Consider the following 72089-nt stretch of genomic DNA (forward strand, 5'->3'; position numbering starts at 1 on the left):
AGTGCTAACACACTTCGCTCCTCGTTGATGAATGGCATTCGCTTCAAATATTTCAAGTTAAAGCTGGTTCTTGTAGCGTTTAAAAAGCTTTGTCCTGTCTAAAGTGGCAGTGCACTGGCAAGGGGTCACGTATCTGGGTAAGTTCTTTCTTGTGACGTTTTTAATATTTCTGTTGTGCTCTCTGAGCCTCTCATTCAAACAGCTCCTGGTTTATCCAATGTATGATGAAGCACATGATAATGAAATATGCAATGATAATAAAATAATGATAATGATAATGTAATGAGGAAACACAATTCATGTCGTACCACCCGAAGGGTTTTTTCAGCGCATGATTCATGCCGTGCACATATGGGTTTACAAGTTTTTTCTCTTCCCTCGTGCTCCTGCGTCGTTGTGGCCTCTTGACGGAAGTCTTTCAAGAACTCGTTTCCAACACTGCGGAAAACCTCATCTAGGAGTCCAGCAGTGCGCAATTGTTACTGCTGGCATTTGAAGCTGTAATCAATGGGATGATGATATGACCTGTTGAGGGCGTTCTACAGGACGTTTGTCGCTACTGCTGTTTTAACGAGTTTAGAGTGTAGTGAAAGGTATGGCATGATGCCTTTCTTTGAGCGTGGAGAGTAGCACCAACAGAGGTGTTCTGGGCGTATGAAAAGGGGCATGTCAAGGAACTGGAGTTCGTTGTTTTCAGGTAATTCCTTTGTCAAAGCGAAGTTCTTGACAGTCTCTGGGAAGATCTTGAAAAGGTCTTCTACATCCCGCTGGGGTCCCGAATTAGATGCCCTGTAAACAATCAAAAAATTACCCACAAAGCGGAAGATGCTCATCGAGCTGCTGGTTTACAGCGCTTCTTTCAGCTTTCTGTCCTAACGTCCAAGTAGCGGGTGACTACAAGAGGCTCTACGCATGACCCTACGGACACTTCTTTTTTGTTGGACATACAACCCACCTTTAAAACTGGGGGCTGTCTTGAATGACAGGCTCAGAGAGCACAATAGAGATATTAAAGACGGCACAAGAAAACACCTGTACACGCGACCACTTGCCAGTGCCCTGCAACTTTGCACGGGTCAAAGGTTCTTAAACGCTACAAGAACCAGCTCGAACGGGAATTATTTCAAGCGTATGCCATTCATCAAAGAGGACAGAAGTGCGTCAGCACTCCTTCTATTAACTTGAAAAGAAAAGAGATCAGATTTCTCGATGGTTGACTGCGAAGAAACCTATCAACTAGTCTTAATGTTTCTCATGTTTTTATGATGTGGGCGGGAAGGAGGTTTTATATATTGCTTTTGCTGCAGTTAATTTCTTTCAGTTGATAGTCAGCGCCCGTTTTTGTGTCTTGTCTTCTTGGTCCCGTCTGCGGGGCTGTTTTTATGGAAAGAATGTACCAACTAGCCCGGATTATTCCTCTCTTAGCCTTGATTGTCTTCTTGCGCAATGCGACTTTTTATTTTGTGAGTTTTGCAATAGAATTTATGTGACGTACTCCTGCGGACACAAGTCTCTCACACCCACCGCGGTGGCTCAGTGGTTACAGCGCTCGCCTGCTTGCCCGAAAGACGCGGGTTCGATCTACGCCGCGGTGGCTTAATTTCGATGGAGGCGAAATTCTAGAGGCCCGTGTGCTGTGTAATGTCAGTGCACGTTAAAGAACCTCAGGTGTTCGAAATTTCCGGAGCCCTTCACTACGGCGCCCCACATAGCTTGAGGCGCTTTGGGACGTTAGCCACCAATAAATCAAATCAAACAAGTCTCTCTCCTCTCAAACACCCTCACCCGATATCTTAACGTTACGCCTATAATTTTTCTTTCAGTAGCTCGCTGCGTTGTCCTTAACTTTGCCGGAAGTACTATTTCCTCTAACGAAAAAATGTTTTACTTTGCGCAGGAGCACAGAACAGAGGATCGCGATGATCCCTAGGAGTTGGGTCTTCTTTTCCAGTTCATCAGGCTTCTTTCTTGGCCAAAATTTTTTTAGGAAAACCAATTCTGCTTCACTAAAAACGGAGGCCAAAAATCGCACTGCATGCGATTGGATTGGTAGCAGACGCTTGTCGCTTAAAGCTGATCGTGGTGGTGATGAATTTTTATAGCGCTAGGGCATATGTGGCCAAAGAGCGCCATGGCACAAGATTTTCTCTTGTGCTGAAGGTGGCGTCTACGACCCATTTCCCAAGGATGTCATCCTTGAAGGGACAGGGAGGAGAGCTCTATTAATATTTTTTTAAAATCAAAATCTGATGGTTCGGCATATCATGGATTTGTTGCCACTTGGCCGGCAGCGAAAGATGCATTTATTTCTAAGAAATTTGGATTGGAAGAAGAAAAAGTTTTTCCCGCCGCTCTGATTCAAACCTGGGATCCTCTTATGACGACACAGGACTAAGTGACGTGAAACATGACGTAACGCGGACTCCGGGATTTCTGGCGGCCAGCAGTGCGGCCTAGCAGCAGCCGAAAAGAAAGCTACCGCCGGCCGCACGCTGAAGGCATCTATTGGCTATTGCGGCCGTCGCTACCGTCGCTTCGTTTACGTTTGCGCCGGCGTTTTTCCAGCGTTACGATGGATCCCGTTCTCAAAGTCGTCAGTGAAGTACTCGCAAATAGACACCTTTAGCATAACGTGTACCTTGTTACCGTTAGCGGAATACCGGGAGCCCGCCTACTGCCGGTCAGCAGGCGCTGATTGGTGCCGATGCTGCAGGCGCAAGCATAACTGCTGGATACGTGGCGCCATCTGCCGACGTCATGGAAATTTGCGCATGCATTGGCTGCGCCTCAGTGATTCATGGTTCCTCGTGTCCCAGTGTTTCTAGAGCCATTGGTTGTAGCAACTTTGTTTTGTCCTATCACGTCATCACGCTTGTACTTGCGAGTTTGGCCTGTGGCGGCGATACCTGTATTTTGGTTCTTGCTCTTTTGTATGTTACAAGAGCTTTGTTGTCAGTAAAAGTGGCGTTTTTGTAATCAGGAGCTGGTATTCTGTCGATACAAGCCAACTTCAATTTTTCCTCAGTGTCCCTTTAAGAAGCCGAGCAGCAGACACGGGATAGCTTCTTACCCATTGTGTCAGCAATGGGTATTTATTTATTTATTTACTTGAACGTGCTGCTAGTCCCTTCTTAGGACTGTTAAAGGAGTGGATTTATAAACAACAAAGATGCAAGTTAACAACAGAATAATACAAAATGCGTCAATAATACGTCATCTGGAGGCACTGGGGATTAAAAACCCGCACATCCCGCTTGCGAGGTGGATGCTGAAACGACTAGACCACCGCTGCGGTCGAGAAAGCTGATCATAAAGGAACTGTCACTAGAGACGGCACGCATGTCTGTATCGTGCGGCGTAATTGTAAGGCATAGATTGGGTGACTGACCAAGTTAAAAAGAAAATGAAATGAAAATGATGTTTCGGGTCCCGTACGGTATCCTTGTTCACAATAAGACTGTCCTGTATCATATGGAGTAGCGTCGACGAGGCCTAGCTTTCAGCTCATCGCGGCGTCCCAGGTATTTAAGGCGCGCGTAAGATAGGCAGCGTGTCTCGCAGACAAATAGCTCCGGTTAATACGCGTCAGGCTTAAATACGCGCAGCTCCAGAAAGCTGTTATCGGTTTTTCACTTTTACCGCCGATACTATAGTGACGGCGAAAGAATGGGGGCAGGGTATGTTAACGTCGTCGGTCGGCGGCGTTCACTTTCCGACATCCGACTGCTCAGCGTGATCCTGTTAAGTTTCAGGATATTTCGTGCTCTGCGAAGAGGGCAGCCTCCGGTGATTTAGCTTTTGAGTAGTACGTATCCGAGCGCGGGAAGAAAGTGTACCATGTTGAGCACACTGGGACGCCGTTTTTTGTTCAAAGGCCGCAGTACAAGATGGCAGAAGAGTGGAAAAAGGGCATATTAGGAATTGCGAAAGGAAACAGAAAGAAAGAAGCGGACCCTATTTTAGGCCTAGTGTTACGTGTTTCAGCACGGGGAAAAGAAATTGATTTTCCTTTAAAGCGCGTCGGCCACCTTATCGCAGAATTTTCTACTTGCCCTGCCCGCTAGAAGCTGCCCTTTATTATGAGGTCACTTGGGACTGCTTTGCTCCCGCCGCTTCCTCTGCCGGTCTCTTGACTGACTACGAACAGACCCCTTCATTTTACAGCCTTGACTTTCGCGCTACTGAAGACACAGGATTTAACTAAAAATAATGGAGGTTGGCTGAATATTAGCATCAACCTTGGATCCAATCACTCTTAGCTTCCCGGTGATAATTTAAACTTGCTATTTCCTCAAGGAAGAAACCTTTATCTTTTACAGGCTTAACAAGAATCACAAAAACTTGATTGCTTGAGAACTGGAATCCCTCACACTCCGCTTCATCAATATTGATTTGTCCTGATAAAACAAAATGAGGCCTCGTTTCTATAAAAAGGAACGACACAATGCGATGTTAGTTTTCTCTCCCGGGCGTACAGATATTAGATGAGGTATAAGTGACTCGGCGCAGTCATTTTGCTTTGGCTTTCAACTAAATTTGTAGGTACTTGCACGAAGGTACTAATTAGTGCTCATGGAAGGCAATACAAAAATAAAATCTTTCGCGGTCTGGTTAGCAACTATGCCTTCCGACGGCAAAGAGAGCTTAAGCTTGTGAATACCTGAGGGAATGCGTGAGTGTCTGAAAATAATGATTAGTACAAAAGACTATTATTCTGACGACAGAACTATGACGAGTCAGAACATTAGTTTGAAGGGTGCACCATGAATTGAATAAAAAAGATAGATACACTTAACTAAGAGTGTTGTTATTGCTTTTACCGCTAGTATTAATTGATGAAGTAAGAATCTTGACATAAATTTGCAGGTGACTGTATTGCAGCAGGAAGAAATTCCACGCTTTCAAGAGTGATGAAATGCTAAACATGCTGTTGCTGTGCACCCTGTGCACACCGGCAGTGTGGCAGTTACTCGTTTGTGAGGCAAACGAGCATCCTAATTACTCAATTCATCGTTACTGTAGTGGTATTGCTAGCAACAATGTATAGATTGCGGAGGAGCGGATTGCTAAAGAGGATTCGGGTAGGGGTAGGGGAACACGCGCACTGCTCCCGTCCTCCCTTAGTCTCAAGAGAAAAATATCAGTTTCGTTAACATTAGTTCAGTTCATTTATGTCCAACATCCACACTGCTGGCCAGTGTTGTAGGCGTTATGGAAAAAAAAGTATCTAAATAGGTTACTCGTTACGCTGCAAAAAGAACGCGTTGCCGCCCTACGTTACCTACAAAAAAATGGTAGCGCGTTACCGTTGCCGTTACCGAAAAGAAGCACAGCACGTTACATTGCCTTTACTGCATGGCCATAAATTTTCATCAGTGCGTCTTCGCTGTAAGAAATGAAAATAACATTTTTTATAAAGCTCACATTTCACATATTTCCAACTTCACAAAGAAAACACAGCTGAACTCAACAAATTTACACCAATTCCGGTGTGCTTCTGCTTAAGCATTTACGCGGAAATTGTGTAGCAATAAAGAAATAATAAAATGGCATTGTTCCAGAAAAAATATACTATTTGCGCAAATAAGCATTTTTTTTCACTTAAACCTGCATAATTATCGGAAAAATGCGAGTGTTTATGTCAAGGTGTTGAAGGTCAGCCTCGCTCGCTTAGGAACTCAATAACCAGAAACGTAGCCCCAGTTGCAGAGATATATAAGCAAAATTTATATTGAAAACAATGTTGATAAACAACGACAACTTTCTAATAGTTACAACTTGCTGTTGAATTTAAGCAACAGCCGCATTTCAAAGCTGTCATCGGACAACTTGCCTCGCTTCTTAGTGAATACGTCCGCACTTACGCTAAATAGTCGCTAGACGGACGCATTGGATGCTATTCCTGTATTTACTTTCAGGAAGAGTTGATGAAGGCACTGTCCTTGCAACAGAGTCTAGGCAGGAAAAGGAGGGAGGCCGTCCTTTGTCACAGTGTGCTGTGGGAAGTTGGTTGTTCCTTGTTCTGGCTAGGGGAGAAGGGCGGGCATGACTATGACGGGAGAAAGTTGGAGCGACAGTGTTGTTGAGCAGAAAATCTTTAGAAAGTTTAGTATGAGGTAGCTTACTACTGCCGGCACAGGAACAAAGGCCTATTTCCTTCTTTTTTTCCTCTAATTTGATGCTACAGCCGGTTGACTGCAATCCCCTTTTCTGTGCTGTACCATTGTACTCTTCCGACGGCTCTCTAGTGGCCATCTTGAAGTAAACTGGCGACATTCCTGAGTTTACTCAGTAGAGGGAACTGCTTCCACAACGAATGCGAGAGTGTCGCCTGGGAACGAGACCTTTTGGTTCGAAAATCAGCTTACGGAAAAACTGACTTACAGGTTTCTGCAAATGGTCCATTGGTGGTTCTGCATGCGTCCACTCTTTAGAGAGTTGTGTGCGTGAGTGGTTTGGGGGTGAAGACAAATGTGTGAATGCATGTTCGTGCTTTCTTTTAGTTGAGTGCGTCGTCGAGGGCAGGTGTTTTCTGGCATGCATACGAGCCGCAGCAAGGGTCGTCGAGAGCACCTGTAGATTTTGTTTATTTACCACATGATTTTCGGCGTTTTTTTTCTGAAAAAGAGGCAGAGGAGCACAATTGAAATAAAAAGCAACTATTAATGTGACACCTCACGCTACCGAAAAATGTTAACTTAAGTACGTTACCTGTCACAGTTCCGAAATGGTAACGAGTACGTTAATAAGTTACCGAAAAAAGTAACGCGTTACCGGTAACGCCGTTACTTGTAACGCGTTACCAACAACACTGCTGCTGGCGGACTCCCTGAAAAAAGCTGCACGTTAAAGAACCCCAGGTGGTCGAAATTTCCGGAGCCCTCCACTACGGCGTCTCTCATAGCCTTAGTCGCTTTGGGACGTTAAACCCCATAAACCAACCAACCTGTAAGGCTTGCCCAAAGAGGCCAGGGATCTAGTGTCAGGCAACAGTGACATCAACACGGTAATTTTGTGCAGTTATATATCGCTAGTAAAAGAATTGAAATAGTTTTTGTTACAGCAAAACAAATAAAATGTAAACAGGAGTAAAATCATTATATAAAGAGATATAAAATGAAGGCTGCAATTATAATACTAACAGCAATACACCAAACCGTGAATAGGCGCATCGAAAGTACACAACAGTATGATTTTGGGTTGACTACAAGTGGCTCAGCCGTAGAAAAATTGTCTAGAAGAAAAACATTCACATCCATTTTTGTAAACGTTAAAAGTATGCATGGCACAATTAAGGCCCCTTTCCAACACCCTCCCCCCCCCCCCCCCCACAAGCACTTGAGAATAAAAAGAGTATAAGCGCTCCCCTTTATGAGTTCGCCAGAAATCTGGATTGTAGATTATGGTTGGAATTTTCATAGCAGTGAGCACTTTTTTTTTCGAACACAAATTTCAGCGAAAAACCTAATATGGACGGTCGTTTTCAGCTTCATGTAGGCTCAAAGCAATTTACTTGTCCTTCCAGTCATTAAAGCTTGAGGAGCGCAGTGGCGATATAAGCTAATTCGCAGACCCATCAATCTTTTCTTTCAATCTGACGCTCAACTTCATAGAATGCGTCCTCGACTGCTGTTTCTGTATTATTCTTCTTATGCCCCACATTGCACGTTTTGTTTTGCTTGCGCAAGATCAAGCGGCAATCTCTAAGAAGACGTTGTCATTTTTGGATTGCCCGGAAAAGAAAATTAAATTCCTCCTTTCCCAAACACACTTGCTGAAGGGTCAATGTGAGCGCTTGCCTTCGGTCGTCAAGGACTTCGTTTAATGAAAAGCTGTGGACAGGTCAAAGAGAGCATGAAATTGAGTTGTGTCAATGTATACGTAGGTCACTGTTTGCTCGGAGTGGCCGGAATCCTTCTTTGCACACAGGTTCATATCTGCTCCATCTCCCTTTGAAGAGCAAACTATAATAACGCTGCTTCGTAAGGAAAGTATGTTTGAAGAATAATTTTTTCTGCGCTGTTCTTTCAACTAATCTCATGGATTGTCATGGGAGAACTTCGTGTATGAAAAAGAACTGTAAAAAATACTCCTCCTTGGAAGAAACAGATCCGAAAGCAAAAATTGGGTGGACTTAAGAGGCTTCGGCTGTGGTCGCCACAGACCAGGTTTGTATTGTGAGTCTTGCGCAGATACACACTACTTGCGTGTTTACCAGCGGAGAAAAATGAAATACGAACCGTGGTTTGGTTTGGTATGGTTTATGGGGTTTAACGTCCCAAAGCGACTCAGGCTATGAGAGACGCTGTAGTGAAGGGCTCCGGAAATTTCTACCACATGGGGTTCTTTAACGTGCACTGACGTCGCACAGTACACGGGCCTCTAGAATTTCCCCTGCAAAGAAATTCCATCCGCCGCGGCCGGGATCGAACCCGCGTCTTTCGGTTGAGCCGCCGAGCACCATAACCACGAGCCACCGCGGCGGCAAATACGAACCATGGAATCTCGAATTGAAGCGCCAGCAGGAAAGCACATTAGATAGCAATAGAGCAAGAAACCCGAGCGTTGTTTATTTTAAATGTTGCGGACCGCTCACCGCGCACTCAAAGCGACAGCTTAGAACTTAATTATCCTTTTGGTAATAATGTCGCTGTAAGATATAGCAGTACGTGTTAGATTTCTGTTCTAAGATATGTCTTTTCCTTGTGCCCATCAGTGTACGCTTTCTGACTGTGTGTTGCAGGTTGGAAGTTTGAATTAAGGAATTAAGGAATTATAAGACTGATTTAATCATACGTGCCTGCGCACAACACGACAGCACGAACCAGAGCAGGCGCAAAAGCTGAGGAACTCAGAGAAACGAAAGAAAGTTTTTTTTCTGTTGCAGGTTCTTTGGAAAGGAAGGATGTACTATTAAGCATATACAACGTCGGAAACATTTAGCATGATCAATTTTGAAACATGGCGGTCGCACAAGGGCGCCAAATAAACAGGATGTATTCTTATTCCGCGCGCGCAACCTGCGTATGCTTTCAAGGCACAGAAATGCTTTAAAGTGTCTTGCTCTTACGTCTAGTAAAAAACAACAGACTAGCAAAAATATGGGTTTCTGTGATTCGACGAAGGGTTTGGACCCCGAAAGATACGTCAGGCTACACAAATGTCTACAGTCGACACTGCAAGGAAGGTTTTTTTGAAGGAAAAAAAATGGCGCCTGAGAAAAGGGGCATGAGCCCTTGTTATCGATGCATATCTTCAGCACAATGTGAGGACGGAGCACGGGGACCATAACTGGCAAGCATATGGACAAGTGCTAGAATCCCGAAAAAACCTAAATATTTGTTAAATTCAGCGGCCAGCATTGCTAATGCTGCAACTACGCATGTCCAGGTTTGTTCGGCAAATTTTTTGAATGTTAGAGTATTGTAAGCTACTCTTCTGAAAACATTGATGCTGATGATCCATTGTTCTGATTCGTAAAAACATTTTACTTTAAAATATTTTCACTACTGAAATCTCGCGTATAAGGCTGCCATTTAAAAACAACGGGGAATGCTTCTGAGGACAGCAAGAACATTAATACGAAAAAAATGCAAGAACGCTGACAGGAGATCTGCGGGTATATATAGACTGTTACATCGAAATATTACAATATGTGAAAAAATGGCGCTCATATACTATTTTTCATTCAAAACTCTTTTTCTTCCAGAATTGTTGGGTATGTGTACTCCACCGCATACCCTACTTGCGTACTTTGCTGAGCCCAACATGAAATCCCCTATATTTCTAGTGTCACGCTGGTCCCGAAGCCGAAGCTACTGTTTTTCATTTATATCATTTAATGCATTTGGTGAATGCCGCCTGGGCGGTTCTCTTCTCGCCCAATAAGAAAAATAATTGATGGTGTCAGAGAACGTTTTCTTCCAACTACATAAGGTAAGCTAATAGATGTGGTGTGCCTGCCACGCATGAGATTATTGCATTTGCGTTTGCTGCGATAGCACGCTTCTTGCATGTCACGAATAATTGGATACTGCAGGCAGAAGAGTCCTTTGTCTCGCATTGAACGTACATTGGCTCAAGCTCTTGTTTTTTCTTTTAAGATAGATAAGAATTTATTGTGTACAAATCGGTTACATAAATTCAGTATACAGGCGAGCACCTGTCACGTGCAGCAAAAAAGGACACCATCAAGGCTCCAGGTGAGCCTTATTTGCATCACGTTTCCCTACAATAAGGTCAGCTGGCTGTGGCCGTGAAATATTGAGTTTTTCATTTTATGTGCACTGTCCACGTAAACACAAAACAGCTAGTGATGGCCATGATGGAAGCTTGGAGACGAAGGCTTTGAATTTCATGTTTATAGACGCTTCCGGCACCGCTTTTTATACCCAGACCTCTGGGCATTAAAAGCCGGGGCCGGAAGCATCTATAAAAGTGAAATTCTTTTCAACCGCGAGTCTGTAAGGTAGCCGTTCGTAGCACAATAGTCGCATTGTCGGCCACTTGGCCCGAAAGGGAGGCCGAACGCGAGCCTTTCGGTTTACTTCTTCCTTCGAATTGCGCGAAGCGTCTAGTAGGTAGAGCTTTTAGTAAAAACACCAAAGTGCTAACAAGCAATTAAGTAATTAACTATTGATCATTAATTAATTCGACTGAGTTATGTACAATTGTGTGGTTCACTAATTAAAGTAATTAATTTATTTGGTCAATTCTTCAAGTTCCCAATTTATTAACCATTTTAGGTCCAATTAAATAGAATACGATTGAACTGCTTATTTATTATTTTAGTAGTTTACTAATTATTGAAGGCGCTTAAATTACTACTTATTTTGCGATGTAACTGTCTACTCACCTAATTAATTATTTATTCCAACAAATAATTACACATTGGTTTATAATATTAGTGACCTAATTACTTATTCAATGTAACACCATTATTTATTTAACCATGCTATTCATTGCTCGCTTAATGGGTGATTGACAGTTTGTGCGCATAGGCTTGGTGACACAATCTGGCAACAGATTCTGTACATGTCAAGCATGAGACAAGAAGCGCGTTCGCATTGAAACTACTGTGATGGAGAAGGCGCAGTACGCGGGGCTTGGGCAGCGGAAACAATGCACAAGGCAATATGACGTAGTGTACAGAACGAATGAAAGCCGCAGCCGGTGGTGGTGGTGAAAAACTTTTATTTATTTGAAGGTCTAAAGAAACAAAATTATGCACCAGCATTGCGGGTGGACTTCCGGCTTCCGGTTGTGGCGTCCAGGGCGCGCCTAGTCGCTACGTCCTCTGCATGTCTAGGTCACCAGCCGAAGTTGGAGATTCGGCTATGAGTGGGACAAAGCAGCCTCCCATTGCTGTGGACTGTTTGGGTGTCAAGATGCAGGGGCAAGTGTGCAGGGCAGGAGAACAGGATAGGAGCGTAGTCGGCTCTTGGGCAGTCACATAAGAGGCAGGCCGGCGAGTACGCTCCGGAGTGGAGGAGGGCAAGACGTGCGGGAGTGAGAAAGGTGCGGGCCTGAAGGTGGCGCCACAAGGGTTGGTAGTGCTAGTAAAGGGATTTGTTCGGAGGGGCAAAATGGGATGAGCGAGGCGGTAGCGCGAAGTAATATCATGGTACGTGAGGAGCGCGTCGCGTGTATCCATTCCTGGCGGGGGCGTGCTAGCTCGGTGGGTCGCTTTTCTCCCGCACCGCATAGCCGAAAAATCACACGGCCCACTTTCTTCTTCTTTCTCAGTTGGCAACAAGGGTACCCCCCCCCTCTCCCTCCTCCAAGGTTCCGTCTTGTCCCCGCTTTTCAACATATCCCTCTTCCCGATGGCACTTGCTCTGCGCACTATTCCAGCTCTATCTCATGCTTTCGAAGCCGATGGCATGAGTCTCTGGTTGACCACCGGCAATCTTGGCGATATGGAAGTCACTCTCCAGGCGGGCGTGGACGCGGTGGTGACTCACGCTCGGGATATTGGGTTGAGCTGCTCCTTGCCAAAATCGCAGCTTTTGCACCTTCTGCCTCGGGGGGTGGCCCCCATATCCTCTCACCTTCTACCTGGGCACTAGACTCATTCCTCTTGTCTGTAGCCTCCACATCCTAGGACTATTTGTTCAGCCTAATGGCGAACACACCACCCTCATCTCTCGACTCACAAACGCTGTACACCAGACCATCCGTCTCATACGCCGCATAGCGAACCGCCACCACATCATGCGCAAACACGACCTCCGCCGCTTTGTCCAGGCCTTTGTTCTAAGCCGCTTCATCTACTGCCTTCCTTATCTCTTCCTTTCTTGCACCGAGAAGGACAAAGCCAAAAGCCTCATTCTGCAGGCGTATAAGTCGGCTCTATCCCTTCCCACATCTACCTCGACGGCTCGGCTATTGTCAATGGGCGCCCACAACTCCCTTGCGGAGCTGACAAAAGCCCATCGTACGGCGCAGCTCCTCGTCTCTCCCGCATCCGCCCGGGTCGCGCACTTCTCTCCACCCTTAAGCTCTCCCCTCTTATTTCCCTTCCTACCTCACTGCCCATTCATTCCTACGTGTCTTCTTCCGCAGAGCAGCGCAAGACTCCGCGCTTTGGCGTGATTACGGACGGAAACCTGCCGTGGCTTATGGGGATGCCTTCTTGTACAGCCACTACCCCGCCGCGAGGAATACGGCCCTGACATGATGGGAACACGGGGTACCCCGCAGGGAGCGGTGTTATCCCCGCTCCTGTTCAACATAGCTATGGTGCGCCTCCCAAGCCAACTGGCCCGGGTGGAAGGCATTCAACACGCGTTATATCCAGATGACATTACAATTTGGACCACTGAGGGGAGCCTTGGGGACATGGAGGCCCGCCTTCAGCAGGCCGCTTCCATAGTCGATGCGTATGCTATTGACTGTAGGCTCCAATGTGCTCCAGCGAAATCAGAGCTTCTGCATGTCAGAGTGAACCCAAAGGATAGGATAGCGATTCACATCTCTCTGTCAGGAGGTCCTATTAGAGAGGTGGAGGAGCTCCATATTCTGGGTCTTTTCATTCACCACAGACTCAGACCGGACTCCACCATTGTGAAACTCAAGAGTGTTTGCGAACAGGTAGGGCGCATGATCCGCCGCGTTTCCAACAAGCGGAGCGGTCTGCGGGGCAGGGACGCGCTTCGGCTCGTCAATGCCTTCGTGACTAGCCGGATACTCTACGCCGTGCCATATCTCCGCACTACTAAGCAAGACGAGGCGCGAATAGACGCCATCATCCGCAAGGCAACTAAGCGAGCCCTGGATCTACTGGTGGCTACCTCTAATGCCAAACTCAAGGCATTGGGGGTGCTAATCTCCGACCAGGAGCTGCGGGAGGCCCATCTCGTGAACCAATACACGCGGCTCATGCAGACGGCCCCTGGGCGCCGCCTGCTAAACCGCTTACACATCGAACACGACTGCAGTCCAGAGGAGGTGGAGCGTATCCCAGTACTGTGGCGCCATATGCTCTGGGTCTCCCCGCTCCCCCGTAACATGGACACCAACATGCACGAAAACAGACAAGCGCGGGCTTGGGCTCTTGAGAGACAACACGGCTCCCGACCCGGTGTATATTATGTAGACGTAGCAGGGCCATCGCCCACGGGATTTTACACGGCCGCTGTCGTTCACCAGGAAATGCACATTGATGGACTCTCTTTTCGAGCCCCGAATTCAATGCCAGCCGAGGAAGTAGCGATAGCGCTTGCTGCCGCCCACGCCAATTCGAGAATAATCATCACGTACTCCCGAAAAGCATGTGATCATTACTTCGCAGGGGACATCTCCCCCTCAGCTGCTTGTATTCTACAACGGACTACCACTGATCCAACACCCAAACGAATCATTTGGGCTCCTGGCCACCAGGGCTTACGGGGTAATGAGGCCGCTGACGCGGCTGCCCGAGCGCTTACTCACCGGGCTCCTCATCCAAGCTCCTCTGGCTCGGAGTCTAACCAGCCGCTGCTGCGATTCAGGGAAATAACGCATTGTAGCGAGAACCACCGCCTTTTCCCGGCCCCTGCAAAGGGGCTGAGCAAGACGCAGGAGCGAACTTTAAGGCACCTGCAGACAGGTACTCTACTCTGTCCTGCAATCTTAAAACATTACGATCCTAACACGGATGGGCGATGCCCGCACTGTGGGGAGACCTGTGATATCTTCCACATGGTGTGGGCATGTACTCGAAATCCCCACCTCCCCCCTTCCCCTACCCCTTCCAGTGAGGCATGGGAGACTGCCCTCCTCAACTGCTCCTCGCTTGTGTCCCAAAGGGCTCTAGTGAAACGGGCGAGAGACGGGGCATTGTCATGCGGCGTCCCGGACTAGGGATGCCGACCATGTAGCCGGTCCACTCTGTGGCTCCTAAACTGTATTTAAGCAATTAAAAGTTTTCACCACCACCACCGCCACACCCTTGCAGTCACTGACAACTCTCTCCGACCCAGCCTTACTCCCTCATTCGGCACTTCGACCTCTGCAGACGCCGAGGAGGCAGCTATTGCCCTTGCCATCATGCTGAGCTCCGCGGAAGAGATTTTCAGTGACTGCAAGCCAGCGGTCTACAACTACGTGTCTGGACGAGTGGCAACCCCGGTCATAGGCATCTTACGTTATGGGGGTTATTCTTGTAGTAACGCTCAAAGGGCTAGAAGCAGTTGTCGCTCTCTAGCACCAGCGTGCCAGCCGTAGCAGTCAGAGCTGTGACCCCCAACCCGCGGTGCGGTAAGTCGCAACCCCGGCGGGTTCGGGCCAGAGGGGACAAACACGAGTATGCTACTCGGAGGAGCGTTTATTGCTCCCGAGCAATACAATGCAGCAGCAACAATACAACCGCCGTAACAAGGGAGAGTGTTCCGCTCGCGTACGGGGGTGAAAAACACAAAGGAAAGAACGCACGCAAAAATGTGGGGGAAGAAGGTTCAGCTCACCTCGCGTGGTTCCTCGCTCACGGCCTGCGGCGGTCAAGTCACACGCGGTGGCCGGGCGATAAGGGCAGCGGTCTCCGTGGCAGATCTCTGATCCGTGCGTGTGCACGGCTGCCGCCAGAAGACAAGCGAGCCTCGGGAGAAACGCGTCTCCTCCCGGAATGTGGAGAGGAGGTCTCTCCGTTCTAAGAGGGGAAAGAGGGAAAGTCTCCGCGGCGGCGTCGCGGCGGGGAGCGAAATGAAGCGGGGGTGACGTGAGTGCCCTCCCTCGCAAGACCTCCCGAACGGCGCGCGCATAGCATCGCGTGATAATTACGCGCGGCCGTTACAATGGGGCAGGGGATTCATGTGTATCCCCACAACGTTCAGACACATTCCCTCTCACCCCGTCCAGATCGTCTGGGTGCTCGCAGCCGGCCCAAGGCTATATACTTGCGTCTTTTTGTGTGTGTACGTGGGTAACAATGAGATAGAGAGACAGAGAGAGACATAGAGGAAAAGGATGAGACGAATACATTCCGCTTCCTCGGAATGAAGGCGGCTGTGGACGTGCACTGATTAGGCTACTTTCGGTTCCCAGGTTTTCTTCTCGAACTGGCTCGTGTGGCAATGGGGAGCCATTCTAAGCACCCTGGAGGAAACGTTACGGCTGTTCCCTACCGCTCTGAATTTTGGTTGTATTTTCTTAGCCTCATCATTGTTCGCATGTATACCCACACCCCGCTGGAGGCCAGCTCCAGCCTGGCGCTATGGGGCGTCGGCTTCTCGATTAACAATCTAACCCCCAATTGGGCCGTTCCAAGCCGAGTCAACCCTAGAGCTTCCCACCGACGATTGTAGCCTCTTCGGCCTGAGCAGAGCATAGCACTAGAAAAGGAATGATGGATGAGCAGCGAGCATAGAAGAAAAAGAAGATGAACAAAAAAAATACGGGCTTGTTTCCTATGTGCCATGACACAAGATTGCCCTGTTCCCCGCAATTTTCTGTACTGTTCAAGAGTGCAGCAGTTTTAATCTCAGCGCAGCGCTATAATAACCAATATTCCTTAATAATTCAGTATTATAAAAAAAGAGTGCACACGAGAAAGAAAGGCACCATGGAGCTGAAAATTTCCAGTCGTGTGTTTTAAAAGTCCGGTTACATAAAACGTCAGTCCGGACGAGCGTGAACATGCATGGCGTCTTCTTCTCCTGCAGATTATTTCATCAACTTTCGTGAGCTTTACTCTCGTTATCAGGCTTCCATATTAAATGTATTCAATATAGAAACCATATTAATTAAGATTCCTATATTAAATTCATATTTTCGTGAATTTAATACAAAACATCAATATTCAGATGTAGGTCCCGCGATTATCTGCCCGCCAGCGAAACCTAATAGCGACGAGAGAGAAAAGCCAGATACATAGAGCAGAATTATTATATAATTGTAAATCGCCCAATATGGCCTTTACCTTCCTGAACACACACATGGGTGGTGAGGTATGCCGTAGTAAAGGACTCTGAATCATTTCGACTCACCTGGGGATCCGTAAATTGGGCCGATATCGCACAGGACACGTTTACTCCGAAGAATATAATAATAAATTAACAGCACTATGTCTTCGCTGCTGTATTTTGTCGCCTGCCAAATAAAGTAATCAATGAAAGCGTTGGCCTCTGGCAAGGTGCGTTGACAATTAAGTAGAAAAATTAAACTGATCTTTTGGGCTGGCAATAAAAAAGGTTGTGTCTTGTTCGCAAATTCTTGTTGTACCGAACTAGATCCAGTCAGTGGAATTCCAAGTCCATGTGGAATTATTGCTAATTTCAGCTTAACATATCAAAAAGCTAGGCAGAGCTTCTTAATGAAAGAGCAGAGATTTTTGCAATCGTGCTTAAATCCTCCATTTCCTATTCTTCTTAGAGTACGGAAGCTGCAACGGGAAAGGCAAAATGGCCAATGGGAGGATAACATTTACCATAATACAGAGGATAGAAATGATAAGGTTAGGTCCTAGAATTCAGGTATGTATTTGTCGTTAAAGAAGTGTTTAAAAAGTGTGCGAGTGGCCCGTATATTAGAATCAGATAAACGAAATATGCAGCACACGTCATTGCACTGAAGGCAATAGAAGGCTCCACATGAACAATTCATTCTCAATTGCCTTGGGGTCAGCGCCTGCATTCTAAGGGATAGGAAAACGGGATGAAATTCAGCATCGTTTGTACTAGCACAAATTCAGCGCTTTAAGAACTGCCACATAATTTCCTTTTGTGGAGTGGCATCTGGCGTGATGTCAAAGATGAATGAATGAATGAATGAATGAATGAATGAATGAATGAATGAATGAATGAATGAATGAATGAAGTATTTATTGTTAAGGTGGGATGACTCTCGGCCTCTGTTGAGGAATTGGGAGGGATTGAGATATAAGTGCAGAGGCAACTTCTAGCCCCTCGTCTTCATAGCCTTCAGAGCTGCGCGTCGTAAGTTATTCGACCTCTCTTACTTTAATCGAAGCCAGCCGCTCCCAGTTCCGCATGCCCCGGTGACACGTTCTAAGGAGCTTGTTCGAATTGTCTATATTGACATCTGAATGTTTTGTCTCCCTCGTAAGAAAGAGGGGCATAGGAACGGATTGATGTTTTTTTATCCTTTTGAGCAGGAGCGAGCAATGCGTAGTGTATACGGAGCAAATTTATAGTTTTTGAGGAAATCAAAATGCGCATTCACTATCTCACTTCTCTGTGGACACCTCAACCGTGCCGTAAAGAAAGGGAGAAAAATGGGAGTGAAAACACGGAGCGAGAAGGGGCGTAGTGGAGGGCTCATGAATAATTTAGACCACCTGGGGATCCCTAACGGGCACTGAAATTGCCTTGTGCGTTTCACCTCCATCGAAACCCTCGTGCCGTGGTCGAGTTAGAACTTGGGAACTCCGACTTCATAGCCGAGCGCGCTAGCCACTTATTATTCGAAGTATCTAGGAATCACAGATTTGGCGCGTTTAGACAGACGCGTCAAGCATCTTTAGGGCGTGCATAAGCGTCTAACAAGAAAAAGCAGTAGCAAGAGTGCAAAGAAATGCTGTTGCTGCGGCAGCTAGCAATGTGACCCAAAATCCACGCTTCAGCAAAACACAAGAGGCTGTCTGGCTTCTCCAAGGCATGACAACGTATGAAATAAATGCAGCAACGACAGAAGGAGTGGCACACAGAGGCCAGTACGATGAATAAATGCCTTATACGTCATCCGTATGCTGGGAAGTCTGCTTATTTGATAACTGGAAGGATGTTCTTTTACGCTGTCTTTCTCATAGCAACCACAGGCAACCACGCGTTGAGCCCGCGGCAGATGCCGTCACAGCATCGAACAGCTAGAGAGTCACGCTCTATGTACCGATGTGTGGCCGTCCCCGACTCCCGGAATAGTTGCCAAATTGAATGCGGTCTGCCCAAACACGTGCTCGAAGCACGCGCGTCCCACTGACCGCATCGTTGCCTGCTGCCCGCTTTATTCGACAGGGAACAATGCCTTCCGCTTACTGCCACTGCGCTGCCGTTTTGTTATATGCGGATCGTTCCTCTATCCTTCCCCGCTTCTTTCTACGCACTCCACCTGTGTGTTATTTCTGTCAACATATTCCTGGCCGCTGCTATATCACCGCGACTACCAGCGCATCTTTCGCTTTGACGCATTGCTTACTTCTGGTTGTTCCCGCCAGAAAAGCTTCGCTTCAACCCCTTTTTTCCTTTCTTAAGCCTTTGTAGTCTCGATAGGAACGACATTTGCGTCTATGCGAGCAACTCCCTGGGAAAGCATTGGCCAAAAACTTAAAGCTCCGGCTACGGGACCTTTAATTTCTATGAGGCACACCTCAGCAAAGGCCTCCTGAAATTTTGACCGCCTGGGGTTCTTTAACGAACACTGACATCGCACAGTACATGGGCCTCTAGAATTTCGCCGCCATCAAAATTCGACCTCTGCGGCCGGGTTCGCACCCATATCTTGCTGGTCGGCAACCGGGCCCCATATCCAGTGAGCCATCGCGCCGGCTATTCCTATACCACGCCGCCTCGGGGTGTCTGGAAGCGCCAACATGCATGCGAGCTTCTTGCCTTCCATAGCGATGGCACTCACGAGCGTCCTTGCTCACGAGTCAACGCGCAACCGTGGTAAGGTGGGAGTGAATAGCGCAGCGCTAGTAGCAACTTCAATTCTTTAATGGCGTCCTGAGCACATATATTAATATTGCATACCCTGAATAGTGGCCGGTGCACCGAAGCACCGAGACTACTCTACGTTTTTCCTGCTGATGGATATGTAAAGCGTTTGTGCTCTCATTTAAGAAAAGTAAACAGATCACTCACTGAGTGCTTAACAGCATCACAAGGTGGCTTTAGCTTAGTCCATATAGGCTGCTACATAAATGCCGATTATTGCAGTGTCAGCCGCCTCGTATATATTTTATATTTTAATTCAAGGCCTTATTTAAAGTGAAATCTGAAGTTTAAAGTTATTTTAAAATGTTGTACGGCAGTGACATTGCAATGGCGATTCTTTCACTCTACGAGGTGGCACAGGTTCTGTCGCAGCCAAATATACTGAATTTGCCAAACTCTTCATCCAGCTCGTGGTGGTTGAATTTGTACACGACAGATTCCTTCAAATACGAGCACCATTTCACAATCTGGCAGTGATGTACGAGCACTCATGCTCCACATCGTGCTCTCAATTTTCGGACTAAAGAAAGCGGATGTTCTTAAAATAAAGTTATCTGAAGTGCACATAAATCTGCTCTCGAATGCAAAACAAGAACTCGTCTACCAGGCAAGCACTCTCGTTGTCTGACACCTGCCAATTTTACTTGTGTTAAATATCTACATTTGCACTTTTGCGCAAACAGGACTTGTAAGAGTAGCTCTTGCCGCATCAGAGCCGAACACACTATAAAGCAATTACTTTACATGAATATTTCTAGCATGAATTTAATCTTTCGCTTTATCAGTACGCACAGAAGAAAAGAAAGCAGTTATTCGACACGTGCTTAATGAGCAAGCCAGTAAAAATTTGGAGCTTGTAGGAAAAATATCCTCAAGTATATATCGTAAAAGACGCAGTTTCCAAATACGGATGAACGCTTGCACTTGCTTTCAATTTTTATTGCCTGAAATGAATACACCTTCACTCATAAAATATGTGCACCTTAGGAGTACCTCAATACCCTAAGACACGTGAGATGAAATGCTTCATAATGCACGTGACCAGGTTGCATACATAATCAAAATATCAGAATATGAAATATACTTTTCTTGCGCGATATGCAGTCAAGCACTGACTTACCACTACGCGCCTATATTTCCCCGTGTACTTCATTTTTCCTTTGAAAAATCAAGTATCCAATGCCCACAAAAAGGAAGTGGTGAGAGAGCACTTTCTTGGCTCAGGCTTCGCAAAGTTTCCAAGTTTGCTCTGTACGAATTATGGGAACCGAGAAGGCTTGCAGCCGCCCCCGCCGTTGCCGCAGTCCTGTTTCGACGCCTTCATGTTTCCGGTGCAATATTGGCTTCTACTTCGGTTTCAAGTTTGGTCATACATGAGTGATGGACGAGACTGCCACAACTCCTATTTCCCCGTCGTCATCCTCCTCCACTCGGTTGCTCTGAAATCTACACGTAAAAGTGTGTGGCGTGAACAAAGAAGTGTCGGTTCGCGGCTCTGAACTTGATTTTTTTTAGCTCGGTTGTATGCTACAGAGGATTCCGCACTTGAAAAGAAAGCGACAGTAGGGAGAAAAAAAAAGTGAGAACATATTAAGCTAGGCGGAGGCTGCAGAGTGGATGTCGACTCTAAAACGCTGCGAGAGCAATGAAAGTAAAAAAAAAAGAGAACTCCGCCGACACTCATGAGGTTTCAGCATTTTTTGCAAGATGTGTGTTACTAGTTTGCTTGTTTGTGAGGAGGGGTTTTCAAGGTACAAGTATTTTGATGGCTCCTTTGTAAAAGATGCTTCGGATGGCTTCAGGAAAAACTGAAATGGCACCGGCCATTTAGCGGCACCTATTGATAAAAAAACAACATAAATTGAAAAAGGGAAGCCGGAGGTGGTGCGAAGAAAAAAAAACAAGCAGCCTGCTGAGCCTACGATGGTTTCTATCTGCTCTAAATTTTTTTATCACTCGCTGACCGAGGCTAGAAAAAACTATGGAATTGAGCTCGTCGAAACACTTTGACAAGGGGAGAAAAGTGAACTCTTTGTACGTTGTATCCTCGAGGCGAACACTCGGCCGAGGCATCCGCGTCGGCGTAGGCAGCAACTGCTGCGCGAACTCACAAAAAGGCGGTAGTGCCAGTCTTATCGATTGCTTTTACTGCGCTGCCTGTCGGTTTTTCTTAGAGTGCAGTGGTGTTTGGGAACGCCACCAGCTCAGCTCAGATTCCAGCACTTGCATTTACAACGGTGTTCGTTTTTTTCCTTATGTTGCGCTCCAGTCAGTCGTGAAGTCTATTTTTATTATTCTAAGGTGTTTCAACTGCTCTTTGAATTGTATTTTCCTCCAAGGACGATACGCATTATTGTCAAATCATAGGAAGCGGGCCTTTACCCTTCTTCGAGTGTCCTTGCTCAAAGAAGGTCTTGCCGCTTTGCCGTCGCTACGATTGCACACCATCGGTTGCTGCGTGGAGGGGATTACTAATGAAATGTGAGATGACAGGCTAGTTAGCTAGCGAAGACGAATAGGATCCTGACGTCTGACCGTGTAGCGGCAGTCACCTAGCCAGCCAGCCTAAAATCAAGATTTTCACTAGGGTGATGCTGGTAGCTGCTTTGTTTTAAGAAATTCTGACTCTGAAGATGTATGCAGTTGCGCCCAACATCCTCGTTTTATGTGGTTCAGAGTTCTTAAAAATTATACGGACAGTTGTCACTACCGTTGAAAATGCGACAGCATAGCGCCGCCGTTCTAGATTTACTGCACTGCCATTATACTACACTCTACATAAAGGCAATGCACACATATAAGCGCCTTGTGCGCTTGCTGGGACTTTCCACAGCACGCAACGGCCCTGCGCCAGGTTCCAAGCTATGGCAGTGCGTGGCACGTCAGCTGATGGCCGAACTCAGCTGCCAACTGCCGCCTCGCCTGCCGCGAGCCTAACGTGGTGAGTACCGTCATGCCCCTTCCAGCCAATGGGAAGTAAGTGACAGAGGACGGGTTTTCTTTCCAATGAGGCTTCTATTGTTATGGCAATAAAATCGAAAGGAACGCCACCGGCTGAAATCATTTTTTAGATCGCCTTGAGCCGACAGAGTAGATACCAGATTATAATGTGTGTCCCGAAATAGGCATGCTAATAAGATTATTGTGTGTTTTAAGGCGGCAAACGATTATGCTCCTCGATAAAGTCCGCAATATAATTCCTGCCAGAAATGGGGTCAGGCAAAGAGGTGCGATACCGCCAATGCTGATCACAGCCTGTTTACAGGAAGTATTCAGAGGCCTGCATTGGGAACAGTTGAGGAAAAGGGGTAACGAAGAATCCATTAGTAAACTATGATTCGATGATGACATTGCTTTGCTAAATCACTCAGGGGACGAACTACAAAACCTGATCAATGGGTTAGACAGGGAGAACAGTACCGCGACTCCAAAATTAATATGAAGAAAACCAAAGTAATGTTGAACAGAAGCGCAGGAAGTGAACAGCAGTTAAGAATTGGTCGCCATGTGATGAAAATGGTAAGAGAATATGTCTACTAGGGGTAGGTACGACCACACATCCGGATAATGTGAGTGAAATGATTAGATGTATAGAGTGGAGGTCATTTGGCAGTTCTTTCATATCATTATTGGCAGTTTACCACTATCCCTGAAGAAAAAAGTATATAACAGCTGTACCTTACTTGCACTTACGCATGGGCCAAAAGCATGGAGGCTTCCTTAAAGGGTTCCAATTAAGGAGAGCACAGTGAGCTATGGAAAAAAAAATGATAGCATGTTCAACGTTAAGACACACGAAGAGCGCAGAGTGTGTCAGGGGTCAAACACGGGCTTATGGCATCCTAGTTGAAATCAGCAGGAAGAAATGGGCTTAAGGAATGTATGTAATGCGATGGTAACATAACCGATGTTCCTTAAAGTTAAGGGTGGCAGAAAATGAGATGGGCGGATTAGATTAAGAAGTTTGTGGGAGTAGGCTGGCCGCAACTTGCGCAGGACAAGATTAACTGGAGGGATACGCCAAAAGCCTTTGACCTAGAGGGGTCGTAGTCTTGCTGATGATGACATACAGACGCACTGTACTCTTGGCCACATGGCCAAGAGTACAATCAAACCATACGATGATATGCAAACCTTACATCAACAAGAAATGAACATGTAGTGGCCTTGGGGCGACGAGATATTGGAAGTGATTTCAGCTGTGTACTCGTACAGAGAGCCAAACGCTTGTCTGGCAGACGTTCTTGGCCCGTTTAGGACTGAATGTTCGATATCTAGCGATAAAATTTATTGAAAAATGGTGAGGATGTAAGCGCATGCAGCTTAACTCATATGATTTCATCGTATTTTTTTTGCCTTCGGGGTCGCAGCGGCTTTGGAAGCTGTGGAACAACAAGTTAACTTGTTCTAGATATGTTTTTGCCCTCTGCGTTGACCTGGTATCCTAGATAAATGTACGCAAGCTTTTAAAAACCACGGAGTGTCCCATCCCAGTGAAACCGACTGAGGGTTGCTCAAAATCGCGTGGCCTAGTGCAGCGTTTTCCTGCATTTTTTTATTTTCGCTGCTCAAAGTTAGTTAATTAGTGAAGTCAAGCCAGCCAACTTTTTAGGTATTGGCTTGAGGAGCAAAATGTCAATGCAGCATTTATAGGCCATCTCGAAAAACTGGTAGCAGCGCCGTTTTAATGAAGGAACAATTTACGTATCTCACAACTTTGCCCCCGTGAGCACGCGAAGCCTCGTCGGGCAGAGCATGGCCGCTAAAAGCGGATTTTGTTCCCTGAGGCATGTCTCGGGACATTGAAGTGAAAGTGTAGCCACGTGGAAGGTTCTTCTTTTATTTTGTGAGTTAGGGTTTAAGGCCGGTTAAAATGTGCTCTACGTAAACAGTTGCTGGGTGCAAGCATTGCAGTCATCTGTTTTTCAAGTCGGTACACAACGTCTGCATTGACACTTCGTTTCTGGAGCCTGTAATTAAGAAGTTAGCTAAGCGGTCTCTACTAATTAATAAAGTTAGGAGATGGAATAAATACTGCAGAATAGGTCAGGATACTCTCAGCAGATCTTGGATGGTTTTACTGCGTTGGTGCACTGCATGGTTTTTTAACAGCTTGGTTGCATTATCTCGGGCGCGTTATTCATACTGCCTGCTCGGTCGAACGAAAAGCTAGTAGTTGGCCCCTGCGGGTCGTCTTTCATATGTTGTCGTCTTATATGTTTGTTTTCAACCTGCTACATGCATCAGCTTGCACAGCAGTCTGCAATCGTGCCATGCTGCTAGCGCAAATTCATGGTGTAACATCGCGTATATTATTTTCGCTCCAGACTTCTCGGGAGACTGATGTCATATGCGCGTTACATAATCTATCGTCATGTTTTTCTATATTTACGAACTATTTGTGAGAAAGATTAGCAGTAAAGCAACACATTTTCTGCAAAGCAGTACGAGATAGAACAAAAGCCATTGGCCTGTTCCTTGCTGCAACCACGTTCGACTTTGCTCATGCATTCTAAAAAATTTGCTCGCAACCCCCACCAGCTGCCACAGCGAGACAGGCTGTCAAAGGCAAGGCTGAGATGTGGGTTAGAAAGCTTAAATACGCAGTTAACAAAAACAAAAATAAAAAATGCTTGCCATTACGCTCTCGGGGCTGGCGCAAGCTAGATTAAGTATATTAAAGCAATACCTTCCCCGCTACTACGATGAATGCGCTACATTTCGTATAAGCCGCACTTTTTTCTCATTAAGGAAAAAGCGTTTACGTTCCGCGTTTTTATTTGTGCTTCGCAGGAAACACAGCACATTCGCCACGCCACCATGTCTTGTAGTAAACTGTATGCATCCTTCTGTTTTTTTGACATATTGACGCGAAGCACAGTTTCCTCTCCACTTCACCGTCCGACTTCGCTTCGTACAAACGCTGTGCGCCTTACTTTCGATCACAAACATATCGCCAAATATGCCTAAAATTGGTGACTATTTGCCTCAAATGCCTCAGAGAAAGGCTTTCCTTGCTAGCACTTGCGGCACTAGCTGTTCAAAATTCCGGTGCCTGTACTGTGTGAGGCCTTTGCTTCTTGTGTTCGTTTTTAGCAATGCTAAATTGTAAATAACCACCGACTATGCCAGTTTTCTGTACTTGAGTAAAAAAAATATATGCATGCCTTAGAAGAGGATATAGGCGGCAAGTTATAAAAAGTTACCTAGCGCCCTGCGTGCACTAACAATCCACAAAGTTCTAAGCATTACCACTAATCGCTTCCCTGGCCTGTCCTTGGCGTCACACAGGTAGTCCTAAAGGATAACAACCCTTAAAGGTCAGTACAGGAGGTGCTGGCGGAGCAAGGGGTCTTTGTCCGCTGCATATCAAAGGAAAGGCATCAGCGATGCCAATTCGAACAAATGCGTATAAATAAGCAGTCAATCATCGAGAGAGTGCAGGTGCGAGCTCCATTTCAAGGAGGTATGAACTGAAGAGTAGAAGCCCCTGTCACGAGAGTTTGGCGGGGTACTCAAGACGCCAACCTCAGACCTCACGCCACGTAATCCGTCCTTCTCTAATTTATTTCTCTGCTGCGATAGTTTTATATTCCTTTTCTGTGGTGCGGCGCACAGTGTACGCAGTCCTCCATTAATGAGCCTAAGGAATGACGTGGTATTTGTAAGCGCTTCGCGTAACGAGGGATCCAGCCACAGAGACGAGCAGATGATATGAAGAAACAAAGCTAAATACAAATGAAACGCGAAAGGATAGGCAGATCAAGAGCCATCTCTGTGCGCTCTTGTATAGCCTGCAATGGTGCGGGAAGTGAAGGGGAAAAGAGGCGTTGGCCAATCCTAAGGATGGAGGAAAATAAAACGCAAAAATGACGCAGAGATTAGAGGTAAGTGTCAGAAACGCCGGAGATAGGCTGATATATTGTCGGTAATTCCGCGCCTGGATCGTGAGGTTAGAGACCTTGGTGTGAGCAGGTGAAACAACTAGGCCTTGGCTTTAGGAGCATGAACACCCCGGAAAGCCCTATGACCCGGCGTTAAAGGTGCACTGAAGAGGAATCTGAACTCGCCTTTTTGCAGCGGGAACTCGATCTACACGTTCCGAGCATTATTAGAAACTTCGACTTATTGCCCTGTGTGGCCGATTTCTCTAATTAAATTGAATTAACGTCCGGCTCCAGCCTTCATTTTTGAGTTCTCCCCGTACGGTGGGCGGAGTTGACCAACGCGTGGAGTGCCTTTCAGCCAGCTCCTTGGAGGCTTTGCTTTCGCTTTATGTTGGTTTTTGGGTTTCCGCGAATAAATGGTTTCATTCGCAGATAATATAGCCGCAAAATAAGCCCGCAGAACTCAAAATACGCGCGGACTATTTGCTTCTGCGGATTACTACGTATTACTCCGCCGATGGCAGAGCGGCAAGCCGCCACGGGACTGGGTGAGAGGCACTCCGCGCGTTGGTCGGCTCCGCCCACCGTACGAGGGAGAATTAAAAAAAAAGGCGGAAGCCAGACATTAATTCGATTTAATTAGGGAAATGGGCCACAGAGCCCTGTTGAAAATTCCAGCAAAAGTCACGTTGGAGAAAACGGTGGGCCGAATGGAAGTGTTGGTTTCCATGTTGGAGAAAACGGTGGGCTGATTGGAAGTGTTGGTTTCCACGCTGGGTGCTGGTGGAGCGAATGGGAGAGATGCTGGATGCACTAATGGCGACTTTGGGCCACCCTGGATTGAGTGGAAATTGTGGTGGCTGCCCTGGCACTTTCAGTAAACAATATTGGGCTGAATGGAAACCACGCTGGACACTTCAGTGAACACGATGGGACGAGATGGGCTTGGTGGTATCCATCGTGACCATCTCGGTGGGCCTGGCAGGCAACACTGGACTATGTGGAAACCACGGTGGGAGCCTATGGATGTGTACAGTCGCGAGCAAAAAATATTAGCACAGATCACTGGCGATCAGAATTCGTATATCTCACCACGCGGCGCTGCGGTAGGCAGAACTGCCTAACGGGCCGTTTCCATGTTTGCAGCCTGGGGGGGGGGGGGGAGGGGGACGGCAGGAAGTAAGCTTTATCAAGCGTGCACCGCCCGAGCGTTGAAGTGCCGACCCTACGTGACTGTGCTTGGGGCATTTATTTTGGCTCGATCGGTTATCATGAGCACAGATGGCTTCTTTTTATTACTGTTTTTTTATGTCCGCGATGGTTTGTCAAAAGGAACTCGCGGGAACAATAGATGATAGCGCTGCTTTTAGTCAGCAGTTTTGCTGTCCGTGGCAGTCCGCTAATTTGCTGTCCGTGGCAGTCCGCAGTAATTTTACTGTCCGTGGCAGACCCCCTTAATACTGTAGAATGGGAACGGCCCGGCACTCCCGTTATCAGCCTCTCCGCCACCCGCAGTGCCAGGCGTTGTCATTCCGGCGCTCTGGTGTTCCGTCATGTGTGCTAATCTTTTTTACCCACGACTGTACCTACTTGTTTGGCATGGCACAAACCATGGCTGTATTTGAATGGCCGATGCTGGGCAGCAGATACTGCATGCATGTGCCTATATGGTTGACAAAATGAAACTCATCAATGCACTAACAATCCCAGTGGGTCAAATCCATCAAACGTACAGTCTTTGTCATAAGTAACCAGGCTGCATGGTTTGCTTCTAGCTCGTACAGTGGATCCCTCACAGCTTCCCTAAAGCTGGAATGGTAGCTAAAGGTAAGGACTGAGGGTCTTATTACCTTCCAACACGTTTTGATCCTTAGGAATAACACAAGGGCTCCACTATACAAGCTAGAAGCAAACCATGCAGCCTGGTTACTTTTGACAAAGACTGTACACTTGGCACTTTATGCTGTTAGAATAAAAACTGCAAGACAAATTTCTCTTTTTTACACGTGCATTTGTTGACTTGACAGTTTCAGAAAATTTTTTTAAAAAGTAACGACTTATATACTTGGGCTTATATTATCATTAGCAAAATATTTGAGAAAAAGTTTAACTTCATTGTTCACAAAATAATAAATTGCAGGTTTGCAGAGCCCTGCATGCCTGAATCCGAACACTCAATTTCATTCGGAAAATTTTATTGAGCGTGCATTTCAAGACATACTAATTCAATTAACAAATTGTTAACCACATAGCTGGCCACACAGCTTCTTTGTAGAAGGGTTACGAATACAAATATATACACAGAATATTTCGACAAGGCTGCACTCTTATACATGCACCTTGGTACACAATTACCAGTACAACACTGTTTTTCAAAATAGAAATGCAGATATATATAAACACAACATGAGGATATAAATTACACAGCATATTTCATACTAAGAATTGATTTGGTTTTCACGTTGGATGAGAGAACTCCACTATAAAAAATGCACACCTTCACTGTAGTCTCAAGAAAGCATATACCATGGAGGTTGTTCTCTCGACGCGCGTTTCAACGCTGCCGCCTCTCACGTCGTGCTGCCGATCAAACAGCGTCACCATGTTTTTACGACAATCTACTCTCTACGACTGCTACGTTGGGTATTTTGTTAGCCTTGCTGATCTCCCATCAATATAAAAAAAAACTTCCCCATAGAAACAGAAATTGGCATGTAATTTCGTGAATGAGCAAAGCAGCAAGCCATACTGCCGTGAGAACTCAGGCATTTTCAACCGCAGCGCAAGCAACAGGTCGTTAATTCGCGCGTTTCTACCAGTGGTAATTGCTCGCAATCGCTGCAATTTCTGTGGATGCCGATACGGCTGAATACCCAATAAAAATACCAAAAATAAAATAAAAAGTAGGATACAAGCTTTTTCACAACGAAACCGAAACAAAAACTGGTTGTCACCGCCAGGTGGCTGCCGGTAGCTGTTTTTCTGTATAACCCTCATGGCGGTTCGGGTGCTGCGTCTCACCTCCATGCTGCGTAGCGTGCATCGCGCTTCGGCGCTTGCTACAATTCGCTATTTGGATTGTGAGCCGTCGTGAACTGTGTTGTGGTTTGCGTGTGTTTCTTCTTGCTCAAGGGTGCACAATCGCGCAGTGCTGTCGACGTAGTCTATTCGAGGCAAAGTGTCATTTTTCTGGTCTCTCTAACTTTTCAGTCTGTGCGCTTCTTTGTGTAGTCCAGGATGGGTGTCCAGGCACAAAGACGCGCGGGCAGTGTCGCGGTGGAAATGTTCCAAATAAGGCCCGGAATATTTTCTTCTGTGTGACTACGTAGTAGAGAGTGCCGGCTACGTAGCACTCGTGCTGAACTCTCACTGGTTGGTGTAGTGCCCGTGACACGAAGGCAAACAGCGTTCTGCACGACTACGCAGTCATCTGAAAAGGTAAGCAGTACTCGTGCATTATCCGAAGCATATAATGCTGGAACGGTGACCTGTCGTACTTATGCAGTATTCGTGTTCAATGCTATAAAAAGCGTTTAAGGCGCTTTTGTTGTCGCCGCGGTGAGTTGCTCTGCCAAGAATTGTCGCTGTCGGTACTTGTTTTGGCAAAGGGGATGCGACCGTGCGTGCGCTAGCTTTGCATGATTTTGGTATGCGCATGTTTGCGCGTTTTGTTTCTTGTTGAGCACAGATTTGTCCTCGTATATGCCTCGTTCTACGCGTTTCTGCCCATGCTTGTTCACACCACCGCGCACGTTTCAAGGACCGGCACTTTGGCTGTGCTTAAAATGTATGATTGTCTTTCAAGATAGCGTTAGCACTTTGAGGGGGATGGAAACACTTTTTATTCGCCGCGGTTTTTGCTTGGCCCTAGACTGTTGAACCTTAGGTCGTGTGGTCGATCCTGATGGCAGTAGCCGCATTTCGATTTAGGTGAAATGAAAAAAAGAATGCCCCTGTGCTGTGCGATGTCAGCTCACGTTAAGAAATTCTAGGTGGTCTAAATTAATCCGGAACCCTCGAATACGATCAGTGCCCATTTTCCGCATCTGAATTCAAACCCCACTATAAAGAAAGCACTGTCTCAGGTTGCAGTTACCAACGAAAGTTAATTTCCGGCCGTCAGGATCTAATTTTTAAATGAGTATGTGAAGATTTTTTTTTTATGATACCGATAGCGTTTCTGGCTACCCAGAGTATAGGATCTTGCATTTCGATCACTCTGCTGTTTGAAAATTGGTTTCTGAGGAAAACAAGTGATGCAATAATTGTCTCAGTTATTACAATGTTTATCTGCGCTTTCGAACGCAGATTTGTTTTGCTCATAGCAAGATTCCTTTACTAGTGCTAGGGGAACTGATGCATTTTAAACAGGGTAGTTTTCCTTTGTATTGAGGCGTATACTTGGGCAAGTATATTTTTCCTGATCTTTTTACATTCATGTGATATTCACTGTTGGACCGAGTTCGCATGCTTGTTTTTGTACTCCTGTCATAGTGATAATGGGAAATTGGTATCCGCAGGTGGCACATCTGTCTTCCAGTCCGAGTCAATGGCATGGATTTTGTGGCCACCAGATGAAGTCAAAAGCTGTGTTGTAAGTTGTTACTGCATTGTGCTTTGTTCTTGTGGTTGCCATGAAATGTTCTCTTACTTTCATTGCTCTTTTCCTTAATGCTACTGCTTGGAGCAGTTTGGATAGCTCTGGCCTGATATGTTTACATGTTTATATGAGTAATATTAGTTGGCTGTCAGAATGGGCCGGTTGCAGGCCATTTGAAGTTTTACATTCAATATTGCTCGTCTTTTAACCGTTGCATTCTATGCATGAAGTGCAAAATGTCTGCATGTTTTTGGCTGCATTATGTGATACTATTTGACTACGAATATTAACATTATGATGCATGTGTGTTAACTTAAATATGTGTTTTTATGCCACTCATCGCAGGTCACAGATGTAAAAGAAAAAGTGCACACATGAGAACTGGTTTCATTACTGCTGCCTTGTTTTTGCTAAGCATGGAGAGCTGAACTAATTGGTTCTGGGTAGAATTATGAGACATCATTCCAGTGTACAAAAACACATGAACGAAGAGAGTAGACTCCATAGACCCCATACTTCAACTGAGGTTGATTCCACAACATGAGCTTTTTACATGCAAAGTGGTACTAGTGACCCCTGTGGCTGAAAAGTGTTTCCTCGACCAGGTAACAATTATTCAAGGTTGCAAAAACAAAAACATAGGCGTAAGGTTAGCTTGTCACTCAAGTTGAATGCATTGGTGTGACTAAACATTGCCTACCTGGCTGACCCAACACACATTTGCGTTGAGATAATCTATTTCTTTTTCTGCCTGCCTGCTCCAGTCGCCTTACTTCGGCATTGACGCTGTCACGACTCTGTGACAGCATCAATGCGCAAGTAAGGAGACTGGAGCAGGCAGTTTTCACAGGAGAAATTGTAGCCTTAGTGGTAGAAAGCCAGGTTCGAGAGATGAAGTGTGCTGGGCAGCGCAAGCCGGAAGACAACACATATTCGCAACAGTGACCTGTCATTGTTCCCTATTGCCATCAGGTGTCACACCGCCTCAAGAAGGCCAGTGACAAACACGATGTACATGTCGTATTTTCAGCTTGGGAAAGCTGGGATGCATGTGCCACCTGATAAATGACGTTACGAAAAAGCCTGCCTACAAAACTAAGCACACCAAACCCCTCGTTAAACATGAGGTTGACATGGTGTACAGCATCCTCCTTGCCTGTGGCAAACATTACATTAGACAGACGAGGCTTGCATCAATGAACGCTTGCTTGAACATTGCAGGACAGCTGATTCATTAAGTGGCAGAGGTCATTTAGCTGAGCACATTCGCCTTTGCTCGCACAAGCGAGCATGCAAGGCGTTTTTGAAAGAAACACATGCCTTGTGCAAGTTTAGCACTTGAAAGGGCTGGGAAATTTTTTAAGCCTTTTGTATCTCTGCTGAAAAAGAGAATTACGTTAGCAGCCCTTCTGCAGCGCTCCAGAAAAAGAAATAGATTATCTGGAGGCAAATATGTTTGTTGGGTGAGCCAGGTAGGTGATGCATAGGCGTGCCGATGTGTTTAATGTGAGTGGCAAGATAACTTTACCCCTATGTTTTTTGTGTTTTGGTTTTTGCCGTCCTGAATAATTGTTATCTGGTGGCGGAAATACTTTTCAGCCCCAGGGATCACTAGTACCCCTTTGCACATAAAAAGCCTGTGTTGTGGAATAAACCTCAGTTGAAATATGGTGTCCATGGAGTCTACTCTCTTCATCCGTGTGATTTTGTGTGCCGGAATGATGTCTCATAATTCTCCCTTGTTTTCAGTGAATAAGGAGGGCTTCTGGTGTCTCTTTTTTTGTATGTGATGGTTATAACAAAGTGGCTACCCATAAACTGTCATTTTGGGCTTAATTGAAGGATCCTTGGGAATTTGTTTGACAGCATATTCCATGGGCACTTTCTTGAGAAAAATCAGTTATTTGTTACCCATTTCACTGCATTAACCATTGCTTCTCATCACGTCTCGAAAGTCATTGATAAGCACAAGCTTTCGAGTACCTGAGGGCTGTGTGAGAAGCCTTCTGACATACTTTAAACTACTGAGGATATCTGAAGACAGATTTTACCAATAATTGTTAGCCAATCCAAACCTATTGGTTCTATCCCTGACAACCTGAAGCTGACCTGTCAATAATTAAGGCTGGAAACCGTTCTGATCCCCAAACTGTTCTCCTATTTTATTGATGTGCATTTTGCATGAACTGTTAGAGCACGAAATGAGTCCGCATATTACTTGCCACCATAATTCAAACTAATATTTCTATACCAGTCATCACGGCTCCCATTCTCTTTACTGATGTTCTTTACTAATGTGCAATCCAACTTTTTGAATTCACAACAGATTTTCACCCAAATTTAGATTCTTTATTTTAGGCAAGTGTCATCGATTTGAATTTCTCCAAAGCTTTTCATGTTTGTCATTATAACCTTTTAGCTACACTCTCATGCTTGAGCCTTCATTCTTTGATATTAGTGTAGATTCATTGCTTCCTGTTCTACGGCTGGCCTTAAGAAACTATTGTACTTCTCTTATGAAGCCCAGCATATCAATATGCAAAATCATAAGGCGTCCCTCATCCTGAGTCACTTTGGGATGTTAAACCCCCATAAACAAAACCAAGCACATTACTAAAGTACATTAATATTAGCCATTCAATAACAGTCTTTGTCTTTATGTCCCAACCTTGTCTTTATGACTGCATTATTCAGAAGGATGCCCCAACTATCTCAGCTACTCTGACTGTATTGACTTTTGCAAGACGGATGAATGGTCTTGTTTGTAATTCATCGTGTCAAAACAGCGCAAAGAAGAGAAAGATGAGCAAGGAATGCGACGGTGCGAGTGCTGACTTTCAAGAAGGTTTATTGGAAAGCACATCAAAATATATACACTGTGGCCTAAAAAAAGAATGAAGAAAGGGCGCCTTGTAACATTCACTTTGGATCTGTCAAAAACAAAACGAAAGTTGAATATGAAGCATTTAAGAGCATGAACTCTTTCTTAGGGAGCGAGAAAGAAGGTGTGTTAACACATTGATTGCGTTTTTTCTACAATTTCAGTGGCCTCGATCATCTCATGCACAAACTTTTCTGTGTCTGTCTAGCACAATGCAGCACAAGAAATTACGCCTCACAGCATAAAGGATGTGGCAAACGACCGCAGTCGCGACAATGAAACATCAGATTCCCCCTGCTAGCTTTGTTCACATCGTAACGGTGGTCTTTTGACCTCTCATTGGCACCTCTGCTAGTTTCTTGCTGAAGTTGATACATTAACCAGATGGTTCAACTTTAGATTATTACATAGTTTCTTGGCTCTGGACATTGCTATTAACAAATCAGCTGTTGTGTGACACTTGAACTCAGAATTAACTGCCTCCGTTGCCTTGGACAGAAAGACGCCTTTAGACATGACCACAAAACCACCTTCTTTATCAGCAGTTGAATGCGATAGGGCCCACCGTCTTAAACCCGTTACAGTTCAGCCTGCGGGCAAGTTCCTGGCATGGTTCAAACCACGACACCCCATCAACCAACGCCCCCTGAAACACACCTGTCACGCTCAGGTCCAGGCACAGGAAGGCAAGACGTCAAAGTATGGCAAACAGCTCCAGAATAGTCCTCTTCGAAGGAACAATGGCAAATTTTGGCCCGTATATGCTTCAAGCAGCAGACGAGGCAGCAACTCAGTGTCGACATTGTGCACCTTGTTTTCAGACACTCGTGCCTTGGCTTCTCTGCTCCGGGCTAGTGAGCGCAAAGTGGCTGCAAAGTGGCATTCCAGATGGCTTTCACCTGGTCAACGGTGCGTGACACCGTCAACCAGCCACTCCCTGGCTTGTTTTCAGGCACAAGAGTTTGACAACAAGGTGCACACCTTCAGCTTGGAGTCGCTGCCTCGTCTGGTCCTTGAAGTGCTTATGGACCAAAATTTTCCGTTCCTCCGAAGAGAACTATTGTGGAGATGCTTGCCATGGTTTGACGAGTTGCCTTTTCCACGCACAGACCTGAGTGTGACAGGTGTGTTTCGGGATGTTTTGATGCAGTGCCACGGTTTGAACCCTCTTTAGGAACTTGCCCACAGGCCGAACTGTGTCGTATTTAAGAGGGTGGGCCCTCTTGCTTTCAACTGCTGATAAACGGTGGTTTTGTGGTCGTATCGAAAGGCGCCTTTCAGTCCAAGGCCACAGATGCAGTGTATTCTGAATTTGAGTGCCACTTACTATCTGATTTGTTAAAAGCAAAGTCCAGTGCCAAGAAACATTAACAATCTAGAGTTTAACCATCAGGCTAATGCCATCAACTTGAGTAAGAAAAATTGTCCAGCTATCTTCTTCACCGCAAAGACCCATAAAGGTGACTGCTCCTTGAGGGTTGTAGTTTAAGAGAATGGAACCTGTCAGAAACAAATCGCCTTCTCTTTGCGACATAAAATTAAGTTGCTGAGCATTGATGACTCCTCTCGTGTAAGATCTGCAGAGAAAGTAACGCAGTTTCTACACAATAACTCTCGCACCAGTTTCATGGGGTGCTATGTTGACATCAAGGATTTATATTACGCCATCCCTCAATCAGGATCAATAATGTGTTGAAGAATTCATTAACCTAAATGGAGCAGTGGCATTCCAAACGTCTCAGGCGTTTTGGTGAATAATTTTGTCGCACTTTTAAGCTCATACCTTCAGTCCACCTTTATTACATTTCAGAATAGCTTGTTTTTGCAAAAAAAAACTATTAGCGCCGCTGTTACGTGGCTTATTGCAGGATCTCCAATCCTGACGAAGCATTGTCTAAGGTGAGAGAGGAGTTCAGTCAAAGCCTCAGTCCACTTTGAATCACCACTGAAATTATAGAGGATAATATGTCATCACATTTATTGGATCTCAATCTTGGGTGGTTACACTTGTTGGGCTTACGAGCCAAGGGAAAACAAGCTACTTTTACCATTTTCTTCGGTTCAGTCTAAGCTGGTCAAGAGGTGTCACTAACCTTTGCTTCAAAAATTCCTTAATGAAATCCTGTTTGATTGCCATGACATCCAGTTTTGCCCAGCTCATATGCCGTTTGTCCTTTACTGGATATTCAGAACCTTTGTCAGTGTCTTTAGCCGATTGCTTTAAGCAGAAGTTGAAACATTCCTTTTGTGCCCCCGTCGAGACTGTAACTCCCAAAAGGAAGTTTGTACGTACCTTTCCCTACATCCACAATTGGTCGCACCGGTTAAATAGGCAGTCGAGTTGGCGTCGATATTGTTTTTCTAACCCTATGAAGTTTCAGTACCTGTAGTCAACCGAGATTATCCATCAGAGTCTCTTCGTGCACTGCACAGAAGACATAGTGTGTTCGAACGCCTTGAAATGCGGCTATGTTTACATTGGGAAAACAGGCAAGTGTGTCACTGAGAGGTATAAAAGTCCACCACGATGATGTGAACAAAGCTTGCGGGAGAACTTTGATGATTCACTGTCGCAATTGCAATTGTTTGCCAGATCCTAAACGCTGTGAACCGGAATTCATGTTCTGCATTTTGCCTGACAGACACAGAAAAGTTTGTGCGTGAGATAATCGAGGCCACTGAAATTTAAAAAAAAACCGCAATCACTGTGTTAGCACACCTTCTTTATCGCTTCCTAAGGAAGAGTTCATGCTCTTAAATGCTTCTTTGTCAGTTTTTGTTTTGTTTTACACTCATGCAATGTGGTTGACACAAGGTGCCCTTTGTTCGTTGTTTCTTTAGGCCACAGTGTATATATTTTGACGTGGTTTCCAATACACATTGGCGATAGTCAGCACTCATGCCATCATATTTATTCCTTCGTTGTCCTTGTCTTGTCTGCATTGTTTTGTCACAACGTATTGACCTCCTTTCACACCTCTAGGGTTAATAGTATGGAGAAACCTTAACCAGATGCAGCCCCACATACTTGGAGCATGTCACGATACATGCTGCTGGCACCACAAGGGCACTCGGGTTTATCAGATGTCATGATCTGTGTGCTCTTGCTATGCTGCGCAGTTTATGCATAAAAATTTTATTGATTCCAAACTGAAGTATTCCCTAGCTCTTTCAATTTTGCACCAAACTGTTTGATGCTACGCCACCAACTCCCTTTAATCCAACAGCGACACTTGGTACAGCATATGTGTAATCAGTCATCTCATTTGACCACCAGACATCACTGCATAAAAGGGGAAATCGCTCGTTTAGGTGTGTTCCATATACTCTACAATACTTTTCCACAACTTAATGTTAAATGTTGCTGCCCCGCTTCAGACCAGGATGCCATCACAACTAAATCAAGAAATTTTTCTTGTTCCCATTGAAGAATAAATCAAATCAAAGTTTATTTCCCATCTAGCACTACAGATGGAGGAATCGTAGAAAAAAGCTGCCCTTGGGCAGCTTGACGAGTCTACAATCCTAATTATTGACAGGGAGGCAACACAAGAGTTTATACAATTTTAAAAAACAAGCACATCAAGGAAGCACCGGAGAATACACGAAACAGCAATATGTATACATAATGAAACTTAAACAATGTTATGCAAAAACAAATTATGTAGTTCATGACGTGAAAAAGAAAACAAATCGAGGTTAATGTGGATATACCTATTTAGAAGAGATGGAAGTGTGTACTGAAGGCATTCCCTACCAAGATTTAGTCGAGGTGTTGGCACTGTCCATTCTTCGCCACGTCTTGTTGGATAGACTGATTCTTTTTTCCTTAGTTCTGCAAAATTTTTAAGATTTGTTACATTCTTCTTGACTTCTGTTTTAAAAGTAACACTGAGGCGATATTTATAAAGATTATGTGCTTTAATAACTCTGGAATGACAAAAGAAGGCTGCACTGGGATGTCGGAACGGTAAATTATATGCATTTCGGAGATATCTTTTTTGCATTAAATGAATACGTTCAAGGTTAGTGAATGTTGTAGTGCCCCACACCAACTGGCAATAGTTTAAATGCAAGTTGAATATTGAATTGTATACCAGCATCTTAGTTTTTGTGGGAAGTATGTATTTTAGACGGCCTATAACACCAGTGATTTGAGCTATTTTTTTCAAGATATAATTGACATGATAATCCCATGACATACTGGCAGAAAATATGACCCCAAGGCATTTAAACTGCTCAACAATTTCTACAGCCCGCGAGTTTAATATAATATTATCGTGCAGTGGGATAACTTTATTTTTCGGCCTAAATATGACAGCTTTGGTCTTACTCTCATTTATTTGCATCAGGTTAACTGCAGACCAGACCTCAAGAGCTTTCATTGTGGCATTACATTGTTTGATAAGTTCATGAACATTTTCACCCGAAAAAAATACGCTCGTATCGTCTGCATAGATGAAAAACTCGCTAATGTTGACAATATCGTTTAGGTAAATATTGAAGAGTAGAGGCCCTAGCGTACTGCCTTGGGGGACACCGTAGAAGAGCGGCTTCGGTTCAGACTGTAAACCATTTATGTACACCACTTGCTGTCTAAACGACAAATAAGAACTTAACAATGAGAGCGCTTTTCCTCGGATACCATAGTAGTGTAATTTATTTAGTAAGATTTTATGATTTACCAGGTCAAAAGCCTTTGAGAAGTCCACAAATACACCAATGACAATAGATTTGTTTTCAAGTTGCTTTATTATATATTCCTTTTGTTGGAGTAATGCAAGTTCAGTGGATTTGCTTTTGCAGAAGCCAAACTGAAATGGTGTTAGCAAGTTAAATTTATGGATGAAATTTGACATTCTTAGATGCAGCATTTTCTCAAATGCTTTCGAAAACACTGGCAAAATAGAGATTGGTCTGTAGTTGGCGAGGGCGTTGCGATCTCCTTTTTTGTAAAGAACAACAACTTTTGCTAATTGCATTTTTTCCGTAAAAACTGCAGTTTCTAAACAGATGTTAAAGATGTGAGCAAGTATGGGAGCAATTATGTCAACTACATGCTTGACTGGCCGTATTTGGATATCATCAATGTCACAGCTACTGCTATTGTTAATATTTGTTATCACCGACACTACTTCGTCTACCGTGACTGGGTGCAGAAAAATTGTTTCATCATTCTGAATTCGAACATATTTGCAAGCGTCAGATCCGGCAGCACGTGTTATAGCACGGGTAGCCAAGCTCGTTAAAAAAGTATTGAATACATTAGCCAGTTCGACGCCAGAAACTTCCTTTCCATCAATAATTAATTTTGTTAATGCAGTGCGTGAACTGTCCCGCTGCAGAAGTGTATTTAATCTCGACCATAGTACACCATTTCGAGCATTCTTAACATCTAGAAGTGACACGTGATAGGCTGTTCGTGCAGACCGCAGTTTTTTAGTCAATTTGTTCCTATATTTCTTAAATACCGCAAGGTCCTCAACCTTCCGGCTGCTCAAAAATTTTCTGTACAGCTTGTCTTTCATTTGTATTTCTCCGCGAAGCTCTTGCGTTACCCATGGCTTGCGGATTCTGCGACTTTTCACACGTGTTACAAGAGGAAAGCAGTCGTGATATATCTGTTTAAAGCAATCGACAAACGTATTATAGGCAACATTTGCATCATGAAGTTCAGCTATCTTACTCCAATATACTTTCATGAGCGCATCCCTAAAGGATTTCAATGATGATTCTGTAATAGCTTGGTATGTGATTGATGTGGACTTACTTCCTATTGTACTAGCGTTCTCAATGCAAGCAAACACAGGAAGATGGTCACTGACACAACGAGATAAAACACCAGAAAAAGCATTCACCTGCTAGAGTTAGTAATAATTAAATCGAGAACAGAATGGCCTTCGCTTGTGACTCTACCTCACCACATTTTCATTGCATGTGGTCCCTCAAAATTATGGAAATAAGTGATATCGCTTGGAGCATTGACACTGGTTTGTTTTACCTTTTCTTTGCTGCTGTTTTTATTTTTTGCAACTGATGTATCAATGGATTGTATGCCTCTTTTCGTAGTGTATCGTCTGCGACTTCTCAGCTGTCCTACTGCAGTCACCCTTCTGATGTTACCTTTATATTGTCCCTCTTATTAATACCCCACTAAAAGCCTTCAGAGGACAAAAAACGATGGCTTTTTTATTTTGCTCATTATGGCACACGTCAGGCTAATATTTAGGGATATAGGAGAGGCCTTTGTCTTGCAGTGGTGCTAGTTATGCTGCTGATGATGGTACTTAATGACGAGCATATGATATATTGAATAAGAACCTCAAATTATTTTTCTTTTTGAGTGCGAATAGCTTCAGTGGTTCTTGATTTAGGCTCACTTTATTCCTGTGGCCACAATACAGAGTTTACTTTTTTAGCACTCTAATACTGGCAAGAATAAAAACTTGTGGATCCTAATTCTTTCATTTCAGTCTTTTCTGCAGAGTGCATCGCCCAGTTTTCCCAAGCCCTCATGCACCGGTGGTACATCAACAAGGCTGTTTCATGGGGCCCAGCTGCATTGACAAGTGGCTAAAGAAGAGCAAGAGGAGCATGAACACAAAATAAAACTGGCTGTAGGAGCTTCATCTATTTTGAAATTTGCTGTCTCATTGCGACAGACATAACATTGCCCCATGGCCCCTGCCCCAACATCTCCCAGTCATTCCAACATGCCCAGTCATTCCAACGTGCCCAGTCATTCCAACCTGCCCACTCATTCCAACATGCCCAGTCATTCCAACATGCCCAGTCATTCCAACATGCCCAGTCATTCCAACATGCCCAGTCATTCCAACGTGCCCAGTCATTCCAACATGCCCAGTCATTCCAACATGCCCAGTCATTCCAACGCATTTTCCATTACCATAATCCACCAAGGTTTCCAGTGTTGGTTTCCAACATTTACATCATTGCCTTTTTTTCCAATAGGGAGGTCTATAAATCGTAGTTTCTAAGAATGCTCGGAACGTGTAGATTGAGTTCCCGCGCCAAAAAGACGAGTTCAGATTACTCTTCAGTGCACCTTCCCAGCTGCTTCTCTGGCGCAAGGAAATAGAGCGGGTTAGGAAGTATGAAGAGGCTGCTGGCTGCTCTGTAGCACTCTAAGGCTCGAAGATGGCACCATGGTCGAGACGGGTACATTGCTTCGCATTTCTTTTCTTCTCTTGCTTTTCCTTTTAGAATAGGAAGGTTGGGAATCTGGGCCAGCACTTAGGGAGGCTCCTAATTAGTTTAAGGAGTTACTTTTCACGAGGGAACAGAGTAAGAGGACTTCGAGTATAGCCAGAGGAGGGAATTGCAACGAGGAAAAGAGAGAAGAAAGTAGGCAGGAAACATGACACCGAGAGCAGATAATGAGGTTAGGAGATGATAGAGCGAGATAGAGAGGGTGGGCCGCTATAAACAACAAAGCACTTCCAAGAATCAACGCCTGTGTGCGCCACGGCCAATATGCGCAGCTATCCTCATGATTTCTAATCATTCTGTTTTTTGTCTCTTCTTCCCTCTGCTATGCTCCCTCACCCCACCCAAACTGCCAGCCTCTTAGACTGATCGCACCAGAGGCGGCGGTGCCATGAAGCAAGTTGCGGGTATGAAAATATTCAAAAAGTAACTAATAGCAGCCGTTGGAAACAAAAGGTTCCCTTTAGACTGTGCGTTTTTTGGCGCGAAAAGAGCTCATGGCGGCTACAGTGTTTGTCTAACACTTGGTATCATTCACGTGATTTTCAAGCTTTGGGAAGAAACCTGCCCCTGCCGCACCTTTCACTCTCAGCAACGTTTCTCGTGGTTGCAGCGCCTGTTCATGGCCTCTGAGATAAACGTCTCCTGAAAGTCCTGCCTTTGCAAGCGAAAATAAAAAATCTCCGCAGCGCGCTGTTGAAAACACATCGCTCACTCTAGGCTCCAAGCAAACGTTCGAATAATTTTGTACCACTTGCTTTTGTTTCCAACCTGAAATGTTTCGCATATCGGCGGTGCGGTTTTTGGCTGAGTGATCTACGGCTCCCGGCCTTAAAAGCGGTACCTACCCCGTTCACGTTTCGGTGTCCTTTAAGGAGGACGCGTCATCCTTTTAGAAAAGGGATATCTTATCACATGACACGTAGGAAAAGGGCGTTATTTTATTTATTTACACGTCTAGCCTCGGCACGGTTGCTCCTGGTTTCTGGAGCACGCACTTCCATATACCTGTGGCATAAATTTAAGTTAATATGGAAACATACCTCATTTGTTTGCTGTTAAACTTAGCGTTGTGTTTTTCTTCGGGGGAAACTTTCCGTCAGTGCTGCACCCGTTCGGTATTGTAGTGTGCATAAGACTTCAATGCTGCAAAAGAAGCACGTCCAAATGAAAATTTTCTGTCGCCTTTGTCACCAGTGAGAACGATTTTCAAGACAGCATTTCAAGAGCTATAGAATCTTTTGGTTGGGATCTTCTTAGTACCAGGTACCTGCGCAGTAAATTGGAATTGTTCTCTAGCATACATTTCGATAAAACCGGGATTGATAAAGATCTGCATGTTATCGTGCCGCATTTTGTGTCTGCACGCAGTGGTCGCGCCTTCAATGTACAAGAAATAAGATGTCGAGCCTACGCTTACAAGAAGTCCGTCTTTATATGTTATATCTGTTAACATGTTATATCTGTTGAAAGAAACTGCCTAAACTCTTGGTGCAGACCTCAGTAAGCGTTTCATGCATTCATAAAATGATGTTATGGTAAAATTGCGTAACTTCAGTACACACCACTGAACAATATATGATGTCCCTTGCCTTGGCTTCTACCTTTCTGCCGCATCTCATATAGTGAAAAGTCTCTGTCCTGTAACATAGCACATTAACAGTCCGGCAGAAAATACCAAATGTTTAGAAGAGATCTCACGCCGTCAGATACTCAAGGGCACGAACTTGGGCGAGTCGGTAACTGTGATCCATGGCATGTGAGGTAGAGTAAAATGGGACAAAGGACCGAGAAAGACGCACACAACACATGTACGCACACAACACAACACAGCTCCGGTGTTGTGTGCGTTTTTCTCTGTCCCTTGTCCCGTTTTGTGCTACCGCAGTCAACACCGCACTTACCGTCAGATACCGTCCGCCTTGTGCATTTTTGAATCTTTTGTGGTATCAGTGTAGATAAGCATGGTGTATTGCAACGTAGGTTATATTTATTTGAAGTACATCCACTTTCTTTTGTTGCATGCGCGGTGAGCATTACGCTGTTTTTTTGTCTTTCTTTACGTGGATTTTATGTTGTACTCAAGCCCGTTGTACGCCTGTCGCATACTTCTAAACGCTGCATTCGCGCTCCGAGAACATAGTTCTGAGAATGCTACGCCACAGCAGTCCCATGCGCAGGTCTTTCTTCCTTTCCTTCCCGAAGACAAAGGCTCAGAATAAGGTAAGAGAAAATTCTAGATAAAAAAAAAGTCTGTGACGCAAGGAAGAGAACGACAGGAAGAAGTTAAGAAACTAGTCTAGTATGGAAGCATGGGAAAATGAAGACATATTTACGGGAAAATGTGCATTTAAGGCATCAAGTGGTCTTGATTTTTTTTTTCTACAGCCGGCAAGTAAACTGCTAGGTGGGCCGTTTTTCGGGTCGACTCTGCTGGGTTCAGCCGAGTTAGCACCGAAGTTGCATGTGCTTTTGCGCCTCATGCATTGTGGATGTCACTGTCAGGTGAAGGGGCATTTTGCTTCCCGAACTTATTTCGGGCTGTGCTGGCGTCCAAATTCGAGGGTTGCTGGACTCACTGGAGCGGTCCCTTGCGCCCATCACGTGTCTGGCGCCGCCTGAAATTGAACGAAGGACAACAATATTGCCTCCGCCCCTCGCCGTCGCCTAGCAGCGCGATGGATGGCGCTAGCTCCTCCCTCTCGCTGTGTTGCGTTTGCATCCCTTTAGGTCAACCAGAGCTAAACCACAGCCAATTTTTGACGCGAAGAGCTTCACTAGGCTAGCCAACACCGCCCTTCGCGTGAGGCGGAGCCCAGATTTGCCACTTCTGCGCTTGAGCGAAACCGAGTGGCGTCACGCACGGGGCAGGTGGCCACAGCCGTCGTCGCCGGCTCGTCACTAATTAAAAAAAAAAGAAGCTGCGTCGAGGCTGGGAATCGAACCAAGGCCGTCGGCAATTGAAGCGCAGACGCTACCACTCCGCCACGAAGGATCAAGGCTTAAGCGTGAATAAAGGCGCATCTAGTGAATGCTTGGGTTTCATAAATAAAATAAAAAGAATGAAAAAGTAAAAAGAAGAAAATAAAAACCAATAAAAGTAAGTAAAGGAAGATTGAAAGCAGTAAAATAAGAAAAATAAATATCAAAGTTCAATAAAAATAGAATATGAAAAATAAAAACAATAAAAATATGAAAAGGAAGAAAAAGTTAAGTTATATGAGGTTTTATGGCGCATAAGCAACTAGGGCTATCATGCGCCAAACACAAGGTTAGATGATGTTATGTCAAGTGTACAGAGGTTACATTATAATAGATTTAAAACATTGGCTTTCTTTAGAAACTTACAAACAAGTGAAAACTCGACAAGTGTTTGCTCGCCTAAAAGCAATGCGGGATGAAATGGAATGTGTTCAAGTAAAATACCGTAAAAAATTTTTTCTAAGTTTTTCGAGATGCGAACAAGAAATTAAAATGTGATTTACTGTGAGCTCCTCACCACACATTTCACACACAGGTTTGTCTTTTTTTGTTAATAAGAAGTTATGGGTGATGTGTGTGTGACCTATGCGTAAACGACATAAAATAACTTCGATAAAACGCTCTTTATGGAGGCATGATTTCCATTCTTTTAAAATGGGCTTTATGGTATGCAGCTTGTTGTGTCCTTCATTTTCCCAAGAAGCTTGCCACTTGGCTCTTAGTCTGCTATGCACTAACTTCATGTAATCCCTAGGAGGCAAACTCACATGTTTTATTTCCATGGTTCTGGTTTGTGCAGCACACATGTCGGCTCTCTCATTGTCCCTAATGCCAATGTGACTGGGAACCCAGCAGAATTTTATAACATGTTTTTGTGTTGTCACCTTTACTATATTATGTATGATGCTTCCAATCAGTGGCTCCGTGGCATTTTTGGAGTTTAATGCTGTAAGAACGCTCACTGAATCTGTATAAATGATGCTGTTTTTGATGTTTTCATTTGTTATTTTCTGTACCGCAACACTAATAGCATAACACTCCGCGGTGAAAACTGTAGCACATGAGGGCAGTCGTACTGCATTTTCATTTTTTCCTTGCATTACTGCGCTTCCTACATGAGCATGAGTTTTTGACCCGTCAGTATAAAATGCAGTGTAATTTCTTTATTTTTCTTGTAGTGCTAGATATTCTTGTATTATATGGTCGTGTGGTGTACAAGTTTTCCTGAGGCGTGTTAGTGTGACGTCACACACTGTGGGGAGAGTGTACCACGGTGGTAGCGCTTCGTGTCTTGGGGCAATATTTTTAATTTCATTAAGTATGTTCAGAGCTTGGCATTTTTCTTCGAAGCGCAAAAGCAACAACTTAATCGCGTGAGGCTTGTTGTTGAAGAGTATTCGGGATGGGCATTTCGTCAGAATTGGGTAACAGAGATGTTTGGGCTGAGAAAGGATTTTGAGGATGTATGTACAAGTTAGTGCAGTTCTTCGATCTTCTAAGGAAGGTTCATTTGTTTCCACATACAGACTTGCTATTGGTGAAGTTCTGTAGGCACCGGAAGACAACCTTAAACCAAGATTGTGGATAGGATCCAGTCGTTTTATGCAGGATGGTGTTGCTGAGCCATATACTATGGACCCATAGTCTAACTTAGAGCGAACCAGAGAACGATATATATGTAACAGGCATGCCCTATCAGACCCCCAGCGTTTTCTTGACAGTAGTTTCAGTATATTGAGGGCCTGGGAACCTTTTTTCTTTAAGCTATTTATATGTGGCAAGAAAGTGAGCTTTTTATCAAAAGTTACTCCTAGAAATTTATGCTCTTGTTTGACAGGTAATGGGGTCTGGTTTAGATATATTGTGGGGTCGGCCTGTAGGCCTCGTCTCAAAGAGAACAGAACCGCTACTGTTTTCTGAGGAGAAAATCTAAATCCGTTTCTATCTGCCCAGGTAGCCAGTTTATTTATTGTTATTTGTATCTGTCGCTCACAAGTAGGTATGCTGGAAGACGTGCATGCTATTTGGAGGTCATCTACGTAAACTGAGTGCATTATGGATTTTGGGATTGCTTTGCCTATTGAGTTCATTTTGATGATGAATAAGGTCATGCTGAGGATGCACCCCTGGGGTACGCCAGTTTCTTGTATAAAAGTGTTGGAGAAGGTTGCGCCTAGGCGGACTCGGAACGTGCGGTTGGTTAGGAAGTCGTTCAAACAGCTCAGCATCCTGCCGCGGATACCTAGGTCCGCTAGGTCACGGAGGATACCGATCCTCCACGTGGTATCGTAAGCCTTCTCCAGATCGAAGAAGACCCCGATACAGTGTTGCTTGTGGATGAACGCTTCCCGGACTGTGTTCTCGAAGCGAACAAGGTGATCGGTTGTGGAACATGTCTTTTTAAACCCGCATTGGTGTATATCTAAAAGTTGCCGGGACTGAAGTATGAAGGTTAGTCTGATGCTTAGAATGCTTTCGAATGATTTTGCTATAGAGCTAGTGAGTGCTATTGGCCTGTAACTGGTGGAACTAGTTGGTGGTTTGCCAGGTTTTAGAAAGGGTACTATGATTGCTTCTCTCCATGCTTGGGGGATTTCTCCACTCATCCATATTTTATTGAAAAACTTTAGGAGAGCCTCTATGGCAGTCTCCGAGAGGTGAGCAAGCATGGCATAATGTATATTGTCTGGGCCTGGTGCTGTCGTTTTACTGGATGTTAGTACTGCGTTTAGTTCCTGCATCGTAATAAGCTGATTGTAGTCTTCATGTATGCGTGTTCTGAAGGGAAGTTTTTGTTTTTCTACTATTGTTTTGTGCTTTTGAAAGGAGTGTGTGTAGTTGGATGAGCTTGAAACTGTAGAAAAATGCTCACCTAATATGTTGCCCTGCTCTTCTAATGTTGTTTGAGTACCGGGCGTTGTTAGCATTGGAAATGTGAAAGGAGTAAAATTTCCAGCGAATTTCCGCACCTTTTCCCACATTATTTTGGATGTTATTGAGCTGTTTATCGAGGATATCTACTGTTGCCATGATGCCCTTTCTGCGTTGCGTCTGATGTATCGTGCTTTTGCTCTCACTTTTTTAAAGTTTATAAGATTCTCATGTGTTGGATATCTCCGAAAAATGCCCCAGGCTTTTTTTTGTTTCTTTTTTGCATCTTTACATTCTTTTGTGTGCCAGTATTTGTGATTTTGTTTTACTATTCCAGAGGATTGAGGAATAGCTAAATGTGCGGCAGCTAAGATACAATTTGTGAACTTTTCATTGATCTCATTGATGTCAGTATTTTCTAAAACTATGTTCTCCAATGTGGCTTTTGCACTAAAAAGTTGCCAGTCAGCTAAATGTAGCTTCCAACACCGTGGTTTTGTGGGAACGACTGTTGGCAATGATGAGAAACTTATTACAACAGGGAGATGATCACTTCCATATGGATTGTCTAAAACGCTCCAGTTAAAATCATTAAAAACAGAGGGTGAACTAAAAGACAAATCTAAAAAACTCATTTTCCCCGAGGTTGGGGAGCAGTATGTAGGTTTATTAGAGTTGAGTAAGCAGACGTCATTGCATAAAATAAAATCCTCTACGAGATGGCCTCTATCGTCAGTTTTGTCGCTTCCCCAAAAACATGAGTGTGCATTAAAATCTCCAACTACCAGGTATGGCTCTGGTAGCTTCTCTAAAAGATCCTCTAAGTCATGTAGTGTTAAATTAAAGTGCGGATCGATATATAGTGAGCACACTGTGATGGTTTTCTGGGCAACCAGAGTGGCTGCGGCAGCTTCGAGTCTTGTTTTTAGTTGAAGCTCTCGAGCCGGGACACCGTTTTTCACTATGATGGCTACGCCTCCCGACAGCCGGCTCGCCTGTTCCCGATCGCGGCGGAAAACAGTGTAATTCTTAAGAAAGTTATTTTTTTGGGGACCTAAATTTGTTTTTTGTAGACATAAGGCGACAGGCGCGTGTGCTCCTAGTATGTCTTTTATGTCACTGTAATTGTTTAAAAGTCCTCTACAGTTCCATTGTATTATGAAAGCCATCTTAATTTTGTGTTTCTATAGGGTGGAAAGGTAGATCAAGTTGTTGATGGCCCCGTGACTCGGGGCCTGTCTTTTTTTGATCGATCCAGAGAGCTCCGCCGACCGTCCGACGTGGACGGCGCGGGGCTGCCCGGGTCCGTGTCCATCGCCTCTGCGGAGGCGCTGGAAGACCGTGCAGGAGGCACGTTCGCGTTCGAGTTTGACCTCGACCTGTGGGAAGAGGTCTTGAGGCCCGCCGACCCGGGGGTCTGCGCAGCCTGACTTGTAGTTGGCGGAGCAGCGTTAGCTGCTCTGCCTTGGGGCGCGGATGGCACCGCCACAGGCTCACTGCGTGTGACCTGGACGGGTGCCGAAGCCTGGTGTGGTGCGCCGCGCCCACGCACCACATCGGCGAAGTTTTGTTTTGTTGTGAAGGAGAATGAGTTCGTGAGTGCAAAACGCCTTCTCGCTTCTTTAAATGAAATGTTTTCCCTTGTCTTTATGGTGATTATTTCCTTTTCTTTTTTCCAGGATGGACACGCCCTGGAGTAAGCTGCATGGTCTGCTTCACAGTTTGCGCAGTGCGGGGCTACGTCACATTGATCAGAATGATCCTTCGAGACGCATTTCGCGCACGTTTTCCGGCCGCGGCAACTTTGTGAGCCGTGACCGAACCTTTGGCAGTTGAAACATCTGCGAGGGTTGGGAATGTATGGTCTTACGTTAACTTTCAGATATCCTACTTCGACTGTGTCGGGCAGTGTGCTGGTGTTGAACGTCAGGATCATGTGTTTTGTGTCTATTTCCTTATTATCCTTCCGGATCTTGATTCTGTGAACATCTATCACGTCTTGGTCACTCAGACCTTCGAGCATCTCTTTTTCAGTGATGTGGACAAAGTCATTTTCGTATATAACGCCTCGGACGGTGTTCAGAGATCGGTGTGACGTCACGGAGACAGGAATATCCCCAATAGATACAATGTTTACGAGTTTTGAGTGTTGGACGTTGTCACGCAGTTCGAGCAGTAAGTCACCGCTGGCCATTTTAGATACCTTGTAGCCAATGCCCAAGGCTTCTGTCAAACACTTTGACACTAGGAAGGGGGACAGGATTCTAGCTTGCTTATCTTGTACTTCACTATGAATGACATGGCATTTAGGAAAACTGACTTTTCTTTTTTGGAAAAAAACATCTGCTTCGTTCCGCCCTCTCTTGAGAGAGCGATCTGGTTTGGAAAAAGGGGGAGCAATAAAAATTCTAGTTTTTCGGTCACGGTGCCAGCCACCCACCATGGAGCCCAACAAGGGGACGGGACAGGAACTTACAAGCAAGTCCTGCCCACGCCAGCTGTACACCTTAACTATAACCTAATATGACTCAACTCAGGGTAGTTGGTCACACACGGTTAACCAACGCCGCCAGGAAAAAGAGAAAAAAATGAAGAAAAGAGGAGGAGACAGGAGACAGGAGAGTTGTAAGAAAGAGATAGGAAAGTGAAAGATAGAGGGGAGGATAGGAAAAGGCGACTGCCGATTTCCCCCGGTCGGGTCAGGCCGGAGGTGCCGTCTACAGGAAGCAGGGGCCAAAGTGGTGTGTTGCCTCCGCCGAGGGGCCTTAAGGGTCCAAACGCTCGGCATCGGCTCAACCACCAGGATCCCCTTTTCCCCGGACACGGCGATGCCACGCACGGCTAAGCGCGGATGCTCGGGTCCGTGGTGACGCATTGTTCACCATCATCCCCCTGCGGGGATGTCCCTGCGGATGCTCGGGTTAACCCCGTGGTGTCGCCACTCACCAACGTCTGCAAAAATTGAAAATTGAAATTGAAATTTATTCCACAACAAAAAGATGCTGCGAGGAGGACAGGAGAAAAGCTGTGTGAACAGCTTGAAAAGCCCTGACCCCCCAACACACGGGGTAGGACAGAAGCGTGCGGCAAGAGAACACAGTCGGATATGGCAACATCGTTGAAAAAGTTAGTATAAAACAGGCAAGAAGAACTAGAAAATCATATCACAACATTATACAAACAATAAACGCAGTTCTTTTGGTGTTATATCTGATATGTCAATGTTAGCATCCTTTATCATGTGATTCAGAAGTGTAGGCAGTTTAAATTTTATCATTTGATTTCCATAATTGGTTCTGCATTTTGGAACATACCACATCTCAGGATGGCGCACATTATAAGCAGAAATGTTTTTCTCTAGCCTTGCTAGGCTAGTGATGGCATCATTATTTTTATCAAACTGAGTTTATATAAGCGGCACAGTCTGTGATCGTTCATCGATGAAACTTGTATTATGTGGTACTTCTTGAATAGGCCTGCTGTGTGGAAGCGATATGGAACTTTACAGGCGAGGCGTAAAGCCCTTTTTTGCAAGACAGTAAGTTTGCTAATGTTTCCAGCTGTTGTTGTTGCCCATACAGAAAACGCGTAATTTAATAAAGAGGAAAATAAAGAGTTATATATGAGCATGTTAACAGGTATGGGAAAATTGTAGCAGTAACGGCGCATAACGCCAGCTGTCCTGGATAGCTTACCAACGATATAGTTTACGTGATCATCCCATGTCATGTTTTCTGAGAAATACACGCCCAGTGATTTAAAGCTCCTTACCACTTCAATTTCAGTGTTATTTAAAAAAATGGAAGGTCGCTGGACATGTGTGTGTCGGGGGTGAAATAAAATAGCCTTCGTTTTATTAATGTTTAGCTTTAGGCAGTTAATTTGAGCCCAGGCATTAATCTCGGACAACGTTCTATTCGCTCGGATACCTAGATCAACACACGATTTGCCTGAAAAGAATAAACTTGTGTCGTCAGCATAGATTATATAATGTGCCGTTGCATCAATGCGAACTATCTCGTTAATATAAAGAATGAAAAGAAATGGTCCCAGGATGCTTCCCTGTGGGACACCTGTTTTGATTGACTTTGATGTGGAGTGTTTTCCTTCAATGACGACAAACTGAGTACGGTATTGTAAGTAAGACGATATTAATTGATGCGAAATGCCTCTTATGCCGTAGTGATCGAGTTTTTGAAGGAGAATTTCATGATTAATTAGGTCAAAGGCTTTGGAAAAGTCCAGAAACAGCCCAAGTGCCATATTTTTACACTCAAAGTTTTCGAGAATGAACTCCTTTTGGGCCAGCAGTGCGAGTTCCGTAGATTTGTTCCTGCGGAAGCCAAACTGAGCAGACGTTATTAAGTTGTACGGTTCAGTGAAAGAGGTCAAGCGTTTCAGAATTATTTTCTCTAAACCTTTGGAGAATACAGGTAAAACGGATATGGGGCGGTAGTTTGACATGTCATTTCTATTTCCCTTCTTGAACACAACTGTCACTTTTGCTCGCTGCATTTTTTGAGGAAAGCATCCTGTGGACAAACACATATTAAAAATGTGGGTAAGACAAGGTGCTAATACATCAATGGCAAATTTTACAGGTTTCACTTGAATATCGTCCGCGTCAGCAGCTCTACTATTGCTTAGGGTTAAAAATGTCGCTACAAGCTCACTATTAGTGACTGGGTCTAAAAATATAGTTGGATTACTTCGCTCCTTCATACATCTTAAATCAGGGTTTCTACTGGTAGCACCACCGATTGATAAAAATAAGTCATTAAATGCGTCAGCTAACTTAGTGCCTTGAAGTTCTATGCCATCTTTTACGATTGTGGTTACCGCTTCTGAATCATTACCAAATACAGTGTTTAGTGCCTTCCAAACGTTGTTTGTGCGTCCTTGTGTTGCTTCGAACAGGTTAGAGTAATATTGCTTTTTTGCATTACGAAGATGTTTTGTAACTGAATTCCTGTACTTCTTGAACACTTTGAGGGCTTCAAGGGACTTACTCTCTATAAATGCCTTAAACAACTGGTCCCGTTTTTTAATAAGCTTGAGGCACTCTTTATCCACCCAAGGCTTCCTACTTTTCTTACAAATTCTAAACGTCTTGATAGGAAAACACGCAAGGTATACCTTAGAGAACTTGCTCATAAATAACTCATACGCTAAGTTAGGATCGCTCACTGCGAACACATCGTTCCAGTTTTCTCTGCTTAAGCAGTCTCTAAAAGCGGAGAGCGTATCAGGAGTAATGCGTCTGTATGAAAATTCAGAGCGCATTCGTGTAGGTATGTTAACGACTTGACTGACAAACATAAATATAGGCAAGTGGTCGCTGATATCGTAAATCAAAGTGCCAGCTCTAACAAGGGAAGGATCAATATTGGTGACAAACAGATCTAAAAGTGTAGTTGATTGTGTAGTTATTCGTGTAGGAGACGTTATAAAGTTTTGACAGGAGTGAGAGCTTAATAATGATTCTAGTTCTAATTTAACCCTGCTATTCTGTAACATGTCAATGTTCAGATCACCACCTAGAATTAATGTATATTTTCTTTCACTGACAAATTCTAAGAAAGAGTCTAAAAAGGCAAGAACAGACGAACGTCATTTGAAGGCGGGCGATAACAAACACAAAAAACAGAAGTACCACATCTAATGGCAAGCTTTTCGTAAAAAGGAGTGATAAAGCTGAATTCTGACATTAGTTCAGAATCCATCGAGTTAGAGATTAGCATTGCTACGCCACCACCCCTTTTGCCTGTGCGGTTCATGTAATAAGATTTATACGTCGGAGGTGTAAACACATCCTCTTCCGAGGCAAACCATGTTTCTGAAAACATCATGACATTAAAGCGTATTTGCGCTTCGCCGAAAAAATAGTCAAGTGCATCCTGCTTATTTCTGCCAGACCTCAAGTTAAAATGAACACAACTAAGACAATTCTGAAAACTAGCATCGCAAAAGTATTTAAGGTTTGCAACGTCTACCTGCGCAGTCGAAGGATCAAGCATGATCGGAGCAAAAACAGAGATAAACGGAAGGCTTTTTCAGGTTGAACTATGTCACAGCTTATCAAGGTCAGCCACGCAACGAATGACAACGGCGCTATCACCTTCTCTTTTCCTCACTAGGATCTTGCCATTGCAGTGCCATGAAAATCGGTAGTCATTGTCCTCTGCCCATTCCTTAGCGCGACGGAGCAGCTCTCTGTTTTGGTGTGTCATGTTTTCAGTGATCGAGACTCCAGATGAACCATTTCTGAGGGCTTTACGCTTTTCCAGCCATTTATCTCGAGTTGACTGCTGGGCAAACCTAACAAGAATTCCAGGCGTTTTGTTTGGTTTGGAAGGAAGCCTGTGAATAGCGCCAATATCATTTGCCGTCAGCTCTGGCAGGTTAACAGTCTTAGCCACAGCATTCAACTTGCACATCAAGTCCTCATTTGGCGTAGCTTGGATGCCATGAACTTCTACGTTCAATTTCCTGCTACGAAATTCCAAATCATTGACAGTCGCTTTCAGTTGGTGAACGTCACTTGAAGTACATACAGCCTCTAATTTGTCTACACGTCTGTTCAAGTTACTAATGTCTTTCTCTTGTTTAACTTGTCGATTCAGGATATCGTCGTACTTCTGGGACAATAACTCGATGGAGTCCTTAATTTCCCCAACCTGAGCAGGCAATCCTGCTAGAGCATCAAGCCTTCGAGTTATATCTGCCAGGCAAACAGTTAGCTCAGAGTCCATGTTCCCTTTGTCCCCACTTTTAGCTTTAAATGGACGGCATGCCACGCATCGCCATGCTCTGCGGCCGCTCTCTCCTTTGGCCTTAAATGTTGACTCCGACCAGCCAGAACAACTACCAATATGATAGGAGGACTCACATTCGCTGCACATCAGGAATTGGCCGTCATCTGGCAGGGACTCATTGCAGGACTGGCAAGTGTCTGCCATGACCCGTGGACCAGAAGCCCGAGGTATCACACAGTACAGCAAAGATATATAGAGCACATACCAATGAGCAAAGCACGGAACAAGGTGGCAACGGCGGTAGCAGTAACGCAGCGTTAAGCAGCGAGTAAGTGAATTTTACCAACCTGGATAAGCAAAAAAGAGCAGATAAGCCAAGCGTCCTTTCGCCACCGCCGCCGCCGCCCGTGTGTCCAGCTGTAATTCCGGCACAGGAAACGCGACAACACTTGGTGGGTGGATCACGGGTTGGATGACGTCAAGCAGGGTACAGTGTTGCAGCCAGGGCAGCAGTTGCAGGGGAAGTCTGGATAAGCAAAAAAGAGCAGATAAGCCAAGCGTCCTTTCGCCACCGCCGCCGCCGCCCGTGTGTCCAGCTGTAATTCCGGCACAGGAAACGCGACAACACTTGGTGGGTGGATCACGGGTTGGATGACGTCAAGCAGGGCACAGTGTTGCAGCCAGGACAGCAGTTGCAGGGGAAGTCTGGATAAGCAAAAAAGAGCAGATAAGCCAAGCGTCCTTTCGCCACCGCCCGTGTCTTGAGGCGCAAGGGCTGTCTTGAGGCGTCTGTGTTCACTTCGCTTTTCCCTTTATCTCCCGGGTTCCCTCTGCGTGAAGTTTGGTTCGATCATTGGAAGGCCCGAAAAGGTCCTTTCGACGCTATTTTCGGTGAAAGGAAGCTTGTGTCGCTCACTATATCCTCGATTCTGACTTTGTCTCTCGGCATCTTTTGAACAATTTTTCCCTTTCACGCCTCTGAAGAAACCCCTCAGTGCTCAAGTGCTCATGTTCTATTCACCCCGGAATTGTAGCATATATATGTCCCCCATATAAAAGCACAGGAAAGTACCGGATTGCGCACCTCCATATTTCGAAACAATTTCTTTGTTTCACACCCCAAAAAATTGTAGAGGGCGTTTGAGCTCCGCCTGAAGTGTATGACGTGATAACGTACTGCAACCTACTATTCTAAGTAGTTTGACACAGTTCTTAATTTCTATTCTGGGCAGTTTTACACCTTTGAGCGCAATTTTCAATTCTCTAAAATAGTTTCAATTAATTATCGGATGAATTACACGCTCTAAATTTTCTTAATTAGCATCATCAAGGATTGGCTTTTCATTTTATCGGTAGTTGCCCTGGAAAACCAAAGGCGACACTAAATTCCCTAATGGTTTCTCTAGTGACGGTTATTTGATAACAGACGCCCTCCATCTTCCTAAAAACCTGTTTTGAGGTTGTAACTGGACAATATTGGCGCAGTGTACAGGAATTTCTGGGAGCTAAAATTGTTTGTTTTTCCTGAATTCGTAACCTGCTAGCAGTACCCGAGTTCATATCACATAACGTTTCGTTATGCGTACGAGGCAGGGTTTTTTCATTCTGATCGTTCAGGAAAAGATTTATGCACGCCATAGAAACGGTCGAATTTTTAGCTCGGAACCGTTCCTTTTACACTCACAGAAAAAAAAGTCAATTCTGGACATTATTCGCAAGTCGTGCCCTCAATTGTCCTCTGCGTTTTTTTTTTCTTATGGATACAGAAAGCGGAGGGAGGAGGGCTTGGGTAAAGGAGCATGATCAGAAACTTTAAAATAATTCGACCGAAGCCACTTTGGACCGCTTTCGGATAAATCTGCTTTAAAGTTTCTATATTCTCTTCGCTTGGCTGAGTTTTGAAAACAGAAAGAAGAATTGAAGTTCACAGATTTTCCTCTATACGACAAGCCAGCGAAAGCACCTTCCGCCGGAGGAACTCTGCACCCCTTTTCGATTAAGGCTCCTTTCATAGCAAGCAAACTACAATGTTTTGCTATCAACAAAAGAGGAGCGAGTCTGTGCGGAGAAGGCATTTTGCGCTGCTCTTTTTATGCTCTTTGTATTTAGCTCATGCTTGGAACGTTAGATTTCCGCCCCGGCTGCATGCAGCTAGATAAGGTCTGGCCGTACAGTTCTGAAGCGTTTTCATTAATTTTTTTTTCTACCAAACAAGAGATGAACATTTAGGTTAGAATACATTTTTTTTTAAATTATTGACCGTTACCACCATACCCGTAGCCTGGTTTGAATAATGCAGAATGTAAAGCTTAGGGTGTAACCCTTCCATTCCCCGAGGAATGGCACGCCGTGGCAGTAAAGGTGGATCATTTTGTGGCGCACTAGTGTCGTCTCAAATTTAACATTTAATGTTGCACCAGAGAATCTACGTCTGCGTAGAGGACAACTGGCTGTAGGCACCTTTTTTAATTTGTGGAGCACCGACTTTTAAAGCGTGAACAAAAACTAGGACTAATATAAAGCGTCGTGGATAAATTATTCATATCTACACGGTATAGGATGCCGAACCCTGCAGATTAAAAAATGTCGATGACTGCAAACAATTCTCTTCATTGAGTGCTATGACACAGATTTTGAGAGTTTGAAGTTTGTTGTGGTTAAAAACAACTCAGAGTTAGGACATGTAATAATTGGACATGCATTTGACATTCGTATCATGGCGAGTTTGCATAAATACTCGACTGTGAGTCCCTCAATTTAATTCTTAAACGATGTGTTTATGTGTGCCAAAACAGTTGCTTCCATTAGCTGCATTGTGTCTCACGTCGCAGCATCCTATTCTTGTCCATGCTTTATCCCTTAACTACTAAAACTGACGGGTATATTTTGTCTTTATCTTCCTCGCACCAGGGGTGCCCGTCAGAGACGGTCTTGTGTTCAGTTGAGACGCAGGGGTAAGGCGAACACTTCAAATTTTATGTACAGTATTTACAATAGATACAAGTTAAGGCACTAGACACATTAAGCAGCAAAAAGGACAAACCAAACAACAAAAAGGTGGATCTGGCTAATACTAGGGGAGGCCCCTACTCGGCGTTGCCGAAGATGCGTTGCATGTCACCTTAGCCCAGAACCCCGCTTGCGGCTCCGGGGCCCAGTTTTAAAGACTTAAAGGCCCGGCCCACATTTGGTGGCTTCCAATCATGTTACGATGTTCACATGATTGGTTTATCGAGAGCCTGGCCAGCCCTCCAGCTTCCGTAGGGCAAAACGCCCTTTCCAAAAACCCATACGCACGGTCGTGTCAAATGAAAATAAACACAAATATACATTCGTGCTCGGTACCGCATGTCGGGTGGACACCCGTACTTCTCGGCGCGTTCGCGAGCGGTCGCGTTCCAAGAAAGGAGACGCTCCGCTTTGAGTGCCCCCAGCCGCGTTCCGATGACCCCCGCGAACGCTACCGATACCTTACACGCCCTTCCCAAGATTCTACAAAGGGCTCAAATGGCACTTTTAGAATTACAAACAAAAGGGATCGGTGTCTGACACGAAACTACCCTTCGGGTGACATAACATAAACAAAACGTACACATTCAAATGCGCGTTTCACACCTGTAAAACCAGCACATTCACCGAAGACCAAGCTGTCGCGCTGCGACCAGTTGCACCAACAAAACCAAAAACAACACTGTACACGGGCACCAACACAACATCACGCAAAATGCACACTTAAATACACACAGTGGCATGCCTGCCGTGCGCCGTAACACAGTGTCCAAGTTAGTGGGTTGCACCCAGTTCACCACCACCAAGTAAACACCCTCGTCCTGCTCGCGAACGAGCACACGCACACACACAGACACTCGCAACTTGAGCGTTCAGTAGCACTCGCACGACGTCCGTAAGTGGCCACGTGAGCCTCCTTAGTCGCACCGAGCGTCCTTGTGTGCGTTCGAGCCACTACGCGTCTCAACACAATTAACGCCTAACTGCCACTCGGCTCATTAGGCTGGTGCCACAGCGGAGCAAGAATTCAAAAATTGCTGCCCTCCAGGATCGAAAACAACGTCCTGATCCTCGATAAGTCCAAATCTTTGACCATGCGACGCCCCTAAGGGAACGCTCTCTCCGGCGCACCAGTACGAACAGCGTACTGCGTAAGGAACATTAGCCTTGTCCAGTCCAACTATAACAGTGCGGCCGGCTTTGCTACATCTAATTTGACATACCGCAGCCCGGAGCGTACTGTTCCTCGAACCGACTTTCAATTTGAAAGCCACGCCCCTGCCTTCTGTTGCTTCGCCTCGCTTGGAGCCATTTGCCCCGTTCCTGCACGGGCATGCAATGAAATTTCCGCTCCCTGCATTATAGACGCTTGCCGATTTCGTGGCATCATATAACTCCGAGGCTACCTGCGCTCTTTCGCAGCCACTTAATCCTAATTTGCCTTGTGGTAAGTCGCCAGGAATTTCCCTGTCCTCAAATGAAAGGACTTTGCCATCAATAGTACTACGTAGCACTTCATGCCACATGCCTGGCACAGTGTGCCGTTGCGGCAACGTTTGACCTCCTCCTATCCCTAGCTCGCCAGTCTGACGTCTGTCGTCGCTGGTCGTTTCACGCTGAACCGACTGCTCTTTTTCGCAGCCCGCTTGAGACCGCGTTTTTTGGAATTAGAGTGATTTCCAACAATCCTGAACTCGCGTCCGCGTCCCTGGTGTCATTTGGGGTAGAGCTAACTTGCGCAGCTGGATCGTCAGAGTGCGCGTTCACCGCCTCTAACACCGCGACGCTGCGTTCCGTCAGGATACTTTCTTCACGAGAGATTCCAGTTTCGCGGAAAGCTGGCTCTCTTTTTACTTCTCTCTGGCTGTTTTCTTTTCCTGTGCTTGACAGGCATATGCCTTTGCCTTCCAGCACTGGCGACCTCTCTGCTCGGGACTCGGAGCAGTTCTCCCTGGCTAGTTGGCTAGCTCTCCTAGACTCTTTGATCTTAGAAATCTCGAGCTCTACCAGCTGGCGTCTTGCTTCTATAACCTTCAAGACATACTTTACATCCTGAGGTTCTTCCTCGCGAAGCACCGCCTTTCCGCCATTCACTTTCGCGAGTTGAGCCTGAAGGTCCGCTAAGCGCGCCTTCGCTAACTCAACCTGGTACCTCACATCGAGTGAGCGCCAGCATGAATAACCCTCCATACCGCCGTATGTACCCCTCAACTGTCCGACCGGCTCGAACACACGCACAGGGACGTGAGCAATGAGACCAAGGAAACTCACGGTTTCGATGCGTCGATCCGCATTGCCAGCTCCTTGGCGTCGGGGTCCACCGCCACTTTCCCCGGACGCTGCGATGAGCTGTCGCACGCCGCTGGTCCGCCGCCGGTGACCGTCGAGTTCTCGACGCGCTGCTTTCCTTGACCGGATGCAGACCCGCGTCGCTGAACTACTGCCGTGGTCCTTGCGTCCTTGCCGCAGTCTCTCCGCAGGTCCTTTCTCGAACGCGGCTGTTGCCTCACCGTCGCCTTTCTCCCTGCGTTCAATCTTCTTCCTGCGCCGTCTTCCGATGGCCGCAGGATCCTGTCGACTGCGCCAGTAAGGATCAGGTTCTTTATCTTCCTCGCACCAGGGGTCCCGTCAGAGACGGTCTTGTGTTCAGTTGAGACGCAGGGGTAAGGCGAACACTTCAAATTTTATGTACAGTATTTACAATAGATACAAGTTAAGGCACTAGACACATTAGGCAGCAAAAAAGGACAAACCAAACAACAAAAAGGTGGCTCTGGCTAATACTAGGGGAGGCCCCTACTCGGCGTTGCCGAAGATGCGTAGCATCTCACCTTAGCCCAGAACCCCGCTTCCGGCTCCGGGGCCCAGTTTTAAAGACTTAAAGGCCCGGCCCACATTTGGTGGCTTCCAATCATGTTACGATGTTCACATGATTGGTTTATCGAGAGCCTGGCCAGCCCTCCAGCTTCTGTAGGGCAAAACGCCCTTTCCACAAACCCAAACGCACGGTCGTGTCAAATGAAAATAAACACAAATATACATTCGTGCTCGGTACCGCATGTCGGGTGGACACCCGTACTTCCCTGCGCGTTCGCGAGCGGCCGCGTTCCAAGAAAGGAGACGCTCCGCTTTGAGTGCCCCCAGCCGCGTTCCGATGACCCCCGCGAACGCTACCGATACCTTACAAACGGCAATGTTTTTTTCCCGGTTTGGTTCATCTATCTTGGCATTTCTGTTAAACTCATGATAGAGCATAAACAGGCTCGTATTACAATTTCCTCAACTATGCATACATTTTTATGCATCATTTCTCTCAGCGAGGGCTTTAAGGCTCACGTAGAAATAATAGTTGCTGTCGCTGATTTTCCAAATATTACGAGCATAGTTTTCTTGAGTAAAACACGTTTTTGGGCAAGTTGGTAACATTCTTGATTCATATTGCAGCGAAGAAGCACACACACACAGAGAAGGAACACGCAAAAAAAAAACCACACAGAAAAAAAACACGTTCGGCAGCGTTCGTCCGTGTTTTTTTTGCGTGTTCCTTCTGTGTGTGTGTGTGTGCTTCTTCGCTGCAATATGAATCAAGAATAGTTTTCTTAGTGGGATCACGTTTTTGTTGTGCTCATCTCGCACTCGCAGTGCAAGGCAGGCTCGCTGCTACTCTATAGATTGATTGAGTCACTGAGACTCTCTCCTTCCGGATGTGGTCGTATATTTGTTAATCGTTACAGTCTCTAATAATCGACAACTTCCTTCATGGCCGATCAACTGTGCCGTTGTGGTCAGTCTGACCCAAGCTAGCATCTGAGTAGGGCGTCCTTTGCAGAACACACGTGAGCGATCGGTACGTTCAATCGGTGGCCTCTTTGGGTGAATCGTGTTTCGTCGCCGGGACCACAGAGCAAAGTGTCTCAGAAGGCACGCTCCAATAGGACCCCATTAGGAGCGGCGACGTGAGAATGGCACGGAATCGTCTCTTGTTGATATCAGAGCACGCCTCTGCTCAATGGAAGGGGCACTCCTGTTGGAGAGAAGGCCAGTTATCTCTCATGGCAGCTCTCTTTCAAAGCCTCGCCTATTAATCCGCAGGCGGCTGGCTTGCGTAATTAAAGTAGGCGCGGACCCCAGCTTTCTGATAGAGTGGAGTTTGGTACACGGCCCCGTAAAAAATCTCTGTACGGCGGTAGCAGCACCCGACTTGTGCTGCTACCGCCGTACAGAGATTGTCGTGTGAAAACGGTGCGAGAAACGTTTGTTGGAAAGGGCAAGTCGGCAAGGAGCAATAATGAGAGAAAGCGGATCTTTCGACGGGCGCCCCTACAATCGATTGAAATGCGGGACGTTCCCCCGTGTGGTTTTTTTTTTCTATTGAAAGGGTATCCGTGGAGCAGATCGCGTTGATTAAATCACCCTCTCAACTTCATCCGTCTCCTACCAGTGCCTTCTTTAGCGCGAAGTTCGGCCGAGGCGACCCGAGGATGCATGGCGTGGCCGCACCCGGCCTAAACCCCAACGCGCGATATTCTGCGCCTTCACGCTTCAGTCATCAGCTGCTGCACTGAGCCGTATGAAATGCCGCTGCCTTTCCTTCGTTTGTGCCCACTCATGCGGCACCGCGGGCCAGGCTTAGATGTCAGGCGAAAAAGCCATAAGCCATCACTTCTAGAAGACGCGAAAAAAAATGACACATAAGACAGCATGCCAATGGAGTGTTCATGGGAAATCGTAAATGTTTTAGATCCCCCGTGTGCCTTTGGTCTGGATAGGTAAGGTGGTAGTTGAACCTTTACTTGTATTTGTCGTGGCTTGAAGCCGACAGTTCCTTTTGTGGAAGTGGAAAACCATGTTAAGAGCGGTGCAGTTTGCAGTGCGTGCTCACTATGGACGCGTACTGCCACCCTAGTACTCTTAAACGTGCTCACTAGAGGCAGGAGGCAGCTTAAGTCGTTCCTTGAATGGTGACTCTGCTTCAGTACTCGGTTTAAAGCATTCATCACGTTGCGTTCCTATTTGAATGACCTTATAAACGTAGAACAAAATATTTGACATCTATTATGAGCCTTTTCTGTTCCCTGAGTGCATTATTGAAGAGGGCTGATGAAGACCTGAGCGCTATGTACAGGGTTAGCAAGAGTTACCAGCCCGGCATGACCACAGGAGCTTACCAGTATTGTGGCGCTGACATCGTAGGCGCGCGCCGGAACCTGACGGTTTCAGGGACCGACAGGCGAGTCCGCAAGTCGCTTCACTTCTCTTGTTGTTCTTGGAAATAAAGTTTTGAAGAATCTAGCGTGGCGCTTCCCTTGACAGCTTACGCCTAAATTTCAACTCAGTTAGGCAGCTTGGCGTAAACATCTTTTCGCTGCCAGCGGTTTAATAGACGACAGACAGTTTTACCAGTCCTTCGTTAGTGAAGGTAAGCCTTTAACCACAAATCAACAACGCCCAATCAATGAGGGCAGCTATAAAGCGACCTTAAGATGATGGACGTAGACGACGCTGCAGGCTCGCATGTAAGCTTTAACAAACGAACTCCATCTGTAGTGCTAACTCAGCACTATCTGCTCGCGAAGTGTTTTCCGAACGTGTGGATGCTGTTGGGTGAAAATGAAACATGGTGCATGATCTCTGAAAAATACCCACTCCTCCGTCCGTAAAGTCAGATATAGGTTAATTTTAACTCTTGCAGGGACTACTGTAAACGAAAGCAGGTCGAAAACATCGCACGACACCTCTGCAAGAAATAAATTCACCGCCGTGTGTCCGAATGAAAAGCGGCCATGCCCCAAAAACATGCAACAGTAATGGGACGGGTGGTAAAGAAACGCACTTCTCAGGGATCCTTTCACTTTCACCTACACGAAAAACTCGTCTCTGTCGACATCCAAGGCCTGCTCAAGGAACGAGGTAAACAGAAAAAAGGAGAGTGAGAGCAGCACTAGCGCAATCAATAAAACCACTCGCGACTCCAGATTACTAAGTAGAAGGCTGTTCCACAAGTAAGGCGCGTATTCCTTTCCTCCATGCGACGGACATAAATCTCTGTGCCGGTTTTTTCAACCTGTTCGTCCCAAGAGAACATGCTGCCCACCTCTCCTTCAGCTTTCCTGACGGTTTTCTCTGTGTACACTGGAGAGAAAAGCAGGTGGCGCGTGTACGGGTGAAACCATCCGCCAAGCAGCCTGCCGTTTCTTCCCAGAAAACGGATGTTGCGAATGGCCTGAAATCTATTTTGCTCGCGGCGATCTAACCGGGGAATACCGCGGATTGTGCACCGCCCGAGAAGCTAACAGCAAAATACAAAATATTGTCTTTTTTTCTTGTACAGTTTTCGTTCTTTCCCTTTTTGAGACGCTTATAATTAAAGGCAGTGAGGCCATAGTTCTCTGCACGGCAGACTGTTTGTGGGCTGAAGAAGGGTATCGCAATAACGTTATAAGAATCCTTTGTACTGTCCGTTAATTTTTCTTGTAATTTTTTCTTATTATTCAAACCGCTTTCTTTCATTTAATATCTCTCGTCTTCATATGGCACGCGTTGTCTCATATTCTACCCAAAGATACCGTTCCACAAGGAAACTTCCAGGATGACGTAGTGTGTGCTGTCGTGGTCAACAGACGAGGATACAACGATCGCCGGTTGAGTATTGTGTGCACGAGCATGGACTCCTTCAATCCACTGTACCCTCCCCCAGTCCCTCACTGTAACTTTCACGGTTTCGCCGACCATGCCAAACCATTATAATCCCCCTCCCTCCACTACTCCACCCTTGTCACTATATATACACTGTGCCCAATGCTGTCGGTGCCACCGCTGTGGTCTCGCCTATTTTGTTGGTGCCACTTTAAAGAGGCACAGCACTTGATACGGTACGTTGTCTCTGTGTTGGATATCTGCGTATGACACGCTTGAAGGCTGCATTCTTTATTGTTGTTTTGTGCACTCATGCTCTGGCAGTGGATGACGACCGATTCGGCGTCTTCGTAGGTGCCGTTGGGTCAGCCAGATCACCACGTTCAGTGTCCAAACTCTGCGCGGGGCCTCGCCCTGCAATCAGCGACATCTGTTCTTAAAAAACCCGGAACATTAAAAAAAAAACAATCAAAGTGTGCGTAATGAAAGTTTTTCTTCCTCCTCATCTTACTACACGCGACATCTGCAGCGCTTCGCTCTGCGAACTTGTGTGGTATGGTGATTTTTCATGTTTTCTTTTTTTTTCTAGACTCAGTGAGTGATGGTTCTCTCATCATGTTGCTTGCGCACCCTGTGCAAGTAATTTTCTTGTTGTAATCTGCTTCCATCTTTTATTTCATGCTGGTCGTCTCATTCTCGGAAGATATTGGCACGCTTTGGCATGAAACTACATTCGAGAGTAAAGAAGATGGATGCGCAGTTTACTCTTGTGCCTGTGCCTCTATTGTCATTTCTGCCTTCCATGAGTATGTGGTTTCTTTTGTAGATTTTTGAAATATAAAACGCATGGAGGTTTTTGCAGGAAAATGCCCTCTTACGAAAATCATTCATGCGTCCCATCATTATCCGAATAGCAAAAAAGACTGCCGAACTGTTTTGTCCTCAGTGAATGAATCCGCAGTTTATTGATTATTATTTATAAGCTAAATACCCTCCTCCGAGGGTGTTACATAGGGAGGGGGGCAGTGTAAAAAAACGAGTATCGATTACCTTCAAAGTAAAAAAAGCAAAGGAACAAAAGACAGGCTAGCCATAAAATTGAGAAATAATTAAGCCCCGGAGAGTAAGTAAAGAAGCAGGCGATAGAAAACAATATAATACAAATTATAGGTTTAAAGAAAACAATGTGGCATAACGGAACTGGCACAAAAAGAGCAGAAGTAATCGGAAAGTTACAGAAACTGGAAAAGAAAAGACAGTTCAAATGCCAACGTCGCTACGGATGAGATCAAGAAATGCGGTGTTGTTAGATGCGTACTGGTAAATTGTTCCACTCTCTTACTGCGCGTGATATGAATTACTTCGCAAATGCAGATGAACGAAACGCGATGCATTTAACTTTGTTCATGTGGTCGAGCTGCGGCAAGGCTGATGGCGATTGGAAGAAATCGTGGTGAAGCGATAGATGGCGACAGTTTTTATGGACGAGTGCTAGTCGTGATAGTTTTCGGCGGAAAGACAAGTCTTCTAGTTCGGCGTGATTTTTTAAGGCAGTGACGCTGGTAGTACGTCAATAGTACGTGAGTAGTATGAAAAAAATAAAATGCGCACCACGGTTCTTTAAGAGATCAGTGTTAGCTACGAGATAGGCTTGGTCAGGATACCAGATGGCTGACGCATATTCAAATATCGGAATAATAGTTGTGATGAGCACAAGTTTCTTCACCTGCAGGCTAGGCAGTCTGAGGTTATGCTATAATAGGCTCAGTGATTGGTTTGCGGATGATCAAGTTAGATTAATGTGGTTAAGCCATGTTAAGTCTCATTGCACGTGAACTCCGAGGTACTTCTAAATATTTGCAAGTTCCGCAGAATCGTTATTTAGGAAATAATTTGTGGGAATGCGAGAACTGCGAGTGAAAGACATAAGCTTAGTTTTAGAAGTATTAAGTGGCATAAGCCAAGATGTACACAACGCGGTTACTGCACCCAGGTCAGTTTACAAACGATGTTGTTCAGTGATGGAACCAATAGTACAGTAAATTACGCACTCATTGTTGAAGAGGTTAGCCCGAGAATACAGAGAGTTAGGCAAATCATTCATATATATTAAAAAGAGGAGTGGACCGAGAATGCTCCATTGTGGTACTCCAAAAGCGACTTTAGAGTAAGTGATATCTTCCTAGTGCCAAGCTGCTTGCTTATAAAGCCTCGCAATCATCACAGGTACCCCCGGCTGCGGCGGCCGCATTTCGATTAAGGCAAAATGCTAGACGACCGTCCACTGTGCTCTGTCAGTGCACTTTAAGTAACCCCAGGTGGTCGAAATTTCCGGAGCACTTCACTACGGCGTACCTAATTCCATATTGACTTTAATTATTTTAATTTATTAAACGCTTTCGTTACTGGTGCAAAATGAAAGATATCGCTCACATACTGAACAGAGATTTCATTCATTTTTTTCTGAACTATTACAGCCACCTGGAAAGGCCGCTTAGGCCATTTTGCTGTCTTCTCAAATTTCAACGTCTGTAGGGCACCTTCAACGACGAAGAGCGTAAAGCACGCAAATAAGGTTTAAAAAATGGCTATCGTTCCTTTGAGGGTAAACAGCCTGAAATGATATGGGCTGCGGAGCAATCGGCGCTGGCGTTATCCTCAGGAGTCAGAGCTTACCTCAGCCGGCGCCGCTTCCGTGTTGTCACCCCAAAAATAAAACACGCAGCAACGGCGTCGCAGGCATGCGCATCTCTCCCCAGGCAGCGCCATTGCCATCGGACAAAACTCCCAAGGAAAGCAACTCGTTACGACCGATGCTTAAGGGGGGCATACGCCGATGACGACGAGGAATTCAAAATTCAAAAAAAGGTCTTCTTACAAAGGCGTAAAACTTGCCTTTACCTCTATGACGTTGTGTGCAACCTTTCTGTGCACTGCGATGGAGTTGTTTCCACATCACATGGAAGTTTGCTACTGGCCTATTCAGCCTTTCTCGCGGATTTGCTGACGTCTTCCGCAGCCCGATCTTTTTACTTAAGGCCCGAAGTGCACTTTTTTTTCTTTCAACGCCCGTTCATTACGAAGATCTTGTTAGTAACGACGGCCAATTCTAGCTGCGCGGTCAATATGCTCTTAATCGCTAGCTAGTTACGCTGCCAAACGCACCCTTGCTTACCGGGGAAGCATCGACACGTTCATAATTTGGTTTAGTTTGGTTTTGGGGTTTAACGTCTCAAAGCAACACAGGTTATGAAGGACGCCGTAGTGAAGGGCTCCGGAAATTTCGACAACCTGGGGTTCCTTAACGTGCACTGACATCGCACGGCACCCAGGCCTTTATAATTTCGCCTCCATCGAATTCGGCCGCCGCGGCTGGGATCGAACCCGCGTCTTCCGGGACAGCAGCCGAGCGCCGTAACCACTGAGCCACCGCGGCGGCTGTTCAAAATTTGATTCGTTGCTCAAGTGAATTAGCAGAATGCTTCACGCCCAAACACAACGGCCCGCCGTCAGTAACGTTCCACACAGCCGCTCACTCGCAATTCTCGTGTGATGCACCTGTATATGGTTGGTTTAAATTAATAGGCGCTCGGTGCTTGCCGTGGTTTGTGAGGCCGGAATGCGTCTTCATCACAGTCGCCTCGTGCGGATAAACACTGCGTCACCGAAAAGCTAGCAGGAGCACCACATTTGATCGCCAAGTTTTGAAGAGTAGGAACGGCAGTACAGTAATCGCCTCTGCGCCTCTTTCCTGTTCTGTGTTTTTTCCTTCCTGTTTCGTCCTTTTTTGGCGTACGACATTCTTTAAAAAAAAAAGTAATCGAAACAACTTGGCGACATCAAGGTCCAACTGGTCGCACTAGAAGGGACCGCATGCGTGCTACAACCTATTCTCTGCAGAATCGATTAGAAGGACACGTGGGATGAAGGTAGAGTATATTGAACTAAACACAACTCTGCAGAACTTTTTAATTAAAAAAAACGAAAGAAATCTATTATTATCATGTGCAAAAAATAAATTTTTTTTTGTTCACAGAAATGAAGGTGTGAAATGTGTTTTTAGTACTAAAATTGTGTCTTGTTTTTAGCTACCTCTCGCGCTGTTGTTAACCCGTAAGCCTGTTGAGCGTATGAACAGCGCCTGTATGAAACAAGGACCACGGGAAACCTCAAGGTCAATTCGAATAGGTCGCGAAGGCAGGGCTTCATAGTGGTCTGGAACCAAGGGCAAACAATATCAACTGGGGAGCGGAATTGTGGCGCAAATTGTGGCGTCCTTGGGGACGACGCAAAAAAGGAAAAAAATTATTGGTTACATAATTCTGCTTCTTTTATAATTTGTAACACCATAATATTTACCGGTTTGAAAAATTTTTCAGCCGTGTGCATTTGGTTGGAAAGCACAACGCTTTTTGATCACCAAATATTTGTGTTCTCGTTCCCTCGTAGCAGTGCACAGCGGCTCTTATGCCATGAAACTTGTCTATTCTGCGGCTTATTCGCTGCTGTGTGTTACCGAACCGTCAGCTGTACAACACACCAAACTGCGTCGTATGGCAGAATATAGAATATATCGCCAAGCCTGATTAAGCGCACAGGCCTGATTTTCCGTTCAGTGCTATAGTGTCATTAATGGGTAGCTGGGAGTCAGCTATAGTTAAGTACCTTCAGAAGCAGCTGTCGACATTGACGATTGAAGACCCCTTTCTTGTTACAAGCTCTCACAAGATAGCATGACGCGAGGGCTCAGCATGACTTCACCAACCACGTTCGGGTTCTCCACTGACATAGAAGATCTGAACTACTACATACCCCACAATTGACTGCTTAAGGAGGTTATATCGGTAATTGAGGATTCAGGAGGAGCGCCGTCTCAAAACAGGGCGGGTGTGAGCAGTGACCGTTTTTCAGCCCTTTCACAGTTTTATCTAGAGTCAATTGCCAGTAATTTTAAGCAGGAATCTGCATTAGGTCGAGTGTCGCTCCCGTTCTTTCTGACATTTTTCTTTACTCTATTGACAAAAGCTTGCGCATCTTACTCCCTAGTCTTCGCATTTTTAGATATGTCGACGATTATTTGGTAATAATGTACAAGCCGCATGTTTTATCTTTTGACGAAGCTGTTGATGATGTTCTCGTATCGTTCAAAATGGCAGCAACAGGCTTAAAATTTACCTTTGAACTCTCTAGTGAAAATTGTATAAAGTTTCTTGACCTAAGAATTCATTTTTTTGGATGGGCATATATGCTGGATGTACAGTCTTAGGTCACAAAAGGCACTCCTCTCTTACAGTAGTGCTCATTAGAAGATAATCAAAGGAGCAATAGCCATAAATTTCCTCAATTCCGCTTCGGAAAAGTTATTTCCACATAAAATGGTTTAAAGTGTTCAATTGCAAACTAATCGACTGCGCATGTCCGGCTCCCCTCCATATTCATTGTCAGCTGTTGCAGAGACGCCGCTACAAAAGAAAAATCACTTCAAAGAGCCAGATAAGCAAGATGAGAGGATGGCAACTCAAGTAATTCCCTACTTTCACTATATTTCTCATAATCTTCAGAGAGTCGCAAGCAGATACGATGTAAACGTGCTCTTCTCCGCCTCAAGCAAGCTATCAAAAATTTGTCCTATGATAGTTAATAAGAAAAAAGCCGATTTTCGCTATCAACTACCAACTAGGTTTCACCCGTTGCATTACTAAGGTAGTGCACAGCATTCCACTCAGTTGCAACAGTGTACATCGGTCAGACTGGACGCTGTTTTAATGAGAGAGCTAGGGAGCATTACAATCTGGTGAAAGAATACAAGAACGGTCATCTTGCTATCTATCCACTGCCGGCACTGTAAATGTAAACCGATTTTTCGGAAAACTAAGTTTTTTGGGAAAGAGATTATTCGGGCATATCACATCATAAAAGCAGGTGGTCAGTGAGTCAGCACCACTTCCTTGTCTCTTCTTGATAATGAACTGGCGTTTTTGGACCATTGCGGTTGATTGCCACGAGGCGATAAAAATCATCTTTTTTCTCAATAAAAATCACCTGGATGTGCAGCATACGCCCTGTCGTACTTGTGTCTATTTATTCCTCGTTTTTTCGTACTGCCACGTTTTCGTTGCGAAAGCAACGCTACGCTAGTCTCCGAGCCATTTCGCGGAGCTCTGGAAAGGCAGAGCTGCGCATGCGCGAGGAGCGGATGACGTCACACGGCGCACAGCTGGCGCGCCGGGGCCGCCGAAGCGCGCTCTCCATAATATTATAGGTACGTGGGGCGATGAGAGAGAGATGTGAGCTGCAGGCATTGACAAGGTTGTGCCAGAAACGCGGCGCTGAAGCCATATATGCCATCCGCGTTCATTGTGTTCATTGGCGTTGGCGTTGTCAACGTTTTACACACCGATCATTTAAAGGAATGAAAAGAGTGCGCGCGCAGCCAGGAACGCCAGCTTTGCGTAGTGACGTAACTTGCTCCTTGCGCATGCGCAGTATGGTCGTGCAAGAGCACGCGAAACAGCGAGACTGTGGGCAATGCAGCTCACGCAATAATATATGGCTACGCGCGGATGTTGCTTTCGCAATCCTCCAGGTTTGACCAGAACTTAAGGACAGGCGATTTTTTCACGTTGGTACTGCGGTATGCCATTGTCCTTGCGTGCCTGTACCAGACAGGAAGGTGTCTTATAACTTCTTTGTGGGAGGTTTCTTATATGACTATCGGATGATAGCTTCTTTTTCTATAAGAAGGCGCATGTTCCGGGGTGAATTTTATTTATTCGCTTGCACCTGCTGTGGGAGTGAATTATTGTTCTTTTGGGGGACTGTAATGAACGCAGCCCTGCATGAAAATTATTATTGTTCGCGGTGAACAAACGCTACGAACAACAAACATTGGGAGCGATTTGAGAACTAAGTATGCTTTATATTCCTCTAAATATTAGAGAACGCTTCGATACTGGAGAAATCTATGGACTTATCGTTTGCAAAAACGAAGGGAATGCTACCTTGAAAGTCCACGCTGCACATGTGTTATTGAGCACTGAAATTTAAATTTGCAAACTTTGTTTCACATATTTAGATTTGCGGAGGTTAAGTTGATGGGGAAGTGGCATTTTATATGCGTACCAATACCTAGCGAAGTCGGCTGTTGTCTTCAGCGTTGTCTGTTCGCAGCTGGCCTAGTGCGACCGCTCTATCCCGTGGCACTGTCTGTCCCTCGTCGTCTTTAAGCGGTGTAAGTGCGTGCTGTCGCACTGATTCAAATTTCGACAGTGTTTTTTTTTATATGTCAGAAAGATACTGTGACATTTCTTTTCCTCAAAAACCGATTTACCAATATTTACAGCGTTTTTTGTACTTTTTAATAATATAATTATTATTATTTTGAATATTATTATTTTTAATATTATTACTGCAAATTTTGAAGTGCTGACCATAAAAACCCGCAATGATATTGTAGTTGATGTTGTAATCGACACAACAAACGTCCAGATAAAACAAATAAATGCGCAGGTTTATTAGCCTGCGAAGGTTACATACGAACACAGAAAAGACGGAGCACAGCACGCATGTCCTTTTCCGCAAGCGAATTCTAACGGCACTGCCTGTGTCCCTCTCTCCGACCGGATGTCGAGGGGGCCCCGGTAACCGGCGAGCAGTGTCCAGATGTGGCTCCGCGCCTCTCGGGCCTCCCGCTGCTCTTCCAAGAAGGGGAACGTGGCCGCCGGTGCTCGGAGAATGGGGACCTCCGCAGGGCTCGAACGGCTGGCGTCGCCTGTGCACTTGTCTCCAGAAACCGGAGCGCCTCCGTCGACAATAATATCATCAGCGCTGTGTACCGACCTCCGTGTGGTAATGTGGAAGATTTTATCACGCTTCTTGACAGCCTGATTGATTACGTTTCCCCAAATAACTATTCTTTCACTTGTGGCGGTGATTTTAACATTGATATCATGGACGGAAAAAACAATTACGACTTCGATGTTAGACTATTTTCTGCCGGTTACAAAAATGTCATTACGACTTCAACACGTGTTACACCTTCCCGTTCATCAACACTTGACATTCTTATCACTAATCTCAATACAGATGTCCGAAGTTCGGGCACAATCGCATCCAACATAAGCGATTATTGCCCAGTTTTCATGACCTTTCCCGGTCCAAACAAAAAACATTTCGCCCCTGAGTTCACCTATCAGCCTTTGGAATCATTTAAGAATGGCGTTACTGCGTATAACTACAAACTTTTATTCGATCAGAGAGATGCTAAGAAAGCTTATTATCAATCAGAGAACAAAATGTTCTATGTCATTTCATGGCCCTTTACAAAAACTCGGATTCTCAGGCGATGTTTTTATTTATCTGTTAGGCGCTGAGAAGTCTGTAAAGAGGTCACTTGTTTTTGTGAAATATCTTCCTTGGTAGCCTCCTGGAGCGTGTGGATCGCGGAGGTTTTCCAGCGACTGCAAGGTTCTCAATCGTATTCGCTCTTTTGCTCGTGCCCCCTTTCCTTCTAATTATTTCAGCGCCTGACTGTATGTTCCATCTCGTCCGCGTAGGTTTACCTCCTGCTGATGAAAATCTCTATCCTCCATTGGTTCTAAAAGACAGCTGTCATTTCACTGCGAATGTGCTGCGCTATTTAGAGCGCACTTATGCCATTTATGCACAGCAGGCAACTACCTCATTCTCTGCATATTTAACTCATCTCTTGGGCTTGTCAGCTACCTCTTATTGCGTCACTACAAAGATTCTGAGTCTCTCTTATGGTTCTGAACAAATAAATTGTTTTTATGAATGCTTGCACTGTTGTCTCTTTAAGGGAGGAAAGTTCCATCACCAAAATGTTTTCAGAATGCAGTGCTCGCAAACTTGGGTGCAGAAAAACAACTCCCAAACAAAAAGCTATACATATACTTAGAAATCTGCTTCTCGGGCATAAAGAAAGTGAGCTGACCCTTGTCATGCGTTAGCACCTTACAATTCAGCGTGACACACGAGGCGAAGACAAAGGAAAACAATGAAACGAGAACTGACTTCCGAAAAATGGCGTTTGTAGTCGACACTCGCCGTATATTCTTTCTTCGCCCTTTTGTC

General features: G+C 45.3%; 1 long non-coding RNA gene across 1 annotated transcript; it reads left to right on the forward strand.

Moving 5' to 3' along the window:
* The first annotated feature begins 30401 nt into the window (after positions 1-30401).
* Positions 30402-40149, forward strand: LOC149338783 (uncharacterized). Its single transcript, XR_016283759.1, has 2 exons — positions 30402-30629; positions 40002-40149. It is a non-coding gene; the product is annotated as an uncharacterized LOC149338783 (long non-coding RNA).
* Positions 40150-72089: the final 31940 nt, after the last annotated feature.

This window comes from Amblyomma mixtum, chromosome 6 (genome assembly GCF_055824585.1).
Source record: "Amblyomma mixtum isolate Tamu chromosome 6, ASM5582458v1, whole genome shotgun sequence".
Taxonomy (NCBI): domain Eukaryota; kingdom Metazoa; phylum Arthropoda; class Arachnida; order Ixodida; family Ixodidae; genus Amblyomma; species Amblyomma mixtum.